The sequence below is a fragment of the Camellia sinensis genome, chromosome 10 (genome assembly GCF_055761805.1).
Source record: "Camellia sinensis isolate YWXY chromosome 10, ASM5576180v1, whole genome shotgun sequence".
NCBI classification, from domain to species: domain Eukaryota; kingdom Viridiplantae; phylum Streptophyta; class Magnoliopsida; order Ericales; family Theaceae; genus Camellia; species Camellia sinensis.
Window position 1 is genome coordinate 150,592,107 of NC_138970.1, and position 63,888 is coordinate 150,655,994.

At 35.6% G+C, this 63,888-nt stretch overlaps 3 protein-coding genes across 5 annotated transcripts; 2 read left to right on the forward strand and 1 right to left on the reverse strand.

Moving 5' to 3' along the window:
- The first annotated feature begins 5,745 nt into the window (after positions 1-5,745).
- LOC114305965 (acyl-acyl carrier protein thioesterase TE3, chloroplastic) lies at positions 5,746-12,136 on the forward strand. The gene is made up of 5 exons (XM_028251118.2): positions 5,746-6,106; positions 6,704-6,804; positions 9,995-10,104; positions 10,543-10,638; positions 11,767-12,136. The coding sequence occupies exons 1-5, from the start codon at positions 5,799-5,801 to the stop codon at positions 11,884-11,886; spliced, it is 735 nt and encodes a 244-aa protein (XP_028106919.2). The 5' UTR covers positions 5,746-5,798; the 3' UTR covers positions 11,887-12,136.
- A 5,378-nt stretch (positions 12,137-17,514) lies between these two features.
- LOC114305966 (uncharacterized) lies at positions 17,515-24,147 on the forward strand. Of its 3 annotated transcripts, none has more exons than XM_028251121.2 (5): positions 17,515-17,705; positions 17,811-18,020; positions 19,019-19,110; positions 23,373-23,491; positions 23,838-24,147. In XM_028251121.2, coding segments are annotated over exons 1-5 (501 nt in total). In that variant the 5' UTR covers positions 17,515-17,704; the 3' UTR covers positions 23,917-24,147. The 3 variants fall into 3 exon arrangements, with proteins under 3 accessions (XP_028106922.1, XP_028106921.1, XP_028106920.1); XM_028251120.2 differs by having other exon boundaries at positions 17,531-17,705; positions 17,802-18,020; XM_028251119.2 differs by lacking the exon at positions 17,515-17,705 and having other exon boundaries at positions 17,715-18,020.
- A 13,434-nt stretch (positions 24,148-37,581) lies between these two features.
- ENDO2 (endonuclease 2) lies at positions 37,582-43,480 on the reverse strand. The gene is made up of 9 exons (XM_028262222.2): positions 43,155-43,480; positions 42,280-42,454; positions 40,086-40,187; positions 39,226-39,281; positions 39,008-39,091; positions 38,827-38,919; positions 38,616-38,683; positions 37,960-38,033; positions 37,582-37,861 (listed from the first exon to the last, which is right to left on the reverse strand). Exons 1-9 carry the CDS (start codon positions 43,272-43,274, stop codon positions 37,767-37,769), a joined length of 867 nt encoding a protein of 288 aa, XP_028118023.2. The 5' UTR covers positions 43,275-43,480; the 3' UTR covers positions 37,582-37,766.
- Positions 43,481-63,888: the final 20,408 nt, after the last annotated feature.

Consider the following 63,888-nt stretch of genomic DNA (forward strand, 5'->3'; position numbering starts at 1 on the left):
ATCTCCTCTTTCCCAACCCCAGCCTCTTCACTACCATGATCAACACATCCTTCCCACTAGATCTCTCTTTCATAACTCTAGGGTTTCGAAAGTAGTGGCGACAAATGGCAACTAGGGTTTCGAGAATGATAAAAGGGATAACATATAGGGTTTCAAAGAAGAGAGGAAGCATTAGGATGAGAAAATGTGGAAAGGAATGAGGAGTTGTGGTTAGGGGTGCTTGCAGATTGAGTTGGGTTAGGTGACCTCTCATCCACCATTCGTCCGAACTTAAGCAAATTGAGAAAAATTAATCTGCATCCGTTCGTTTAGTTAGCAGATGTGAAATGAAAGGGCCATGCGAGTTAACGGGCAGATGCAGCTTGGTTTGGCAGTTTAGCGGTTTGGTTTTATTCTTTTGGGCATTTTTTGGATTATTTTTTAATAATTCTTTACTATTTTGGGCTCAATTTTTTTTATTCTTTATTTTTTTATAATAACTTTTATATTTCAAAAATATAAAATATAATTACTAAATTTTTTTTTTAAACGCAAAAAGTATAAAAGTATAACATCATTTTCTTAGTGGTGTTAGCAGATCGAGTTGGGTCAAGTGGCATCATATTTGCCATTTGTTCGAATTTAGACGGATTGAAAAAAATGCATCCATGTCTGTCGGCTCATTCATTAAAACCGTCTATTTTGTGGCGGATTGATTCGACCCATTCGATTTTAATGGGTCGAATGAATACTTGCTCAGGCCTAGTTATGGTGGTGTGTTGCTAGCAGTAAAGAAGGACTAGGATAAGCGACTGGAGGTGAGAAAGGATTGGCGAGTGATTAGGGCGAGGGAAGGTGGGGACGACTAGAGATAGAGGAGAGTTGGAGTAGTGGATAGAGGTAGAAAGGAGCATGGGTGATCTCATGAATTGTGATGGTGGGTAATAGTAGATGAAGGGGATGTGAGAGGAAACACGATAGCAAGGGTGTCTTTGAGAATTAAGATTTTTAGTAAAAAAATCACTAAAAAGTTAAAAGAACATACAAAAAAGTTAAAGATTATTTTCTATTCTCTATTCTTTTTGCTCTTTCTTTTTCATCAAAAGCTAAAAAAATCATTATTAGACACTCTTTCCCATCTCATATTTTTAGCCAAACAACCATTAAAAAACTACTTCCCAAACATACCATAAGTGTACGGTTGAAATTTTAAAGGGTAAATTATAAATACATCTTTTAAGATTTACTTAAAATGTAGTTCTAGAAATTACAAATATTCCATTATCGAAATTTGACAAATAAGAGTTGATAGACAAATAAATTTCTTATCCATCCTTTTACACAACAATTAAATTATCAAAATTTTAATTTGAATATATTGCTTACATTATTAAAAATAATTAATTGACTTATGATTGATTAATTAAATGAATTATTTATTATGCGATTAAATTTTTTAAAAGGCAGGATTTAATTATTAAAAATATAAAAAATAATTAGCATTTTAAGCAAACTTTGTAATTTATCCAACTTTAAAATAAGATATAATTATAATTTTAAAAAAAAAATTGTGCATATGATCTGATAGTCTAGTCCGGCCCAGTAGGTTTACTTTAAAATAAGATATAATTAGACTGTCCCGATCTGTAATTGAATCGAATAGTCTAGTCCAGTCCAGTAGGTTTACTTTTCAATTTTATTTTGATAATCTGAACAGGTCATATTTTAAAATTTGTCGAATACAAGTCAATAGGATAACGGAAACTACGTATTTGAATCAATTTTATATGAACCGTTGTCCATTTTTTTATACAAAACTGATTCAAATATATAATTGCCCTTATCCTACCAACTTATTTTTTACAAGAACAATATAATCAATAAATTTTAAAATGTGAACAGTACGTATTATCAAAATGTGAACCAAAAATTGACTCATAAGATCCAATAGCTTCTCTCCAGTGTGATAGTAGACCGGAGGGAAGTCGTAGGCTCTAAATAATATGAAAGTACAAAATCAACTTTTTATTAGTAATTATTCTGGACTTCAATCCTATACAATTGGAGATGCACTTGGAACAATTTATATAAAAAAGTTACGGACAAATTTCACTTTTTAACTCCTTGGGCTTTTACTCACATACGGTAATGGTGAAACACATGGCAATACATGTCAGAACTAAGTAGTTATATGTTTATTTTTAAATTTTAATGAAATGAATCATACACAAATATATTTTATACACGTTAGATTACTTATACATATAGATATTTTAATCTTTCTTATTAAATCATTAAATCATTAATGAACCTGACGGTGCATTTTAATTTATAAACTAAAATAGGACCAATTCACATAGACAAAATTACAAGGGTAAAGTAAAATTTTTCCAAAAATTATTATACATTTACTCAACTTCCAACTAGATCATATGTGGAAATTATACTTAATGGGTGATTATTGGACATTCTGGAAGGATGACCATGTGATGCTATATGGTATTATGATTGGTGAAGAATATAAGATATTATAATTTTATATCGGATGATTAAGGAATATAAGAGGGCATGGTGAATGATGATTAGTGAAGGAGTATAAACACATGATACTCCAAGAGTACCTAATAATGTGGTGCTCTATGGTAATATGATTGGTGGAGAAACTAGAATATTGATTATTTGTGAGAAAATGCTATAGATCCCAAAATTTCTACCAAATAAATAATTAAATGTCTCACATAGGTGTAGACTCCACGCATTTGTGGATCCCACACTTATGTGAGACATTTGGTCATTTATTTGGTAAAAAAATTGATATTTCTAGCATTACTCTTATTTGTGTTGGGTGATTGAGGAATATGAAATGACAAAATAAATAGTAATTGGTGAGAGAGTATGATCACGTGGTACTCTAAGACTATTATATAATTTTTCTCGAAACTAATATCAGTGGTGGATAGATGCTGAAATAAATAAAAATAGATATATACTTTAATAGAAAATAGATGATAACTTTGTTTTATTCATGCATGCAAAAAGAGATTTAAGTATTACATAAAGGGTTGGACTTCTTTCATGCTGAGATTTCAATATGAGAAAACTTTGGGATCTATAAGACTCATCATAAGTCTCGTTTCGATGATATAAACTATTCATTTTCTAGGGCTATTAATGTATATTATCCATGAAAAAAATTAATTCGATCCAATAATCATAATTTTTTCATTTTAATGCATTTATCTTCGCAAAGATGAATCACAAATATATTTTTGAAATTGACATCCATTTTTTTAGAGACAAATGCAATAAAATAAAAAAGTTATGATTATTGGATCGCCTTAAATTTTTTCATGAATAATATATATTGGCAGCCTTACAAAATAAACGGTTCAGATAATCAAAATAAGACTCATAATATATCCTACAAACCTTTCAAATTCTCTCATATTGAGATCCCACTATCAAAGAAGCCCATCCCTTACGTAAAAGCAAATGGTAACAAGTGCCTTTTATACATTATTTAGTGTTGGGATTAGTGCAAAAAGTATTTTGAAAATAGTAAAAAAGTTGAAAAGTGTTTAAAAATGAGTGAAAAGTATCATAAACTAATTAAAAGTGTATTAGGCTCTATATTTATTTTATCTTTTTCTTGTGTATTTAGGACACTTGTTAACAACTTTTATGTAAATTAAAATTTTTTTAAAAAAATCAATATAATTATAGAAAAATTGGGAGACTAACCATATTTTTTTAAAGAGAGGTACTACATCTCCTTAATTTTGTTCCTTAATTCCATCTCTAATGACGTGGCTCACTCCCATGTGAAACGATTCCACACTCTTTTCCTGAGTTGCGTTACATCCCTCTATTTCATCATCCCTAATTACATCTGTAATGATGTGACATATAATTTTGAAAAGAAAGAGAAAAGTTTGAAAAAAATTAATTGATTGGTATTATTTGCTATCTCATTAGAGCTGCAATTAAGGGTGATGAAATGGAGGATGGGACATTTATCCTCCCTAATTTCATGTCACTGATGGTAGAATTGAGAAAGCAAAATTAGGGATGAATTATTATTGTTAATTTTTTTTTTTTTAAATCTTGATTCAAATGAGTGTCATTTAATCAATTTTTAATTTTAAAAATTCAACCAATAGAACCTAAAGAAAAATTATTGAGCTTGTTTGGTTTAGATTTTCAAGGTTCACTTTTCAAAAAATTGATTTTTTTTTTTTACTAATTTTTTTTAATATTCTAAGTAATTTTTTTTTAATTTTTAGATACATCTAACATAAATACACTTAAAAAATATAATATTTGCAAAAAAAAATCTTTAGAAAATTCACTAAATATGAAAAATATAAAAAAAAATGAGAATTCAATATATTTTTTATATTTTTGTATATTTATTGATTTTTTAAAATATTTTTTTACAAATATTTTACTTTTTAGATACATCTAAATAAGGTACATCTAAAAAAATAAAAAAATTATTTAAAATTTTAAAAATATTTACAAAAAATTAAAAATTAAAAAAATTAAAAATTAATTTGTAAATAATTAAAACCAAAAACATTGATTGATACTCATGCGACAATACTTTTCACTAATTACAAGCCCCTATCACCTCATTCTATAATCATTTAACACAAAATCGTAACCCCACTATCTTCATCAATCGCAACGTGCTTGTGACCTGGCGGCCGTGCCTAGACCAACCAATAGCTTTTCAAAACCTAAAACCTTCATTTTGGTCAACACACAGTACACGCCTATGGGGTGGCTCTATTTATACACCACCTCTCATCTCAAGGCACACCTTTAGTAATTTGATAAAAAAGAAATTTGCTCAACACACATCATAATTTTCCATCTTTACCTTTACTCACACATCCCATTCACAATCTTTAATCTTCTATATTTCATGTAGTACACACCTCCATTTCAAAAACACACACAACGTCCCCCTTCGTTATCTGTTTCATTGTTATCACAAAGATTTAGACTGTTTTTGGTCTCCATTCGTGCTAAAGACAACTTCACTCCATTTTTCTCTAGTTCACGACCGCTTTTATTATCTATTTCATCAAAGATGCCAGTAGTGATCGTTATTAACATCACAGTTGGAAACAACTTCACATTGGAGATACAGTAGGTGAGAAATCTCATTTGGCTTAGATTTTAGGATTTTATGTATGTTTTTCTATTGCCATGAGCATTGTATTTGAAAATGTAATTTTTGCGAACCGTTCGACACTGGTCTTTCGAACTTTAACCTTTTGTTCGAAGTGTTTATGTCGAACATAATAAAATTGTTCGACATTTTAGTGTCGAACATAATTAAATTGTTCAAAGTTAGTTTGTCGAACAAAAGCATTTTGTTCGATATTAAAGTGTCAAACAAAATGGAATTGTCCGGTTTTGAACTTCCGAACGAATTTATCCTTTACTGTTTTTTGTTCCATTTTCAAAAATGGATGACGCTTCGCGTATTCCACCTACTGCCTCAGAGAGACGACATCGTGCATTAACAAATCCATCATTCAATCCAATCAAAATCTTTAATAATATATATATTTTTTGTTATTTCGTTAAGAATTTTTAGTTTTTGGTTCGGGATTTTTGAATTATTAAAAGAAAAGATACGTAAATAACGTTTTAAAAGAGATGTGAGTATTGTATTTATTATTATCTTTTATGGTAATTTTAAGTAGAGTGTGTATCATAACTTATAATCCTTTGTCTTTTGTAATATTTTACGTTAGATTAATATTGTAATAAAAAATAAATATCGCATCGAGTTCAACGCCCACTGAATGGTCAGACAAATTCTAAATTCCCAACCTAAACCCACCACTCTCTCTCTCTCTCTCTCTCTCACGTACCCGATCCCGATCAAGGAGATGGTTCAGTCTCTCTTCTCCCCAGCTGCCCACATGGCTCTTCAGATCTCATGTTCCAAGTTTGCGTGGCTCAATCTCCACCGTCCATCCTCCTCAAATTTCCCCCCGTCACAGCCGCTGTTCCACCAGCCGCCGCTCTTGCCGCTTCATCTCCGGCCACTCCTCTCTCCTCCTGCCAGGAGCACCAGTGCACTGGCATTCGACTTCAAAGGTGGCAAAGGGTACTCACTTCTACTCTCCAATTTTTCATTCCTATTTATTTATTGCCTTGGTAATATTTCTAAGTAGAGCTTTTAGCTTGTAAAATTCATGGGTTATTGAGCTTTCAATTTGACATTTCTTGTTGCATTGTTAAATTCCATGGTGGGTTATTTGCATGAAGGTTGTGGTGTTACATTTTTATTTCTAATTTCTATTTTGGGCTGAATTTTGTGGACTTTCTTTGATGATGTTTCCATTGTATCATAAACTAGATTTAAGGTTGACATGAACGATTTTTGGATACTTGTCAATCTTTTGATGTGCACACGTACAAAACATTAATGAAAATTTGGACGGAATGATCAATTTGAAGGTGGACTTAAAATGTAGAGATCCAATTGTTCAAATTGAAATAATAGGACAAAAGTGAAATTTGGATCATACTATAAGGGTGAAAAATGTAATTTACCCTGACCTACGTTTGGGTGAAGCTGTGAGCTTGGCTATCTTTAAACCTGTTAAATTGGTATCTAATCAGAATCCATCTATATGGAGTCATACAAGTATATTTTGTATTGGGGTTAGAAATCCATTTATGTATTTTTTTTACTTGGCAGAATGAGTGGATTCCATGATGTTGAGCTCAAAGTCCGTGACTACGAATTGGATCAATATGGTGTTGTAAACAATGCTACTTATGCGAGTTACTGTCAACATGGTGAGACTGTTTATACTAAGCTGTGGTTCAATATTGAATTTAATAAACTTAGCCCTTCCAACATCAGTTAACCACATCCTTGGTGCAAGGATTTCATGTTTAACCTTTTAAATAATCTAATGCTTTTCTGAGTCTCTTGCTTAAAATCAAGTGTAGTATCTGGGTTTATCAATTAATATCCTTGTTATGTACAAATACATGTTGAAATTCACATGGATTTTTCTTCAATTTAGAAAAAACTGGGTTTGTTCACAATTTTAGTTCTATGTTACCCTCTGTCCTTAGATTTAGATAACAAATAGTGCATAGGGTATGTATCATCGGAGAGGTGAGTAATCTGAACAGTAAACCGACGGGAGTAAAGATGAGTCGATGGGTGAGAGTAGGTCCACCAAATTAGGAAAAGATAGATTCTTATAACTAGTATAGATGAGGCAATTCCAGGTAATGTGGGATACATTCCAACACATCCTCCTGGACCACAACGTACAGTAGCCGGACAAACGGCACACCAGTCACAGACCCAACCAAGCTCTGATACCGAATTGAAAAGTCCAACCCACACGTCTCTTTAAAATCCAGGTGTTAAAGAGAGGAAAACTGAAACCTTATAACTAGCACAGATGGGGTAACTCTAAGCAATGTGGGATTTATTTCAATAGTTTCCCCTTTCCCAAGAAACTCTATTGTCCTTATCGAGCTGTGAGAAATGTGTCTTATTTATAGGCATCTCCTTGGCTCATAGGTGGCCAAGTAGCCAATAGGGTTATGCCATATCACAAGTCTCTCAGATCAATCTTTTTGGAAAAGTGTAGCCTTGCATCAGCTAGATAGTTAGCTACCTTCTGGTGAGCCCCTACTCTTAGTCATCAAGCCACAAGATCTCCAACGTCCTGGTTATGGGTCATAGCATAGCCTTGTACCAGTTAGACTATGTCACGTACCAAGTCTCAAGGGCTTCTTGGGTCCTACCATCTCGACTAGGCTGGCTCGTTTGGCCTAGGTAATTTTATCTTTGGGGAGAAGATTCTTCACTTTTAGATCTCACTTTCTCTATCTTCACGAAAGTCATGGTTGTGACATGTCCGCGGTATTTGTGATAACCCTAAGCTCTCCATCAACTCCCGGTCTCAGTGGGCACCTCGAGGATTTCATTTCCCTCAGAGGCTTTTTTCACCTAGGGGAATTCATCTCACCCTTTGGGGATGCCTTAGTGAGTTCAAAAGGCATGCATGGAGACTTATTTCTCATTGCTTTAGACTATTTTATGCTAGTTCAGTAGACACCTTTCTTGCCTCTGCTAGTTCACCTATGGGTTTATAACTCCTATGGTATATCCTATGTGAGTCGGTTTGCGGACCCTTCATGGGCCACTTTTGACCCACCCATTTCTATTAGGATTTTTCTCTCATTCCTTTTTCCAACAGTGTTTCTCCCACCAACGCAAGTATGGCTGTAATTTCAAATTTCGAATTTCGAATTTCGAATTTGACCTTCATACAAAGAGTGATGCCTTTATACAAAATTATTCAACCTTGTTTGTGACATCTGCTAGATTTGAACCTTATCTGCTCTCCTTGTGGCTTTTTATTTTTAATTCGCTATCTTTGAGTTGGTCTTTGAAACTTTGACTAAAACAGTACATAATGCTATGTATCACTGATTCTTGTATTCAGCTACTATAGTGGAATTTACAGTGTGATTTGTACCATCTCTAGATGAGATGTGAGTGGAGAATAATTGTTATTCAGTCTAGTTGGGATCTCATTTAGATAAAGGCCATTTTATGGCATGCTCCAGCTTCCAAGAGCCAAATAGGAACAATAAATACCCACTATTATTTATCAAAAAATAAAAAAAAAATAAATTATGTATACCAACTATTTGGCTTCTAGACAAACAATTACTTGTTTTCTAAAGGTGGATCTAGGGACAACTTCACGTCATGATGTGATTATTGTTAGAGTCATTGTCAAAGCTGCTGAAGGAACCTTATGACCCAAAGCTACATGGAACTGCTTTTCCATTCTTCTGCAGTATCCAGCTTGGTTGTAGCAATGATGTTACTTGGAATTCAATGTTGTCACCTACTCATGATATTCTTTCTCCATCTTGTCTACCTAAGCTGTACAAATGGTTTGTGGAGGAAACTTAATTATTTAATTTCTCTGATAAATCCACCTTTCTGTATTACTATTATCCTTCTATAATTTTCTTCTTTGGGACAACAGTGTGAACTGATAAGCACTTAATAGTCCTGGATCCAACCTTTCAAAAATCATTATGATGGTCTGGATTTAGAACCCTCCAATATATGGCAGAGATGGAATGGCTGGTATTTATTTTCCTTTCTTCTTTTTTGCTTCTTCTGTATGCTTGTGTGTGGGAGCTAGGGCTTAATTAAAGGTAAGAACTTCAACTAGATAGATGCCAATGACAAGTGAAGCAGCAGATATTACGTTGAGCCTGGCAACAAACCTATCTGGCATTTACATGGGATTTTTATTTATTGGATCTTGGCATCCCTATAATCTTATGAAGATTGACTAGAAAGAAAGGAAGACATCATGGAGTGGAAGCATTATGTCAGATGTCGGAGCAATTTCTTTGACATCTGGCTAAAAGTCTTAGCCTGTCTGAATATTAACCTTGTCTGGTTTGGGCATGACTATGGGCTTGTTAATCTATAGATTTTAGGGACTGAAGAAGTTATGCAGTCAAATAGAATTGGAACTTTTTCGTTTTTGTTTCTTTTAAAGGCCAAGAACTGGAAATATAGTTTTTGAAGGAGCTTTTGTTGACTTAAGCCTAATAGTGATAGTGTGCAGAATAGTTTCAGAGAACAACTTTGTTAGTTTCTCTTTTTGTTTTGTTTTTGTTTTTGTTTTTGTTTTGTTTTGTTTTTTTTTTTTTTTTTTTCCCTTCTTTTTTCCGCTTGTTCTATGGAAATAAATCAGTTGCTTGCTTGTCATTTACACCTATACTGTCTCTCAATGTAAACTCTTATTTCTCATATTAAGATGTGTCCATACACAGCTAAAGTGTTATATGCATGATTGAAAAATACGTGGTGATATAATGAGGTGAGAAGCACACACAAGAATTTGCAATGAGTTTAAACTGTTTTGTTGTTTCTTCCTGATGCTTGGTTGAAACAGACTCATTACTTGTCCTTCATTATTTTGAATAGGTCGTCATGAACTTTTCGAAAGGATTGGTTTAAGTGCTGACTCAATTGCCCGTGTTGGTGATGCTCTAGCACTGTCAGATCTGTCACTCAAGTTCCTTGCACCTTTACGAGTACGACATTCATCTCCTCATTCATAACTACTAAGCCTTGGGTTTTGTCTAATTGTTACTCCTTGTTTTGAATCATTTTTCAAAATAGCATACCTCATAGGATACCTTTAACCTTTTGAGGTGAAGTTGAATGGCTTCTTATGGCCACCGGACTTGAGGATGAAATTCTACTTGGAGAACATGAAAACATTAGCCAATCCCATTTGATGGGACTTAAGGCTTGGTTTGGTTAGAACATGAAAGCATTAAGCATCTTACTTTAGTATTCGCTTAAACATTGTAAACAAAGTGATCCACTGAAAATGCAATAACAACAATTAACTGGTTCTCCATAGAAAATGAAAAAGGTTTATTATGTAGCATCGTTCTTAATATTTTGAAAGTTCAGTGATGGGTTAGGTCTAGTTGTTGTTCTCACATTGTTCTTTGTGCAACCAGAGTGGAGACAGGTTTGTTGTGAAGGTGAGGGTATCTGACTCTTCAGCTGCTCGTTTGTTCTTCGAACACTTCATCTTGAAGCTACCAAATGAGGAGGTTTCTTAACTTCTAAACTTTCTTTTTTGGGTTAATTACATTTTAACTCCTTGTAGTTTAAACTGTAAACACATTACCTCCTTATAGTTAAGAAATACACACTTAACCCCCTTGTGATTTGAAGTAAAGTGTAAAACTAATGAATTCTGTCTAAGTTAACCGTGTGTGAGTAACACGCAACGAATTAAGTGTGTGAGACATCTCCTAAAGACATTGACCTTAAAATGAATTGATAAAATGACATCTTTGTCTCTCTTTTTTTTTTTTTTTTTCATCCTCTGCCCCTTCATCACTGTATATCACTGTATAGCAGCAATTGACCCACTCTATCCTTCCCCACCTCTTGTTCTTGCCCATACTCATTATCTCCTCAATCTCATTTCCCCTTTTTTTTACCATGACTGATATGTATGTAAGAATTTACGTATGTGTTTGTGTGGGTGGGTGGGTCTTAGTTGGCTGGGACAGCCATGGCTGTTTTCATGGAAAAAAGAAGAAAAACAAGGACCAAAAATTGCACAGTTGGAAGCAAACGTGGTGGGCGATTTCAATTATATGGTATATATACATATATATTAATTGATATATATGTACATAGGAGTATAACATAATATATATATATATATATATATGTTTGTGTTATTTTAATTTGGAGTTTTTGTGCGTCAGAAATGTGTGTGCGCATTGGAAATGAAAAATTATTTTGGTTGATTTTGTTAGCTAAAAGAAGACGGGTTGGCCACGAGGCAGGGGAGGAGAGATCAAAATATGTGAAAAGAAGGAATGAAATAGAAAGAGAAGAAAAGGGCAGAAAGTGAAAACCTGGTTTTGACTTATGAGATTAGGATGGCCTAGAAAATAAAATTTGACAACATATCAAGGGTAATATGGACTTTTTACAAATATTGTTAACATAGTTTGTCCTGACACTTCACCCCAAATCACAAGGAGGTTAAATGTATATATTTAAATCACAAGGAGGTAATTTGGACCAAACTACGGGGAGGTAAAATGTAATTAACCCTTCTTTTTTTTTTTTAATTAAAAAAAAAAAAAAAAAAAAGAGATGAAAAAATTTCTTGAGAACATATCTTGATGCTAATGAACTCCATTTGTCTGGTTGCCCAGCCCATTCTGGAAGCAAGGGCCACTGCAGTTTGGCTTGACAAGAACTATCGGCCTGTCCGTATTCCACCAGAGGTGAGATCTAAGTTTGTTCAATTTGTTCGCCACGAGGAATCCAATTAAGTGAAAATTCAGCAAAATGGCCTATTTGGCTGAAGACCTGGTGAAGCTAATTTACTTCCCCACTTGCTCTCAATACCCAAAAGCACTTTTTTTTGGTTGGTTTGGGTTGCTAAAAGATTATCCAAAATCGAGAAAGTAACAATATTCAGATAGAAGGATTCCCGTTCTTGTAAGTTTTGATTTGATACAAAAACCTCATGGTTACAAATTAATAGTGAAATGGAGTAGTTAGAAATTGCTCCTTCTGGAATTTTGCTCACTTGTTATGTTCTTGAAATTTCTGCTTTTCACATGCATCCCCATCATACTTTTCTCACAAATTAATTGTGAAACTCAGTCCTTATAAATTGGATTGTTTTTTCTGTGATTGAGTTGGGTGAAAGCTGCAACATTGTAGAGGCTAGACCTGAATTAGGCCTTGGTCAAGTGCTTCAAATTGGGATTTGTTCGTTACCTTGGAAAGCATTCCATACAGAAATGCCTGTGATTTGGTGGGTAAATTTCTAGACTGCAAGATTGTGAACTCGCAATTGGGATTTGTTTGTTTCCCTGGAAATCATTCTTTAAACAAATTGCATTATTTGGCAGGTAAAACCCTTGATTGCTAAGATTGTGAGGTCAAAATCTAGTTTTCATGTAGTGCATTGATACATTCATCAGATGTCTTATTTTTTGTATCAATTAACTTTAATATAGATGTAACCTTTCAACTTGCACAACTCCCTGGACGTGAATGAGGTCTTGATTTATTTCTTGGATAGCTAGGAATTCTGTGTTGATACTGCTCTTTTCCATTGTTCTGCATCTCATTATTAGTAACATGCATTCTCTGATGATGGCTTTATGTGAATGATCAGCGTTTGTTTCTCTGCTTTGGAGATCCTTGGCAATGCTTGGAATCAGTTTTCACTATGGCATGCATGAAATCTTAATGGTACACATCACACAATGCACAGATCTCTTGCACTTGCAGAGGCTTCACAGCTCCGCCACCAGTGTAAATACCATTGTAAGCTTTCTATGATAATGATCCCCGAGCCAAATCACCTCCTACGCCTTGTTGACTAGGGTTCCCTTTTGCACTTGCATCTGTGTCGACCTTGACAGTACTTGCTGGTGGAAGCATGGATACTTTTTAGTTCGTTTATCTTAAAAAATGGAGGTTGCAGCCCTCTGTACTCCAGAATTGCTGCTCTTCAAAAATGGAGGTTGCATCCCTCTTGGGCAAAAGAAAAAAAATATGAGTTGGAACCTTTTAATACCTAGTTGTTTAAAGAAATGGTAAATTATACTGTGCCCTTTTTAATTTTCATGGTTTTTCCACTTTAGCCCATTATTTTTTTGAGTAATGATAGGAATCATGAAAAAAATATTATGAAAATGATTATAAAAGATTTTCTACCCTTGGATTATACATACAATAAAACACCACACACTAATCAAATGATGAAAATCTTCACGATGCATTTCATGATATTTTTTTCATAATTTCTAATATTATTCTATTTTTTTTCCCCTCTATACATTTGTAATTTTTTCCAATCTACTCTCAAAAGTAACTTCCGTCCAAAATGTAATGTGCATAAAAATGAATAAATTATACTTTACCTACCTTAAGTTTCATGATTTTCCTGCTTTAGCATTTAATTTAATTTAATTTAATTTTTTTTTTTTCACTTTAGTCTCTACTGTCTGTAATATTTTCTCACGATTTTCCTACTTTAGACTAGGGGTGGGCATCAGCCCGACCAGCTCAGCTTGATCCTATTTTTTTAGGATTTGGAAAGGTTATTTTAACATATAGGGTCAAGCTGGGTCAATATTTTGGCTAAGCTGGAGAATTATACTTTTAACCTAGCCTGACCCAACTTGTTGTTAAATTAATTAATTATAATATATTAAAATATTTTTTTTGTTGTTGGAATTTAGATTTTATCTTTATTGATTTTATTCAAACTCACATTTATGGTGATATGTGATTGAATTTATTTAAGAAATCTTTCAATTTATACACAAAATCTTTCAATTTATAATAAATGTCATTATATTTATTTAAGAAATATAATATGTGATTGAATTTAAATATAGAATGTTTTAAAAAAAAATTGGCATATAGTTTGATAGGTGGGTTTGATATTTATAATTATTTTTTGGATCGGGCTTTGACAGATGTAGAGGTTTGATGTTAAGGCTGAGTCGAGCTTGGACAGACACAAAATCCTTTATTATGTAGTGTTGACCCGGCCCAGCCCGACGAATGTCCACCACTACTTTAGACACACTACTCAATACCAAAAGTAACCTCCAACATCTCAAATTGTAACCTAACTCTATGTCCATCCTTACCCCCAACACTACGCACTACCATACCACTAGCTTTGGTTACCACTCCCACCCTAGCTTCGATTACCACTCTCCACCCTTAATGTCACCCCAAGCCCTTATGTACCCTTCTCTGTCTACCTTGCCATTCTCACTACAACTCCTTTACTTACTGATGAGGACGACCCTCCCAAACTACTCTTCTGGTCCCCATACCACCTCGACCTTCCTTTCTCAACCAATTTACTACATTGATCTCTTTTTCCCCAACTCCAGCGTCTTCACTACCATTATCAACATATCCTTCCCATTAGATCTCTCTTTTATAACTCTAGGGTTTCGAAAATAGTGGAGGCAAATGGCAACTAGGGTTTCAAGAATGATAAAAGGGGTAACATATAGGGTTTCAAAGGAGAGATGAAGCATTAGTATGAGAAAATGTAGAAAGGAATGAGGAGTTGTGATTAGGGGTGCTTGCAGATCGAGTTGGGTTAGGTGACTTCTCATCCACTATTCATCCGAAGTTAAGCAAATTGAGAAGAATTAATCTGGACCCATTCGTTTAGTTAGCAGATGCAAAATGAAAGGGCCATGCCGGTTAATTGGTGGATGTAGATTAGTTTGGCGGTGTAGTTGTTTGGCTTTATTCTTTTAGGCATTTTTTGAATTATTTTTCAATAATTATTTGGGCAAATTACATATACCTCCCTCGAGGTTTAGCTAAATTATAGATACCCCCTCAGGTTTCGAAAATTACAGATACCCTCCTGAGGTTTATATTTTCATAACAAATTATCCCCTGAGGTTTATATTTTCATAACAATTTGCCTCCTAATTTGTTATCTAAATAGTACCTTCAGGGGGTATCTGTAATTTCTCAAACCTCAGGGAGATATGTGTAATTTTACTAAACCTCGAGGAGGTATATGTAATTTGCCCTAATTATTTTTATTCTTCATTACTAAATAAATTTTTTTTTTAACACAAAAAGCATAAAAGTATAACATCATTTTCTTAGTGGTGTTAGTGGATCGAGTTGGGTCAAGTGGCATCATATATGCTATTTGTCCGAACTTAAATGGATTGAAAAAAATGCATCCATATTTGTCGGCTCGGACCATTAAAATCGTCTATTTTGTGGCAGATTGGTTCGGCCCATTCGATTTTAGTGGGTCGAATGAATACTTTCTCAAGTCTAGTTGTGGTGGTGTGTGGCTGGCGGTAAAAAAGGATTGGGATACACTACTAGAGGTGAGAAAGGATTGGCGAGTGGTTAGAGCGAGGGAAGGTAGGGACGATTGGAGATGGCGGAGAGTTGGAGCAGTGGATAGAGGTAGGAAAGAGCATGGGTGATCTCATAAATTGTGATGGTGGGTAATAGTAGGTGAAAGGGATGGGAGAGGAAAGACGATAGTAAAAGTGTCTTTGAGAATTAAGATTTTTAGTAAAAAAATCACTAAAAGGTTAAAAGAACATACAAATGAGTTAAAGATTCTTTTCTATTCTCTATTCTTTTTTCTTTTCTTTTTTTCATTGAAAGCTAAAAAATCATTATCAAACTCTCCAGTTTTTTCCATCTTATATTTTTAACCAAACAACCATTAAAAAATTACTTATTGTACGATTGAAATAAAAAGGATAAATTATAAATATTTATTTAAAATACAAATTATCTCTGTAATTTTAGAAATTACAAATATTTCATTGTTGAAATTTGACATTTAATAAGAGTTGATAGACAAATAAAATTCCCCAATTATCCATCCTTCTATACAACAATTAAATTATCAAAATTTTAATTCAAATATATTGTTTACGTCATTAAAAATTATTAATTGACTTAATGATTGATTAATGAAACGAGTTATTTATTATGGGATTAAAATTTTTAAACGGCTGGATTTAATTTTTTAAAATACAAAAAATAATTAGTATTTTAAGCAAACTTTATAATTTATCCAACTTTAAAATAAGATATAATTATAATTAAAAAAAAAATTATGCATATGATCTGATCCAAACAATTTTCCGGAAGCATTTTAAAAGCTTATGCGAGAATTTTTTTTATCTGTCCCTAATTTTGAAGAGGTTATTGGTTAGGCTTTTAGTGTTTCAATAATATTGGCCTCTTTTAAAAAAGTGAGTTAAAAGTTTTTTTTTTTAATTTGTTTTAAATCAAATTATTTCTCATATTTTGTACATAATTTTTTTTAAAAATTAAAAAATTAAAATTTAACGACCTTTTCAAAATAATTCATAATTGGTGAAAGGATAAATTTATATTAAAATATTGAAAGGAACCTGATAAATGGATGAGTAGCATAGCCTAGACCAATCAATAATTTTTCATAATTTTGTGTAAGGAGCAGACTGATCGCTGCATGTGGGCCTACCGTTTGACTAACCGGTTTTCCCCCCAGCTACCATAATCCCTCAAAAGTCCAAAACGCAAAAGCCTCCGTTTGCCTAATTTAGTTGGGTTAAAAAAAAAAAACGAAAGATAAAATAAATTAATAAAATAAAATATTCTATTTAAATTATAATTATTTTTTCAACAATGATTCATCTCCCTTTTTCCCCCGCTCCCTTTGACCCCCTCTCTCTCTCATTGGTTACATTTTCTTTTTCTTTTTCTTTTTTTCCTACTCTTCCAATTACCACCCGCCACGTGGCAAAGGGGGTGACCCCCAAAAGGGGGTCCCAAGCATTATTCTTATTTTTTTGTAAAAATTAAAAAAAATTTAAATTAATTTTTTTTAATTTCAAACTAAAAATATCTTAATTCAAATTAATTAAAAAAATCAATCACCTTCTTGTTTTCACTTTTCAAAAAATATTTTTCAAAAAATTTTACTTTCTTATTTTTCGTATTTTTGTGTTCTTACTGAATTTTTTTTAATATTTTAAGTAATTTTTTTACTTTTAAACACACCTAATATAAATACACTTCAAGAGTAAAAAAATTGTAAAAAAAAAATCTTTTAAAAATTCACTAAACACCAAAAATACAAAAAAAATTACAAAAATTCAGTACATTTTTTTATATTTTTATGTATTTATTAATTTTTTAAAATATTTTTGTATAAATTTTTTACTTTTTAGATACATCTAAATAAGGTGTATCTAAACAAGTAAAAAAATGTTTAAAATTTTAAAAATATTTATTAAAAACAAAAAAACACGAAAAACAAAAAAATAATTTTTAAAAAATTTAATCTAAAAAACTCAAATCAAACACACTAATTAAATGTCTGTGACTAATTTCTTAAGCTTTTTTTAAAAAAAAAAAATAAATAAAAAAATAAAAATAAAAGTTGTACTTGGTTTTTCTAAAACTCAAGCCAAATTCAAAAGAGGGCCACCTCTATAATTGTATTTAGATAAAGCCATACAACAGTTAAGTTGTCATCTACAAGCGGTTTATTGTCGTTTTGTCTGATCTTTCAGGTGGACCTTCTACTTGATATTTCTTGCACCTACCTTACCATCATCAATCAGTGAGTTGATATACTTCTGTTATCCTTTTTTTTTGTTTGTTCTGGGTTTTTGTGTTTGAATCTGAAAGAAACTTTGAAAATTTCTAAAAAGAGTAGAAATGGCAGTGGTGGAGAGTGGGAAGAAAGTGATGGTGGCAATCGATGAGAGCGGGTCAAGTTACCATGCTCTGATGTGGGTTCTTGAAAACCTGAGAGAATCGATCAGCAGATCTGCCAATCCCCTCATTATATTTATGGCTCAGCCTTCTGCGACTACCGCCAATGTCTTTGCTGCGCCTCTTGGCTCTGCTCGCATGTATTGCCCCATCTTAGCCAGTTATGTCCTCTCTCTCTCTCTCTCTCTCTCTCTCTCTACACCTGTTGTTGAAATTGTTCATTTTCTTTTTTCTTCAATTTGAAGAGCTATTTGGGTTCGGATCTTTAATCTCATATATGGGTTGGGTTGGGAGAGTTATTTGACGATTTTGGTAATTTGAATAATTTATTTTTAAAGATTTATTGAATAAAATATTTATATAATATAAAAAGTTAATATAATCTCATATAAATAGTTATATTTTTAAATTAAATTTATATTATAAAAAATAATAATTACTATTAAAATTATATTTATCGTTAATTTTTTAAAATAAATATAATTTAAATATATAATTATTGATATTCAATTATGTTGTTTTTTTCCTATATATTCGACTCAACTAATAATCTTTTTTTTCGTGTTTTGATTATGTTTTTGTGATTAGTAAACTTCTTTATGTTTTATTGTTTTTTTTTTATATATATATTTTATATTTGTTTACTAGTATATGTAAAAGAGATTTATAAAAAGATTTGTTTCTTTCTTTCTTTTTTTTTTTTTTAATATTTAAATCTAGATGTACTAGATATATCTTAAAAGTAAAGAATATGTAAACAAATCTTCTTTTTTTCTTTTTTTGTCTATTTATTTATTTATTATTATTTTTTTGTATTTGTTCTTTTCTATTTTTGTGTCTTATTGATTCTAGTTAGGGGCTTCTTAATTGGTAAAAGGTTCATGTATACAAATATATGTTTGATAATATAAATAATGAAGTTAATATTCTCTAATAGCTTAAGTTTTTTGATGGGACGAACATTAACAATTTAATATAGTATTATACCTCAGTTAAAGATTTGGTGTTGGGCGCTCACCGCATAATTATAATACTTCCACATAAGAATGAAGTGATTTTGTATTTGAAATACTGATTGATGATTATTGGAGGTTTAAGGTCTGTATTAATAAGTATATATTTCTACTTGCAAGTTGTGCTGAATTTTTTTAATGACAGATTCTGAGTTTGTGAACTCTGTTCAAGAGCAGAACAAGGTGGTTTCAATGGGGATTTTGGAGAAAGCTAAGAGCATCTGTGCCAGTCATGGGGTATGACCATGTTTCAATTGTGATTTTAAACAGATATTTGCTTTGTTTGATTTTATTGTTCATGTGAAAGGTAATTTCATCTAAAAACTTAATAGAGTGAAATCCTAAGTTGGTTTGTTTTTAGGTTCCGTTTGGATTATGAATTTAAGGATGAATTTGTTGGGATCTGGGATCCCGCCCAAGACCTTGTAGAAATTATTCAATGCAGAAAAACACACCCACACTCAAGGAGACACAATATTTAACGTGGTTCGGCCTCAATGCCTACGTCCACGGGAGAGTAGCCGGTTATCATTATAACAATGGAAATATTACAGAAAGATTACAATAGAGGAGGAGCTCACACTCTCCTCACTCACACACTCACCCGTCTCCCTCGCTCACACCGAGGGAGACGGTCTCTCCGCCTCACATATTTCACTCTCTGTGGCTTGCTCTGCTCTCTCTCTCTCTCAATTAAACTCTCCCCTCAGCCTCCATTTATACACTAACAGAATAGGAGATGAAGAGGGGCTGGCCAGCACATGGCCAGCTTGTGCCAACTCTCTTGTGTGTTGGCTTCACATGGCCAAAGGTTGGCTAACATGGCAGCTCATGTGTGTGTTGGCTTTGCACATTGCCAACTCCTTCTTCACATGGAGAATCACCCCTCACATGGGGTGATGATATCCCACAAATCACCCCCTCAGCCCATGTGAGGTGATCCACTACACACATTGCTGCTAATCTTGTCACGCCCAAATTCAACATAGTTTGCATCTCCTCACTGAGACGCTGCATCCCTTGAAAGCTAGAGATAATACACCAGAGATACAGGAGGAGGAGGGAATCCTACATCCTCAACTCAACTCACACCACTCTTTGATTTGGAGAGAGCCTCTGCTCCTATCTCCTACAGATCTCTTCCACGCTTCTGTCTCGGATGTCTATACCTGCTATGCTTGAACTTGCGCAACCAAGATATCCGACACCCCCTGATTGGATGTCCTGCACCCCCTGATTGGATGTCCTGCACCCCCTGCTGGGATGCCCTTGACTGTCATGCATTACCGTGCAACTCCTTGCATGATGAACACGGGAGCAACTAGAAAACTTCAGAGTTTGACACATCAACATCCTCAATTTTCCTTGCTCGGAGCTTATTTCTGAACAACCAGCCTTTGCTTTCTGCCCTTCAGAACAACTTCCCAGCGATCTCATACGCCCGTTGTCTGTGCTGCAATCCCTGATGTTCGGTTCTGTCTCACTTGTACGTCCGTACTGATGTTTGACCGTTAGCCCTTCTGCCAAGACAACTTCCACCGGTCTGTACAAGTTACCACTATGCAACTCCGTGCATAGTGCTCACACCCATGGCTTCTGGTCTCCCTGCGTCAAGCTTGCTTGAGAGATCTGCATCAACTCTATCATCTGCTGCCATGGAACTAAAGAAACCACCATAGAGAAATAAGACTTGCCACTCCTTGGCACGCACTCTTGCGTTTTACCTGTCTCAATTTCTCTGTCTGGAAGTTCCTGTAAACTTTCAACAACCCGTTGCTGCATACTCCTCTTGCGCCTCTGTACGATACTCTACCGTACCCTTGCACTGCTGCACGTCTGCATTTGTGCTTCTGCACTTAGTATGCTCCTCTGCAACTATTGTTCTACATGTCCACATACCATTAGTACCTTCTCGTATACAATAGCTCCAACAGCCACAGTATTTCCCTGAGCCTGTACTGGTTGCCAAATCATCTATCCGTCGATGAATGGTCTTCTATTTTGATTGAACCAGATCCTCCAACGAACTCCGGAGATAATCATCTTTGCAATCCTCTGATCACCCCTGACCAATCCTGATCTTCCTTGATTTGCCATTTGATCAAGCCTGATCTCCTCTGGTCTTCAATGATCTATCTCAATCTGTATCTGGTTGTCCAATCTGGTCAGAATCTGCCCATTCTAACCTATTCAGTAAATCCGCAGCGTTCCACAATATCCGGCAACCTTTCTTCGACTATTGAAGATGACAAACTCCCATGTTTTGACAATCTTTCAAAACTGTTCGGAATTTCACTATACTGACCTCGCGGTTGCGTCCGGAGCGGTCCGTTTAGCTAGAACCAACCTTCGCTGCATTTCCGGGGACCTCACTGAAAACTATCCCCAAAAGCTGGGCCACACCACAATTTTCTGAAAATTCTGGGCCAAATTGAAATTTTCAGAAGTTCAAGGAATATTCCGTGTACCAACGAAATATTCCGTCCACTGCCCCTGACGCCGTTCGTCACTTTAATCTGCCTTCTTTTTACAGAAACTCCGTCTCCAAAATCTGACCGTACAGATGTGTCCGGAATACTCCAAATAGTCAGAAACCACTATTGGATCACCAAAAATGGACTCCAAATGGCTTCGATCTAGCCAAAACATTTTGTACGCCTCAGATCTACGGCTGTACCTTCGCCGCAAAGCACTGGATCCTTCCTCCTGCGGCTGCACCATTGCCGCGTAGCACTGGATCCCTCCCTGGCTGCTGACGTGGCAGATGACATGGCACAACCGTGCTGACGTGGCGATGACATGGCTGCCACGCGTCGATGACCTGGCTGCTGACGCTACTGCTGACGGGGCTGCCACGTGGATGACACGTGGCGTTGTTGATGACACGTCGCTGCTGACGTGGTACGCGCGTGCCTTACACGCGCCTTCCCCCACTTACCTTCTTCCTTCCGCCGCGCGTGGGGCGCGTGCCTGCGACTGGGACGACGTGCCGACTGCCTTCACGGCGCGTGTGGGCGCGTGCAGAGACTGGGCCTCACGCGCCTTCTTCCAGGGGCGCGTGGAGGCGCGTCCGGCCTCCGTTGGGTGTCTGCTTTATATTTCTGGACTCCTCTCGTCGAGCCCTTGCTCCTGGTATGCTCAAAACCTGATTTTGAGCAACTTGATTTCTGGGCAGTTTCAAACAGCACGCTGTTTTTTGTTCCGAAACGCCACCAACGAGGCTCTGATACCAATTGTTGGGATCTGGGATCCCGCCCAAGACCTTGTAGAAATTATTCAATGCAGAAAAACACACCCACACTCAAGGAGACACAATATTTAACGTGGTTCGGCCTCAATGCCTACGTCCACGGGAGAGTAGCCGGTTATCACTATAACAATGGAAATATTACAGAAAGATTACAATAGAGGAGGAGCTCACACTCTCCTCACTCACACACTCACCCGTCTCCCTCGCTCACACCGAGGGAGACGGTCTCTCCGCCTCACATATTTCACTCTCTGTGGCTTGCTCTGCTCTCTCTCTCTCTCAATTAAACTCTCCCCTCAGCCTCCATTTATACACTAACAGAATAGGAGATGAAGAGGGGCTGGCCAGCACATGGCCAGCTTGTGCCAACTCTCTTGTGTGTTGGCTTCACATGGCCAAAGGTTGGCTAACATGGCAGCTCATGTGTGTGTTGGCTTTGCACATTGCCAACTCCTTCTTCACATGGAGAATCACCCCTCACATGGGGTGATGATATCCCACAGAATTTGTCGAGAGGAAGAAAAAAAAAAAACTAGAAACAACAGAGAGAAATATAAGAGCATCTCTACCCAAATTTTATATCTAACGTGTTGCTTAAATCTAACGTGGAATTGACATAGACTTTAACCATGTCAAATTTGGCATGGGTGAGAGAGATATCAATTTTGATTCATTTTTTAAATTTTAATGCTCCGTGTTAATTTTGGCATATCGGGTAGAGTTCTTTTTACTGATGTCAAATTTGTGCATGTCAATTTGTTGCCTAAGTCTTCAAATGACTGACCAAATTTTTAATATGAGCTCTATTTATTTTATTTTGTTTTATTTTTGTCATTGTTTTTCCTCCCTTTACAAATCACTCCTCAAATCCATAATCCAAAAAATCTTATTTTATGGGTAATTGGATACCGTGTGCCAAAAGAAAGAATAAATAATATCATGTGATAATGGATGGGTTAGATGGACTTGTAGCTTTGTTAGATAATCCTTGTATCTTAGTTTCACAATTATTGCACAGGCAAACAGAAATTATGAACAACAAATTGAATTTGGCTTGTTTGTGACCATATCTCATCCCATTTTCTCTACTGTACTTTGTTACTTTAGGAAATCACTTACATTATTTTCTAAAATTAATAATGTTTTTCACACTAGAGAAGATGTCTATAGGCAGTTGAATACACTCATTTTTTTAGCACACCACATGCAATATTAAGGAATGGTATTCATTATCTCTTATTCTCTACAGGTAAATGCAGAAACTATAGCACAGGATGGGGATCCTAAACAGGCCATATGCGATGCAGTCGAAAAGTACAACATCAATCTACTTGTTTTAGGTGATCACGAGCTTGGAAAAGTCAAGAGGTTAGTTTCCTTTCTTCCAGTAATTTGTCGAAACAATGTGCTAATCCTATGTACCTTCTGCCCCGTCCATCTTATAGTGATCTTATAGATGTCATTTTTTTTGTCTATATCACGGGCACCCCATTTCTTGAATGTTGATTTGTTGCGATTATATCTGAAGAAGCAGAAAATTGGGCATGCTTTTGTAAATTTGTTGTTGCTAACTCTTTCTGCTAGATCTCAGATATCTTACTAGAATGACTTATAAGGTTAGCATTCGTATGCATTATTGTGCAACTTTACTCGTATTATATAGTCCTACATAAAGATTCTCAAATAGGTCCTAAAACCAAATTTGTTGATGCAGGGCTCTGATAGGGAGTGTAAGCAGCTATTGTGTTCATAATGCCAAGTGCCCTGTTCTTGTTGTGAAGAAACCAGAATGATAGTATAAATCATTTCTGACATTGAGATAATGTGGCAAAATTGTGTTTGTACAGTCAAATTCTCTACATTGATCAAATTGTAAACTATCTAGACAAAAAATGATGGTATGCTAGGTGTTTCTTTTGTTAAATAAAGTGATATTGAATTTGGCTTGTTTTTTTGTTGTCATAAAGCTATGTCCTTCCATTAAACAACGGTTTTCCTTATATTGTAATTTCTGTTTTGTTAAACATGTTGCTGTGTGCCGATATCTGAGGAATTACAATCACTCTCTTAATTGACTGTTTAGAAATTCAGCACATTATTATTGTGTATGACAAATATTTATATATGTAAGTGATGGGGCATATGCAATGCGTGCGCAAAAAGCTAATGTTTATGAGTAAAGAAGATCAATAGAAAACTGTCCATGTTTGTGAAGTTTTAAACATCTGAATCAATTTAATTTTTTCATAGGTTAGTTTTCAAACTCATCAATTGGTGAGTCAGGTTGAAATCAACAGTTAGATAAAGGTAATTTAAGAATAAAAAAAGTGGTGACAAAACTGTTCGTACCAAGTAACTTGTACATTTTATATAATAGTGTGTATGTATATAGTATATTTAAATTTTTCGATGATTTGATTATTGAGCTGCTAAGGGTCTTGTGATGAATGTAGTGGCGGTCATTAGGAAAGGGGATAGGATTATGTTAATTAATCTAGTTATTGGAGGGAATATAGTGAATGTTATTAGTGCATATGCCCCTCAAGTAAGATTAGATGATCAGACTAAGAGGGATTTTTGGGAGCAAATAGATGAGATCTTACAAGAAATACCCATAGGAGAGAACCTGGTTATAGGTGGAGATTTTAATGGCCATGTAGGTGTAGTGTCACGACCCAAATCCGCCCCTGTAGGTTTAGCACTGTAACTGGCCAGTAATCCGTAGATTACCAAAGGCCTCTGAACAGATTAGCAAATAATAAGGAGCTGAGAAAGCAATAATGCAAAATAGACAAGATCCAATGAGCTGTGATAACGTACATGGGACAGAACATTTCAAAACTTATTTATATATGCCTAAACATGCTAGTCTAGATACACAATATTTACAAGGTATTTACAGAATGTACTTCCCAAGACCTGACTTTACAAAGCACACACAGAGACTAGTATGAATACAAAAACAGCCATGGCATTAGGCTTCGTTCGAAACTTCCTTGGGAGGCACAACAGTTGGCTGACAAAAACAGAACAGAAGGCCGTCAACTTTGGCCCTGGTCATGTGCCGGCTCACCTACATACATAATATAAACTGGGAGCGGAAGCCCAGTGAATAATAACAGAGTAAAGGGGTTTTATGAATGATATCCAACACAAGTTAGGATCTAGTAATTAAATCAGAACATGTTCAGACTTCAAAATAGAAATAGATTTAGATACACACTCATATTCATATTCAGAATTTGTATAAGATCATACGTGGTACACCCATTAGATATCAGATCAATTTGGTCCAGAGACCCATATACATAGTTGGTACCAACGACCATAAAGGTCCATATCTTGCGCGCAAGTAGCCATGATATTGTTACCCCCAGGCAAGGGCCACGTGCAGATTGGCCGCGGTATTGTTACCCCCGGGCGAGGGCCACGTGCAGATTGGCCGCGGTATTGTTACTCCCGGGCGAGGGCCACGTGAACTAAGGATGCCACAAATACTTTTTAGAAAAATTGGACATTCATTCATAATTCGTAAGATAGCATTTCAGAAAACAGATCATATCATACCAGTTAGAAAATACTGAAGTTAAACATAACTTTACAGAGTTATTACTCACAGTGGGCCGTGAGATAGATAGACAGAGTAAACTTGGTCAAATGGTACGTGGCACGTGACCTACACAACACATAACAGATATACACTTGAAACACACGTTCTAATTGTACAAAACTTATTTCGTTGGCTCTTAGTGTGTTTCTAATCTCTTATCCTCATTATGGGGTCTTAAACATGGCCTACGAATGCCTAGGATGGAATGAGGATGCAAAAATGCATTGAAAACCATTACTCAAATTTTGCTGAAGATAAGGTCCACGCTCGAGCGGGAATGCAGACAATGAAGCTCCGCTCGAGCGTGACTTTCCCCGCTTGAGCGGACTGCAAACTTATGAAAAAGTGCTGGATGCATGAAATTCACACTCGACGGACGCTTTACCCCCGCTCGAGCGTGTGACACAGACCCTCGCTCGAGCGTGGCTTCCCCCGCTCGAGCGGACTGCAAAACACACAAACTTCTGGGTATACGCATTTCACGCTCGAGCGTAACTATCGACGCTCGAGCGGAAGTGCATGTACTCAGGATTCACGCTCGAGCGTGAAAGTACCCGCTCGAGCGTGGGTCAAATTTCTGGAAAATCCAGATTGACCTCCAAGCATGAAACTCGACCTTTAAGCCTTCAAAACTCATTTTTCTAGGCCAATATTTGAGAAAACATAAAATAGCTCATAAAACAACATGTATTAAAAATCATTTCAAGAAATCATGGTCCAAGAGCAACCAAATTTGTGCAAAATCAACATGAACTTTATGAATATGCTATGAATTCAACATGCAAGAACCTCTTTGAATTCAAACCCTCCAAAACATAATCAAACTTGATAATTTGATGGAAAACAAGTTGAATGACCATAATGTGAGTGAAATTAACACATGCATGAGGAAATTCTTGAAACTCATCCTTCAAAATGCTATGAAACATGCATGCATGCATGAATTAATCATCAATTCAACATTTTAACCCAATTCCTAGCTTTAGACACTAATTAAACATGAACCAAGAAAGAAACAATTCCAATTCAAGCTCAAGGGGATGAAATCTCTGCCTTAGGTCTTGAGTTCAAGGTGTGCTAGCTCAATTGTGTAGTTCTTCTACAAATCCTCAAATTTCCAAGCCAAATTCTTGATGAAACCAAGTTTCTCTCACTCTCCTTCTTTCTTACGGTTTTGGCAAAGAAAAAGGCTAAAAAATGGTGTATGGAGTAATTCTAAACAATGTATGAGAAAGTGGCCCACTCAAGGGCAATGATGTAATTAACTTGCACTCACTTAATCTATGTTTAATCTAGCATTATTTAATCTAATTTAATCGCTCCGAATCGAATTTTAATTAAACCTACCATAAAATTCTATAAATCCTAACTAGTACATAAATCAAGTCAATTTCTGATTCTAACGCCGATAAGGCTTTCAATTCGCAATTCAAAACGAAAATGTGAACAAATCTTTCTATGCCTAATAGATATAAACACAAAAATCAAACAACACACATGCAAATTAATTCCAACTTCCTCCTAATCTACTGTTAGACATAATTAAGTGCGAATTAACGTTAATTAGAGGTCGGGATCATTACAGTCTCCCCTCCTTAAAAGAGTTTGGTCCTCCAAACTCGAATTACCTTCATTCCGGGACAACATTGGGTCTAATGGGAATAAATCTGGATATCTCTTCATCATGTCTTCCTCGGTTTCCTAGGTTGCATAGGTTCCTCCATGGTTTTGCCAATCAACTTTTACCAACGGTATTTCTTTATTTCTCAGTCTTTTGATTCTCCGATTCACAATCTGGATAGGTCTTTCCTCGTAGGTGTAATTATCTTTCAAAAGCACATGTGTTGGCTCAATGACGTGGAGTGGATCTCTCAAATATTCCCGAAGCATCGATACATGAAAGACGTTATGCATATGTTCCATTACTGGAGGCAAGGCTACCCGATATGATACCGGATTGATCTTTTCGAGCACTTCATAAGGTCCGACATATCTTGGCGCCAACTTGCCCTTAACACCAAACTGAGTTTGACCCTTCATCGAGGTCACCTTTATGAACACATGGTCCCCAACTTCATATTCTCTATCTCTTCTTCGGACATCAGCATAGCTTTTCTATCGACTCTGTGCAGTTTTTAGGCGTTGCTGGATCAGTTTCACTTTCTCGGTTGTTTCTTGCACAAGTTCTGGTCCCAACAAAGGTCTATCACCTAGTTCAACCCAACATATCGGAGAACGACATTTTCTTCCATACAAAGCTTCGTAAGGAGCCATTTCAATGCTTGAATGGTAACTGTTGTTGTACACAAATTCAGCTAATGGCAAGTAGGTCTCCCAATTCCCCTAGAAGTCTAACACACACATTCTGAGCATGTCCTTTAAAGTTTGGTTAGTTCATTCAGTTTGTCCATCCGTCTGTGGGTGATAGGCACTACCCAGCCTCAGTTCAGTCCCCAAAGCCTGTTGCAAACTCTGCCAAAATCTCGATACGAACTTTGAGTCCCTATCAAACTCAATAGATACTGGCACTCCATGCAATCTCACAATTTCAGTCATATAGATATTGGTCAATTTATCAGCGTTATAAATAGTTTTGACAGGTAGAAAATGGGCAGACTTAGTTAAACGGTCAACTATAACCCAGATAGAATCCATACCTCGAGAAGAACGAGGCAATCCCACAATGAAATCCATGGTAATGTGCTCCCATTTCCATTCCGGTATTGGGAGTGGTTGTAGCAAACCAGTGGGTCGTTGATGTTCAGCTTTAACCTGTTGGCAATGTAGACATCTAGCCACAAAGTCTGAAATACTCTTTTTCATTCCAGGCCACCAAAAATTCTGTTTTAAATTATGGTACATTTTCGTGTTCCCCGGATACATAGCAAACTTGCTATTGTGAGCTTCGGTCATAACACGTTTTCTCAAATCACCACAATCGGGCACACAAAGGCGGTTTTGAAACTTCAGCACATCATTCTCAGACACAAATCCTGGCCTGGGCTTTGAATCCAATTCCTCCATGATCTTTTTCAAGTATTCATCTTCACACTGTTTCTGTTTGATCTCGTCAAGAATTGTAGGTTGAACGGAAATAGCAGTTAACAACCCGTCTTGTTCTAGGTCAATCCGCAATTCTTTTCGATTGGATAGCAAACATGACAAATTTCTCGTTGATTTTCGGCTCAAGGCATCCGCTACGGTATTAGCTTTCCCTGGGTGGTACAAGATCTGCAAATCGTAATCTTTGATTAACTCTAACCATCGCCTCTGTCTCATGTTCAATTCCTTTTGGGTGAAGAAGTATTTCAAGCTCTTATGGTCAGTGTACACCTCACAAGTTATTCCATACAAGTAATGACGCCAGATTTTCAAAGCAAACACCACAACTGCTAACTCAAGATCATGCGTTGGGTAATTCTTTTCATGAGGTCGGAGTTGTCTAGAAGCATAGGCAATCACTTTTCCGTTTTGCATTAATACACACCCCAAACCTTTGTAGGAAGCATCACTGTACACTTGAAACCCATCAATACCATTAGGCAAAGTTAAGATTGGTGCAGTCACTAACCTGGTTTTCAGTTCTTGAAAGGCTACCTCTCTTTGTTCGTTCCAGTCAAATGGCACGTTTTTCTGAGTTAACTGAGTCAATGGCATGACAAGCTTAGAAAAGTCTTTCACAAACCTCCTGTAGTGACCTGCAAGTCCTAGAAAACTTCGGACTTCTGTCACATTTGTCGGTCTAGGCCAATCCACGACAGCTTCAATTTTCTGAGGGTCAATAGAAACACCATCCTCATTGATTACATGGCCTAAGAATGTTACACTGTCAAGCCAGAATTCACATTTTGACAATTTAGCATACAACCTCTTCTCTCTCAAAATCTGCAAGGTAGTCCTCAGGTGGTTCTCATGGTCATCTCTGTCTTTAGAATAAATCAGAATGTCATCGATAAACACAACAATGAATTCATCAAGATATTGTTTGAAAATCCTATTCATTAGGTCCATAAAACTGCAGGTGCATTTGTTACTCTAAAAGACATTACCAAGAATTCATAATGTCCATATCTAGTTCTGAATGCAGTTTTCTCTACGTCTTCTGCCTTAACTTTTAACTGGTGATAACCTGACCTGAGATCAATTTTAGAGAACACTTTGGCTCCTTAGAGTTGATCAAACGAATCATCTATTCGGGGTAATGGATATTTGTTCTTAATGGTCACTTTGTTCAATTCCCGATAATCGATACATAACCTCAAAGACTCGTCTTTCTTTTTGACAAATAATACTGGAGCACCCCAAGGTGAGGTACTCGGACGAATGAATTTCTTGTCTAAGAGTTCCTGTAGTTGAGCTTTCTGTTCTTTTAGTTCAGAAGTTGACATCCTATATGGAGTCTTAGATATGGGCTGTGTTCCAGGTGTTACATTAATGTTGAATTCTATTTCCCTATCAATTAAGTCCCCAGGTAGGTCATTTGGAAACACATCGGGAAATTCACAAGCAACCGAGATAGTTTCTACTATAGTTCCGTTAGATGGTGCAGTCAGTATACAACACAAGTAACCTCTACATCCCTTTCTAAGCAGTTTTATGGCTTTCTAAACTAAAATCAGATATGGGGGAAGAACCACCCCATCCCTAGTAAAAGTAAATTCAGACATACCCGATAGTCTAAACACAACATATTTACTTGCACAGTCAATGGTAGCCCAGTATTTAGTCAACCAGTCCATTCCCAAAATACAATCAAAGTGATCAATGTTCAAGGGTAATAAATCAACATATAACATCACATCGCCAATCATAATATCACATGCTGGATAAACATGAGCACACATCATAGAATCCCCAGACGGTGTGGATACAGATAACACATAGGTCATACGTTCTAGTGGTCTAGTCAATTTTCGAGAGAAAGCATGCGATACAAAGGAATGTGTAAAACCAGAATCTATCAGTACACATGCATTTTGAGAACATACAGAGAGTGTACCTGACACCACAGTATAGGTGTTTGGTACGTCACCAGGCACTAAGGCGAACACTCTCCCTTGCCTCAATGTTTTATTATTTGCATTCCCTCTAACATCGATCCTTGCATTTGGTCTTGCTGCGGAAACAGACCCGGTGGAACTTGTAATAGGACGGTTAACCTCGCTGAATCTCATCGGGAAATCCCTCACCATATGGCCAGTCTTGCCACAGCAAAAACACGCACCTGATGCTCGATAACAAGCACCTCTGTGCTTCTTTCCGTAGTCGGGGCAGTTTGGAGTAGATCCACTACTTTGGCTAGAGCTGTTGGAGGATCCTGTATTTTGCCTCTTCGAAACTGACCGGCCTTTCTTGAAACTGAATCCGGTCCTCTTTCCTCTCCATTCTGTTGTTGGCGTTGTGGTTTGTTTCTTAGCCGCTATTGTGGCTTCTGCCATCAATGCCTTGTCGAGTACCTCCACATAAGTAGGTAATTTTAGGACACCCACTCGATCAAACACCTCTAAATCCAGTCCACCCTTAAACTTCCGTGTTTTCTTGTAATCAGTATCCACCATATGTGGAGCAAAATGTGCCAATTCGGTGAATTTGGCTTCATACTCTGCTACAGACATTCTTCCCTATTTAAGTTCTTGAAACTTGGACACCCTCCGATCCCTGAAGCATTGGGAAAAATATTTATCATAAAAGATTGCATTAAACTGTGCCCATGTCATATTCCCATTGCCACTTCGAATCAGTAACCACCACCTTCGGGCTTTATCTTTCAGAGTATAGGTGGCTAGGAGGACTTTCTGGGTTTCAGAACAAGGAAACACCTCATATAGTTTCTCCATTTCAAGCAACCACGTCTCAGCTTTCAAAGGTTCAATTCCACCATAGAACGTTGGTGGTTTCATTTTCATGAATTTCTGTGTCAGATTGATGATGTCATTATTATCTGCTTCGGCCTGTGCTGGTGGAGGCGGAGGGGGTAAAGGTTGTCGTCTCTGTTGTTGTGTCAAGGTTGCAGTCAATGCTGCTAACATCTGTTCCATTCGGCCCGTGCGAGCCTCAGAAGATTCACTTTCACCACTTCCCCTTGCATTCTCCATCTTACTATACAGACATCAAATGATAATAAACACAGGCACAATCTTATTCGTTTCCTTCAATTCATTTGATTCAAATGTACATTCAGTTTTCATATTCAGTTGAATTACCACACACTCACACATGCAAATGGAATACCCCTAATGCTTACTAGGACATCCTAAGCTCATACGGACCCTGTGTGTGCGGTAGAACACGTGCTCTGATACCACTCTGTCACGACCCAAACCCGTCCCTGTAGGTTTAGCACCGTAACCGGCCAGTAATCCGTGGATTACCAAAGGCCTCTGAACAGATTAGCAAATAATAAGGGGCTGCGGAAGCAATAATACAAAATAGACAAGGTCCAATGAGCTGTGATAACGTACATGGGACAGAACATTTCAAAACTTATTTATATATGCCTAAACATGCTAGTCCAGATACACAATATTTACAAGGTATTTACAAAATGTACTTCCCAAGACCTGACTTTACAGAGCACACACAGAGACTAGCATGAATACAAAAACAGTCATGGCATTAGGCTTCGTTCGGAACCTCCTCAGGAGGCATAACAGTTGGTTGACAAAAACAGAACAGAAGGCCGTCAACTCTGGCCCTGGTCATGTGCCAGCTCACCTACATACATAATATAAACTGTGAGCGGAAGCCCAGTGAATAATAACAGAGTAAAGGGGTTTTATGAATGATGTCCAACACAAGTTAGGATCTAGTATTTAAATCAGAACATGTTCAGACTTCAAAACAGAACTAGATTTAGATACACACTCATGTTCATATTCAGAATTTGCATAAGATCATTCGTGGTACACCCATTAGATATCAGATCAATTTGGTCCAGAGACCCACATGCATAGTTGGTACCAACGACCATAAAGGTTCATATCTTGCGTGCAAGTAGCCATGGTATTGTTATCCCTAGGCAAGGGCCACGTGCAGATTGGCCGCGGTATTGTTACCCCTATGCGAGGGCCACGTGAACTAAGGGTACCACAAATACTTTTCAGAAAAATTGGACATTCATTCATAATTCGTAAGATAGCATTTCAGAAAACAGATCATTCCATACCAGTTAAACATAACTTTACAGAGTTATTACTCACAGTGGGCCTTAAGACAAATAGACGGAGTAAACTTGGTCAAACGGTACGTGGCACGCAACCTACACAACACATAACAGATATACACTTGAAACACACGTTCTAATTGTACAAAACTTATTTAGTTGGCTCTTAGTGTGTTTCTAATCTCTTATCCTCATTATGGGGTCTTAAACATGGCCTAGGAATGCCTAGGATGGAATGAGGATGCAAAAATGCATTGAAAATCATTACTCAAATTTTGCTGAAGTTAAGGTCCACGCTCGAGCGTGGGTTTCCCCGCTCGAGCGGGAATGCAGACAATGAAGCTCCGCTCGAGCGTGACTTTCCCCGCTCGAGCGGACTGCAAACTTGTGAAAAAGGGCTGGATGCATGAAATTCACGCTCGACGGGCGCTCTACCCCCGCTCGAGCGTGTGACACAGACCCTCGCTCGAGCGTGGCTTCCCCCGCTCGAGCGGACTGCAAAACACACAAACTTCTGGGTATACGCATTTCACGTTCGAGCGTAACTATCGACGCTTGAGCGGAAGTGCATGTACTCAGGATTCACGCTCGAGCGTGGGTCAAATTTCTGGAAAATCCAGATTGACCTCCAAGCATGAAACTCGACCTTTAAGCCTTCAAAACTCATTTTTCTGGGCCAATATTTGAGAAAACAAAAAATAGCTCATAAAACAATATGTGTAAAAAAACATTTGAAGAAATCATGGCCCAAGAGCAACCCAATTTGTGCAAAATCAACATGAACTTTATGAATATTCTATGAATTCAACATGCAAGAACCTCTTTGAATTCAAACCCTCCAAAACATAATCAAACTTGATAATTTGATGGAAAACAAGTTGAATGACCATAATGTGAGTAAAATTAACACATGCATGAGGAAATTCTTGAAACTCATCCTTCAAAATGCTATGAAACATGCATGCATGCATGAATTAATCATCCATTCAACATTTTAACCCAATTCCTAGCTTTAGACACTAATTAACCATGAACCAAGAAAGAAACAATTCAAATTCAAGCTCAAGGGGATGAAATCTCTGCCTTAGGTCTTGAGTTCAAGGTGTGCTAGCTCAATTGTGTAGTTCTTCTACAAATCCTCAAATTTCCAAGCCAAATTCTTGATGAAACCAAGTTTCTCTCACTCTCCTTCTTTCTTATGGTTTTGGCAAAGAAAAAGGCTGAAAAATGTTGTATGGAGTAATTCTAAACAATGTATGAGAAAGTGGCCCACTCAAGGGCAATGATGTAATTAACTTGCACTCACTTAATCTATGTTTAATCTAGCATTATTTAATCTAATTTAATCGCTCCGAATCAAATTTTAATTAAACCTACCATAAAATTCTATAAATCCTAACTAGTACATAAATCAAGTCAATTTCTGATTCTAACGCCGATAAGGCTTTCAATTCGCAATTCAAAACGAAAATGTGAACAAATCTTTCTACGCCTAACAAATATAAACACAAAAATCAAACAACAAACATGCAAATTAATTCCAACTTCCTCCTAATCTACTGTTAGACATAATTAAGTGCGAATTAACGTTAATTAGAGGTCGGGGTCATTACATGTAGATAAATTAGGCTATGAAAGGGTGTATGGTGAATACGGTTTTGGTGACAGAAATGAGGCTGGAGAGAGTATCTTAGATTTTGTGTTGGCTTCTAACCTGATGGTGGCCAATACTATGTATAAGAAGAGGAAGAAGCATTTGATAACCTTTAACAGTGGGTTAGTTAAGAGTCAAATAGATTACTTTTTAGTGAGAAAAATGGACTGCCTAAAATGCAATGATTGTAAGGTGATTCCTGGAGAGAGCTTGACCTCTCTACATAGGATTTTGGAACCAGATTTATGTTTTAAAAGGCAATACCAAGCTAAGAAAGATGGTGGGCATCGTAGGACGAGATGATAGGACTTAAAAGGAGATAAATTAGAAATATTTAAGAATAGAATGGATAAGGAAGGTATTTGGGACTTGGAAGATGATGCTAACACTATGTGGAACTCAATGGCCAATTGTATGAGGAGAATCTCGAGGGAAGTGCTTGGAGTGTCGAAAGGAACAGGACCCAACTCTAGGGAAACTTGGTGATGGAGAAAAGAGGTTCAAGCGGTAGTTAAGCCAAAAAAAGAGTACTTTAAAAAATGGCAAAATGATAGAACTGAGGAAAACCTTAAGAGTTATAAATTGGCTAATAAGGAGGTCAAGAAAGTAGTGAGAGAGTCTAAGTTGAAAGCTTATAATGACCTATACACTAGACTAGAGAGTAAGGAGGGAGAGAAGAGGGTATACAAACTTGCTAATATACGGGAGAAGAAAACAAGAGATTTTAATCAAGTGCATCAAGAGTGAGGATTCTAAGGTATTGGTGAGGGATAAAGAGATTAAGGAAAGATGGAAGAACTATTTTGAGAAACTATTAAATGAAAAACATGGAGGTACGACAATAGGGGAAGAAATAGCCAGTAATACGATAAACCAAGATTATGGGTTCTATCATAGGATTCGGAACTTTGAAGTGGAGATTGCACTTAAGAAGATGAAATCAAATAAGGCTTTAGGACTAGATAATATCTCTATTGAAGCTTGGAAGTGTTTGGGTAAAAAGGGGGTTGCTTGGTTGACTAGGTTGTTTAGTAAAATTTTGTTGACTAGGAACATGCTAGATGAGTAGAGGAAGAGTATTTTAGTGCCAATCTATAAGAATAAAGGAGATGTCCAGAGTTGCAACAACTATAGAGGAATCAAGCTAATGTATCAAATAATGAAAGTGTAGGAGAGGGTGATAGAATGCTGATTGCGAGATACAATAGAAGTGTCAGAGAATCAATTTGGGTTTATGCCTAACTGGTCAACAATGGAAGCGACCTATCTTTTGATGAGAGTAATAGAAAAGTATAGAGAAAAGAAAAGAGACATTCATATGGTATTTATTGACCTTGAGAAAGCATATGATAAAGTGTCTCGGGATATAATATGGTGGGTGTTAGTGAAGAAAGAGGTGACAAAAGGTTACATTAATGTGATTAGGGACATGTATGAAGGGGTAGTGACCACTATTAGATCGCCTGTTGGAGAGACAAATGAATTTCCTATCACTGTAGGGTTACATCAAGGATCTACCTTAAGTCCTTATCTTTTTGTTTAGTTATAGATGAGTTGACGAGAAATATCCAGGATGATGTGCCATGGTGTATGCTTTTTGCAGACGATATAGTGCTAGTTGATGAGATTAGAGAAGGAGTTAATACAAAGTTGGAGATTTGGAGAAAAACTCTTGAATCTAAAGGATTCTAGATAAGCAGAACTAAGATAGAGTACATAAAGTGTAAATTTAGTAACGGTAACAATAAAAGCAGAGGAAAAGTAAAAATTAAGAACCAAGAACTACCTAAGAGTGAACATTTTCGTTATTTAGGGTCGATTATCGCAACAGCGGGTGAGATTGATGCAGATATGGCCCATATGATTAAGGCGGGATGGTGTAAGTGGAGAAGTGCGTCTGGGGTACTGTGCGATAAACGAATACCCACTAGACTTAAAGGTAAGTTCTATAGAACAACTATTAGACCAGCGATGTTGTATGGGACGAAGTGTTGGGCAACCAAGAAAAAACATGTAGATAAGATGAGTGTAGTTGAGATGAGAATATTAAGGTGGATGTATGGCAAGACTAGACAAGACAGAATTAGGAATGAGTGTATTTCGGGAATGGGTAGGAGTATTACCGATAAAAGATAAGTTGAGAGAGAATTGATTGCAATGGTTTGGTCATATTCAACGGAGACCAATAGAGGCAGTAGTGAAGAGATGCGATGTTATAACAGTAGATAGGAGTGTTAGGAGACGGGGTAGGCCTAGATTAACGTTGGTTAGCGTTGTAAATAGAGATATGAATCTACTTAATTTGACTAACGAAATGGGCTTTGATAGGGCCGCGTAGAGAAGAATGATTCATGTAATCAATCCCATTTGATGGGACTTAAGACTTGGCTTGGTTTGATTTGATTTGATTTATTTGATGATTGAGCTACAATTTGATGAATGAATAGGATGGTTTAGCAATTTGGGATGTAAAAGACATTCTTGAAAGGAAAGGAAGAAAAAAAAGTTACACCGTTCACATCAAATACAGTGTACGCTTTATATACTACTTGAAGTACATGCACAATAATGTGTGCAGAAAATCATTGGTGCGAGTGAATATAGAGAATTGTGTATGGTGGATAACAGCTATTGGTTTAGTGACTTCACTGTTTGATCCATATAATGACTACCCATGTCTCTATTTCTTTTCTCACCACCCGATGCCACAAAAATGAGTGATGAAAAAAACATGGGCAAATTACATATACACCCCTCGAGGTTTGGTTAAATTACAGATACCCCCCTGAGGTTTCAGAAATTACATCCCGCCCCCTGAGGTTTGTATTTTCATAACAATTTACCCCCTGAGGTTTATATTTCATAACAAATTACCCCCTAATTTCTTATGCAAATATAGCATTCAGGGGGGAATTCGTAATTTCTCAAACCTCAGGGGGGTATCTGTAATTTAGCCAAACCTCGAGGGGTGTATATGTAATTTGCCCAAAAAACATTACATAACTTCGTTCACACTAAATGTGGTGTTGACATTATGTAATAGTATAGTATATATACTTCATACATAGTTGGGGTTGCTACAGGAACATAAACTTCATTAAAATGCAACTATAGAAGTTGAAATATAGACAACCTAGTAGCAATCAATACATAGTTCTAAGTTTACAGTCTCAGGAAAGATCTGTTTTTCCCATGACACCAACAAGTGAATCAGTGCTCATCCAAATATACGGTTAAGAGTGGCTGCCAAACGAACCCCTCCTTGAGCTAACCGCAAATTGACAATTGGTACACGGGACTGGAAGTAGTCATCTGCAAAAACAACTTTGAGATTACTAATCCTGTTTGAAGATACGAATGAACTTGCATTTCTATCAATCTATACGGAAAAAAGAGCATTTGTTACTTGCCTTGTAGTACTGAATTTTCGCTTACACCCTTGTATGCCCAGTCACAGGCTGCTTTAATACCTTCAGATGCATATCTGCAATGAGCAATCGGGCTTAGTTTACAGACTTTTTTCATGTTTGTGTGCTCCTGATCTATTGTGTGTTTACAAATTTGATATGGTTGTTATGTGTCACAAAATGATTTAGATGAGTCAGACCACGACACTGGCTAAAGGACATCCACCAATAGCATCTTATCTCTTTCTGAAGATAGTATGTTACAGACCTTTCTTAATCCTTACCAAGCTTTTTCTAAACCAACAAAGTGAACAATTTGACAACTTTTCTCTACAATCAAACCGTCTTCTATTAAAGAATATGTTCAGTCTGTATGTATGTCCTCTATCATAGTACTAGACATACCCATGTGTTGTTCATGTGTCCATTATTGTAATTTTTCTAGAACTCTCTTATTTTCCTACTAATCTTCTACATCTTTGGAGACATCAAGGTTACCTCACATCCACTTTGGAGCAGTGAGACTAGCCATTAACTTTCATGGCCGAAAAGGTCCAAAGAAGTTTGTTGAACATTTGAATTTTTTCCACTAGAGGTCAATTTTCTGAAATTATGAAGTTGCTCAAAATTAAAATTTTATTAATTCACAATAAACATACATGTCGGGGCATGCTGTCTGGTTCCCGCTGCAATCCTCCCATGTCTGGACTTGATCTGCCCATTCACCCTGTCACGGAAAAATAGCAGATTATCACAAATGCAGGCAAGAGGTTACAAAAATTAAACAGAAAACAGAAAACGAAAACACAAACAAATTAGCAGATTCTTAAGTTCTATTCAAGTTGATGAATAGCTGTAGGTTGAACATACCGTTATATTCTTTTTGATTGCATCAATCAGTCCATCTACATTAGAATTATATGATCTATCTTCTGAGGTCATAATTATGCTGTCATCCCAGACCTGTATGTATGCTTTGAAATGAGAACACAATATGTTTTCTAAAACAACTATATGCTACTGATTCATATGCATATATATATACACTTACATGATGGAGAACTGTTTTCCTTGTATACCAATGGACATCAATTGTGTTGCCTCCCTTGTCTGAAGTAAAACCGACATGTAGTGGCTGCATAAACAACAACATTCAGTGATATGAATGGACAAAAATACATCAAACCTGAATTATGTTTGACAATACATTCTCGTACATGTCTGTACATAAACCAACCATTAATTTACATTTCTTGATTTGAAACATACCTGGTGAATATCTCCTATGAAGTGAGAAAGGAAGAGAAGTGCTTCTGTGAGATTATCTGATATTCACAGAGTTAAAATGCAAGTAAAATCAACTTAGTCAATCAAGGTCCATTCTACTAAATAACCTATCTAAATGAATCTGTTTGTATGCTCGGTTTGTTTGGATAGAAAATATTTTTAGAATTTTTTTTTTTTAATAAATTTTTGGCATTTGGTACAATGAAAAATGAAAGTTAATAGAAAATGTTTCCTATTGTCAGGAAAACAAGTTTGTTTGAGATGGAAATATCTTTCACTTTTGAAAGGTGAAAAACGTTTTCTAAATTAAAGTTGTCACAGTCATCACCTCCACCTCCACATCCACCCTTCCACCACCACCACCACCAACCCACCATCAATCATCCTGATAATTCATTATCTTCTACTCCGTTTGGATTGTAGGGTGAGAAAAGAAAAGAAATGATTATGTTTTCTCATTATTATGTTTGGATGAGTAAGAAAGCAAAGCATGTGAGTAATGAATATGAGTGAGATTTCTTTTTCTTCCTTTGTATTTTAATGATCAATTTTGGTATTATAAATATTTTACAAACAATCAAATTGTTTCTCACCAAATCTCACGAAAAGTGGTGAAATGAAATACGCTTAGTATGAGAGTTTTCTTTCTTATCATTTCCCATCATTTCTCACCATTTCTTACTCACCAAATATGAGAGAAGAGTTTTCTTTCTCATTATCATTTCTTAACAAATCACTCCATCCAAACAGAGTGTTAGAGTTTGTTGTTTATTAATTAGATCATAGGGTGTATGTGTACATATATATAAGAAAAAGAAGAGTTTTGGTTTTAAGAGTTATACATTGGGAGGCAGCGTTGCCATAGCTGAGGAGCTGGCTAGTGTAATTGTTAATTGCCCGTGCTACACACCTGCCCTGTACTCCATATTCATCTTTGCAATCCCCTGTACCATCATCAAATACAAATTGTGAACTACTTATTTTTAAAAAAACTGTAGCTTTACTGTCAACTAAGACTGACATAATCTCGTCATCGTCGAGCATGTTGTGAAGTAATATTTAGATGTTAGATCAATTGGAGATTATAGTTTTACATTTTGAGAAACAGGGAAACTCCCAAACAGTATCGAGTTGTGAAAATGAAATGTACACTGCCTTGTTATGTATCACCCCGCCTTGTTGCAAACTCGTGATTAGTTCCTTATTCTGAAATTATCATTAAGAAAATAGTGAAGGAGAAATTGCTAATGTATGGCATTGATCAATTTACATAGATCGTGAGATCTCTTGAAATATGACTAACCGAAGTTTTGGTATTTATTATTTATCATTTATCCAATCAAAACTTAAAAATCCTTGGATTTTTAAATTCGCATGATCTTTCAAATAAATACAGATATTGTATCTTTATTGCACACACAAAAAACAAAAAAATCTAGTATCCTGTCAGGTGGGTTTCTTGAGGAATACAAATAATCTCTTTATTTATTTATATTCTTTTTTTTAAAGATTTGGCGAACATATGGAATAACTAGTGATTTACAATTAGGTTGTTACAATTAATACATTGATCCTTCCAGCATTAAGGCTTTCTGTTAGTTGGTTCCATCCATAAAGTAGGTGCAAAATTGGTTTCTTTTCAAGAAGATAGATCTACATTGAATCATTATTAGTAGGGAAAAAGTGTGGTGACAATAAAAAAGTTGTCGCCAAACTTGTCACGATGTTCTTTTATTTTATTTTAGTTTATAAAAGTGAAGTGGACCCCACCAAATTTGTGCTTTGGTGACAAGTTTCTTGACAAAATTTTTATTGGAATTATTTGTTACAGCTTTTTGGAGTAATTATAACTTATTTTGATTTGAGAGTCTGTGCTAGATTATTTAGTGCAATTTTTGCTTATAACTTGTTGGGTAAAAATAGCTTAAACAAACTAAAAAATATGATTATTTGAAAACTGGAGTAGGAATGCTTTTAACTTTTATTTTTTAATTATCAATTTTTAACTTAAAAAAAAGCTCAGGCCATTGTGTGGAATAAACCTTTGGCTAGGCTATTGGAATAAACCATTGTGGGCCATTGACTTAGGCCTCGTTTGGCAAGTGGCTTTTTTAGTCAAAAAGTCAAAAAGTTACTAAAAAAATCAAAAAGCTAGCAACTTATATCAAAAAGTCAAATATTTTCTTTTCTCTCTACTTTTTGCACATCTTTTCATAAAAAGCCAAAAAGTCACCCCAAATATACTAGTTTTTTTTACCTCATGTTTTAGCCAAAAAACTAAAAAATTATTAAAATAGCATGTTCCCAAACGAGGCTTTAGTACACTTATTTTTACTGCTTAACCAATTTATAAACGTTTGGATAAATGTAAAGAAGTATCACTTTCTCATGAATTTATTTTGAATGGGAATATTTTGGTTCAATTATATCCCAATTGGGCTAGGCTTGTGTGATTAGATTGGAGGGTATTGTTAGACACGTTAAGGTCTACCACATGTCTCGTTTTAATAATCAGAACCGTTCAATGTGTAGAACTCGTTGAGTACTATATGGCTGTAAACAATCATGTTGATCGGATATCAATAGCTATTTCATCGAATCATATTTCTATCAATCATTTATTTTTTCAACGTCTATTTTTTTTTATACAAAATAGAATTAATCACGTAACTATTAATATCCGATCAACGTGATTTGTTACAAGTATATAATATTTGACAATTTCTACACATTGAGCAGTTCAGATTATCGAAACGAGACTCGTGATAGGTCTCACGAGCCCAACAATACCCTCCGATAGCCCCATCCCAATTTTATCAAGGGAGCAACCCCATCTTTCACATGTCAAAATGAAAAATATTTCAAAACTATTTTAAACAATAGGGGGACTAATTTGCCCTTTTTGTAGCCTAAACCATTTGTCATATGAATGGAAATATGACAGAGTTTGGTCACATTGTTTAGTACTGATTCAAAAATGGTCATTGTTTTTTTATGACATATATAGGAGAGAGGGGGTAGAGTATATATACATACTGGTGTACTGGTAGGCACAGAGATTATCAGGGGTATCAATGAAATGAAGAGATGATGACCAGTGATAATGGAACTTGACTCTGTCTGCCCATGAACACTCACTCCCTAAATCATCACCGGCCGACGCCGGAAGCAGTGTCTTGACCGCTGCTGCTGCACTTTCACTCAACCGCGACTGCAACAACCACACAAATTTAGAGCCCATTTGAAAAGTGACTAAATTTTTTAGTCAAATTTTAACTAAAATCTGAAATGAAAAAATCAACCATTTTTTTTTTTGTTTTTAATTGTTTTTTTTGAAAGTTGAGTTTTTTTTTAATGATTTTTTAAAAATAATTTAAGTAAATTTTTTTAATTTTAGATGCATGTACCTAAAAGTAAAATATTTAAAAATTAATAAAGATATACAAAAATACTAAAATTTATTGAATTTTTGTACTAAGTGAATTTTTTAATTTTTTTATTATAAATATTATACTTTTTAGACTTTTAAGAATAAGTTATTTTAGTAACTTTTTTACTTTTTAAAAAAAGATATGTAAAAAAATAGAGAAATGATGTGACCTAAAAGAAATAAAAAGACAAAAAGTATGCTATTTTTGTAGCATCCCAAATAAAAATTATGTAAAATATAAAAAAAAGTTCCTAAAAATTTAAAATAAAACATGAAAAGCAAAAAACTTAATTTTTAGAAAATCAATCTAAATCAAACAAGGTGAGGGCAAGATTTTTTAGCTTTTTTTTTTTTTTTTTTTCTGAGTTGAAAATTTGAAAATTTGTTAGCTTTTGATTTTTTTTAAGTGATTTTTTGACTAAAATATGTAATTGTCAAACCAAAGGAGAGAGGGAGAGAGAGATAGAGTTGAGAAGCTGACCTGGGCAATTCTGCAAATGGTGAGATGGCCATCAATTCCCCAACCATGAACAACAACTGGAGAGAGGATCAGAACAAGTGAAACTATAGCAATTATATGATGAGCTCTGCAGCACTCCATTTTGCGTCTCTCTTGTAACTTGAAATTTGTTTTTGGGAAGGTATCTGTGCATAATATATATAAAAGGCATGGTCAAATCAAAAGAGGAAATAGATCCATACGTTTGATGGGATGGGTTGGTGTGAACTGTATGCCAAAAAACCGTTATTTTGATTGTCTTATTTGGCCAACAATAAAGAAAGAAGAAAAAAGGAAAAAGGAAAAAGTTGCTTTTGTAACTAATAAACTAAGCTCAATTTTTGTGCTTGATTTGGTTAAAATTATAATATGTGATAATAAAAAAAAATGTCAAACAAAATAGAAATTATCAAGCGTTTCGGAAACACCACCTGACTATGTGTTCAACCAATTATATTTTGATATTTTCTTATGTTGTTTCTATTTTTTTGGGCGACGTAAATGCATAATTCTTTATTATTAAATAGACACACTGCTACCTTGAAATTTTTGAAAAATCATATAATTATTCCAAACAAATGCCCAACCTTTGGTGGTAAGGGTAATATGATCATTTCTGTCTAAGAAACAAAAGTTCAGAAGAGCTCTTTAAACTTTTACCTTAACAAAAAATAATAACAATTTTAATAATTGCCAAATGCATCAATTTTTTTTTAGCATTTATAATATAATAATAAATAAATAAATAAATAAATAAATAAATAAATAAAAAACAAAAACAAAGAAGTAAAAAAAACAACTAAGAAATTGTCAAACCCAACCTAGAAAATTCCATCTAAAAAAACCCCAAACAAATAAATTAAAAATAAAAATTTAATACTATAGTAATATGAAGCCATCGTCGATATATGATATTATCATTCATTCAATATATGTAACAATTCTAAAATTAACTAGGAAAATGTATTTGCATCAGAATATTGAATTTACTATTGCATGTATAAGTTATTATTGACAAGCGATGGTACTACATATATCATAATGCAATATCACCGTTACATTATTTTTTAGGGGGATGCACCAATAAATCCCAAATTAATAACTTATGCACTGTTTAGTCCTAAAAGTTTTCTTATAGACTGAAAGGTCCCATTACAATGTTAATAATATCAGATACAATGTTAATAACATCAAAGTCATGTTACAAACATTGGATTTCAAACATCTAATGTTCATCAAATTTCAATAATGTTTGAAAATATAGGATGAAAAACATTTAATGTTCATCAGATTTTAATAAATTTTGAAATTATAGAATGAAACATCAGATCATTTACATCATCCACATCATGTTGATGTAAAAATGGGACTAAATGGAGCATAAGAAAACTTTTAGGACTAAATGGTTCAACGTTTCAAAAACTAGGACTTATGGGTAAATTTTCCTATTTTTTACTCTCTATACATTTATTTTTGTCATCCAATTACCGGCCGACATGAGTGGAGGTGATATTTCAAGGGAAGGGAAATGAAATTAATTGGTGGGAAAATGAAATATTTTTGTTCACACTTTTGGGTTGTGATGATTTGGCTTTTATAATGTTTGATTGTGTGTGAATGAGAAGCTCCTACTTTGGCCATCTTTTGAAAAAGTGCATTATATTTTTAATGCTTTTATTGTGGGTACGTGCTTTAAAGGGAAAGGAACTTCAAGGAAGATAACACAGTTCAAACGGTGCTGGGTTTGTGATTGTAACGTATCGGCTCTAAAGAATATCCCAAATGGATCTGGGTGCTGAGCAAGTATCCTCTCCTTGAATTCTTTCCTTAACTTCTTTCTTATAGGATTTTCGGGTTCACTTTTAGGCCCAATTTTAATAATTCGAGCCATTCATATTTTAAGATTTATTCAATATATCATACCTGTAAAAAATCAAGTTGATCGGATATCAGAAAGTATGTGTTCAAAAAAACCGAACTACAAACTATTTTTTAATAAATAGTTTTCCGAACACATACTTTCTGATATTCGATCAACTTGATTTTTTACAGGTATGATATACTGAATAAATCTCAAAATATTAACGGTTCGGATTATCAAAATTGGGCCTAAAATTGGGCCCGAAGGCCCTGCAAGGAAGGAGTCAAGGAGAGGATTCAAGGAGAGGGTCCCAATTCTTGGGTGCTGGCTGTTTACTCAGGACAGCAGGCACTGTTGTGCTGTTTTATGAATTTATTTTGAGGTCTGATTTAATGATCTGAACCGTTCATATTTTAGAGTATATCAAGTAAAACATATTTATAAAAAATCAAGTTTATCGGATATCGTTAACATACATATGGGGTGCCTACTATGTGTTGTGCTGCCATATGGGCTCATTTCGAGGTTTGATTTGATGATCCGAACCAATCACAGTTTAAAGTATTTCAAGTAAAACATACTTATAAAAAATCAAGTTTATAGAATATCGTTAACCCTTTCATCTACTCACATTTGTATTCATTTTAATACTTTAAATCACAATGTCATTTATTTTTGTAGATACAAATGTGATTAGATGAGAGGGTTAACGATATCCGATTAACTTGATTTTTTATATGTATATTATACTTCATATACTCTAAAAGGTGAACGGTTCGAATAATCAAACTAGATCCCGAAATGAGTCTATAAGGCAGCACAACAGTACCTGCTGTGCTACACAGCAGGCACCCCAATGTATAGAGATTCTATACATAATTAATTGTAGCAAGTATATGATAACATCGAAAATGTTTTTTTTTTTTTTTTTTTTTTTTTTAATTTTTAAACTTACATTAGCCTAATTTAAGGGATAAAGAAAATGAGATCATCCACAACGTCCCAAAAGGGATTCGAATTCGCAACTTCTATTATGAGTAGGGGTGTGCGCAGTGCGGGTCGGTGCGGTTTGAGAGAAAAATAGAAACCGTATGGCGGGTGGCGGATTGATAAAAGTGTCACTAGAATTTGCCATTTTCCTTATCGAAAACCGGCGGTTCGGTTGGCAAATAATGGCGGATTTGCCTTGGCGGTTCGGGCGGATTGGCGGTTTATAAAAAATATAATTCAAATTACAAAACTTAAATCAAAGAGTAAAAAAAAGACGAGAGATATCGTAATGTTAAGCATCTTGTGAAGCTTTCTTCTGATGCAACAAGTGTAGCAACAACATGATAATATCAACGACTATACCATTAGTTCATTACAAGCATCTGTGGAAGCTACAATGATCAAATACAATACATAAAATTCCCCTTGAGCAGTAATGTAATACTATATTCTAAGGTATAGAACAACAAGCAAACTTAAGTAAAAAAGAATTTTTAGAATCCTATAAAACATGATTTAATAGCGGTGCGGGTCGGTGCGGTTTGGAAGAAAAATAGAAACCGGCGGATTGATAAAAGTGTCACTAGAATTTGCCATTTTTCTTACCAAAAATCGGCGGTTCAATTGACAAATAATAACAAATTTGCCTTGGCGGTGCGGTTCGGTGCGATTTTGGCGGTTTCGGCGGTTTCGGCGATATTATGCACACCTCTAATTATGAGGGATGGAAAACATATCACTGTAGCACATGGTCATGAATTGTGCGTGAACAATGCACAGATATTCTAATTGGTTGAAAATAATGGATTCCATATCCAAATAGTGTCTTCGGACTGCTTAAAAGTATAGATCCCACTATTTTTTACCAATTAAAAAAAAAAAAAAACAAACATTCTTCCAAATCAATAATTTAGATCGAAGGGTATTGTTTGGGCCACCACGGATATTATTTTGAAGATCCAAATATGCTTATTTTGTTAGGCATTTTGTACATTTTATTCAAAAAAATAAAAATAAAATTAAATCGATTCGATAATTATAACCTATTTAATTTATTACATTTGTCTTTAAAAAAAAAAGAAATGACAACAATTGTGTGTCAATTACAAACTTGCAACATGACATCTTCAGGAGGCTTGCTCTATAGAATTGTTTGATCGGACGGATTATAATATAAGATTAAAATTATTAACTCATGAGACTGACAATTTAGTATCTGATTATAGTTTTTGTTATTGCGATTAGATTTCGATGGACATTTGTTGAACAAAATTAGTGAACTTTTTAATCTTACAACTAATAATACAAAATAAATATATAATTAATAATATGTGTTGGTGTATACATCAACTCATGTTATTTTAATATTAAAATTATGTATGTGCATTCATGTGTTTACATACATCATGTCATAAAGTGTAGTCCAAGATCATATAACAATGCAATATGATGAACTGAAAGGGTTTGAATGTATCATGTAAAAGGTTATGAGTTACAATTAATTTATGATCATATTAATATGTGTATTTCATGTATTTGATGATAGGCCTTTAAAGAGTGAGTTACATGCATGCATTATGGTGGTAATTTACATGCATGTTAATGGTAGAGCCGTATTGTTGGTGGAGGAATGTGGGTGATGAGAAATTTCTGTTACCAATAGAGTTAAAAGGAATATAACAATTACTATTGGGTGTTATGGTGTTTAATCGTTCGTTGATTGTATAATCTCTTCATATGGCTCTTTTGTATCTATAAATGTACTTTCAAGCATTAGTATTGTGTGGCTCAAAAAAAAAAAAAAAAAAAAAAAAAAAAAAAAAAAAAAAAGCTTTAGTATTGTGTGTCCAAATTTTATGGATTACAAGTGTATATATACAAGTGTACATGAAGAATATGAGTGTGTATGTATATTTTATATTGTGTTTATATATAAATAATTAGGCAGCGTGTAAAGGTGTTTTTCTGGTGGAGCTTTGGATACTTGTGCAGGGTAAGTGGAGTCAACACGACTGAAAGTCGGGTTGTTGTATCCTAAGGAAGATAGATTAATTTGAGAATTCTGCTGCATTAGGGAATGGTAGTTTTACCAACCGAGAAAGACTTGAATCTCTTTACAGAGAGCAAGATTACCGCACCTCAGTCCGATTTATTTTATATTCATATATTCAGAGATGTGATGTGTAATACATATTTAATATAGTGGACGAGGGATAATATTCGTGGATGTAGGCAGACACCAAATTCATGTGGTTCAGCAAATCTGCCTACATCCACGAATATTATCCCTCGTCCACTATATTAAATATGTATTACACATCACATCTCCAAATATAAGAATATACAATAAATCAGACAGAGGTACAGTAATCTCGCTTTCTTTAAGGAGATTCAAACCCTTCTCTGTTGGTAAAACTGTCACTCCTCGATGCAGCAAAATTCCCATATTAGCCTGTCTCCCCCAAGATACAATAGCCCGACTTTAACACCCCAAAGAAGTTAACACCAATAGACTCATTATCTTCCAACAACATAATCTTGTTTTCCAAATTAATAGCTTCCATTGCTTAAAGTATACGGAGTATAAAGCCTTATCATTAACATCATCACCAATCTCTAATATTTGTATTTATTAAACTATAGAAATTTACAAAAATACTTCACATGCGATTATACACTCAACATTCCTAGAATATAAATCTATAGAATGTGATACAATAAGTCAAGTATAGTTCAATGTCCTCAAGGGTTACAAATTTCAAGGCTTAAGTCTGGTTACACAAAAATGATTTTCAAACCCATACATGTAAAGCCTTTAGTTTGTCAAAAATAATTACAACAAAAGAAAAGAGCCTTGTGCTCTCAAAATACATTCCACGCCTTTAACTTGGTGGGATCACCACATCCTTTCCTACAGAAAATCTCATAGGGTGAGCGGAAAGCCTAGTAGGAATATCTTAACAAAGTATATACATTTTATATAGTCTCTTGAGATGAATGCATATGTCATGTCATTCTCAAAACATATATCTCTATATTTTGAAAATCTTGTGCTAAATGCAATTTGAAAACACAACAATTCAATAACTTTAATGTAGTTCAAGGGGTGGTAAATACGACTTAGGTAATCTCTAGGTTGGTGTCTGCAAGTAGGCATATCATGCACTACCAATCACCACTTTACCAGTTGCTAACTGGAAGGCACGTGGTACCTCCTCTGCGCGTGTTTTCGGTCTTTCACCATGGACACTCAGGCCAACTTAACCAATACCAACTACACCCCCTATCCAGACTTACCAACGTATTTACCCCGAAACAAATCCAAATAATCTTGTTTTACAAAACAATTCATTTCTCAAGCAATAATTTTCCAATGCAAGATTCAAAATCAATTGCAACAATGATTCAATGGAATGGCAATGCAAAATGTACAATGCAATAATATAGTTTCATTTTCAATTCCACCACACAATCCTCCATTATGATCAAATTTCCATATCTCTTATCAATGTAATATCATAATACATTTTACAAGAGATAATATATCAACATCATCATTCATGAATGTTTCACATATTAATCATCATTGTTTTAAAATTTGGTCTTTCCAAGACAAACAACAATAAGCTATTCCTCAAGTTTTCCAAATCAAAAATTCTTATTTTCTTATGAAATTTTCCCATTTGATACAGCTATAGAAATTTCCTCCATCATTTATTTACATAACAACTTATCAAGCATAAATTTCATAATATCTCAACTTTTTTTTTTTTTCCAAAATCCCCCAATTCTAGGGTTTTCACCAAACTAGGCTTTTGTTCCATTTTTGAATAGATTTTTCCCAAAATAACACCCACACTTTAGAATATAGCTAATGCTATCAAAGCTATGGGAAAAAATAGAGAAAATCTATTTCTAATATCATCTAGGGTTTATCAACCTAAAACCATAGTCCAAACATGAAAGAAATATCCCAAACAAGGATAAACTTACAAAAACATATATATAGCTCTAAGAATATCCCTACCTCAAGCTTGGGAGATGAAAAGGGTGAAAACCTTAAAATTCAACGTTGATGAAAACTTGATTCAATTGGTGTAAAGTAGCCCTTGTCGCCCTCTTCGATTTGGTGTAAAAAGTCTTCTCAAATTCTTGATGATTTTTGCTAATTCTTAGAGAGAAGTTTGGATTTGGGTGTGTTTGTAGAGAGAAGGAAGAGAAAAGATGGATATATATATATATATATAGAGAGAGAGAGAGAGAGAGAGGAGTGAAAAAGTGACTCAAACACGTTTTTGCCATTAGTTTTGAGGAAAAGAGTACAAAATTCGAGACAGATGTGTCGAAATCTGCACAAGTGGTTTCAATTCTGCGTGAGCAGAATCCCAAATCTGCACGAGCGGATTCTATGCCTCCACGGGTGATTTACTCCAGAGAAAACTCAGATTTTTCACAGAAAATCCACTCGAGTGGAACCCAAATCCGCACGAGTGGTTTTGTCCATAAATTTCAAAAGACTCCGTGTGATTCCGCTTGAGCTGTTCTGCCCAGAAAACTTAGAATTTGATTTTGCATCCCAAAACAGGTTCCAACGCCCAAAACTCAACTCGAAAGTGTTAATGGGAAATTAGTAAGAGTAGTAAAGAATGATCAAGGACCTAACACGATAAAAAAACGCCGAAAGTAAAGCACACTATCAAATTACACAATACTAGCCAAGTCCAACACCCAGAACATCACATCGACTTTTAGTCGTGTTGACGCCACTTAGCCTGCACAAGTAGGTGAGTCCAAAGCTCCACCATAAAAACATATTTACAGGTTGCCTAATTATTTCTGTATAAACACAACATAAAATATGTATACACATACTCATATTCTTCATGTACACTTGTATATATACACTTACAATCCATAAAACTTAGACAAATGATACTAAAGTTTGAAGCTACATTTATACATCGACAATGCTAGGTAGCTCAAATTTTTGTGGCTCAAATGGCTCAAATCTGTCAAAACGACGTCGTTTTGACAGATTTTGAGTGTAAAACGATGTCGTTTTAACAGATTTGAGCCATTTGAGCCACAAAAATTTGAGCTACCAAACATTTTCCTTTATACATACAAAAGAGCCATATGAAGAGATTATACAATCAATGCACAATTAAACACCATAACACCAACTACTGATTGTTAAATTCTTTTTAACACCATTGATAACGGTAGTTTCTTATCCTCTACTAACATGCAATGCGGCTCTGTTGGTGCAAATTATTGGAAAATTACGATTTTTATAGGCTTATTTTGGGCAAACTTTGAACCCAAAATTGAGTGGGTCCCACACGTCATTTGGGGTGGGTCCAAAGAAGTGATGTGTTCCTTGCTGCATGGCAAGTCAGACAGTGAAGACGGTTCGTCAAAACCATTTATGAGTGAATGGAAAGTTAATGTCGTTTTCGGGTTCATAGAATGGACAATTCAAGAAGTAAAATGTAGGTTTCCTTGAAATGGTTATCCCACATTGGAAACTTAAGAGAATTTATGTGTGTTTATAAGTTCTAGGTGGCAACACTTGGGTTGGGCCCCAAAGGGCACCCCAAGTTTGTAGAAGTGAGGAGTTATGGACAATGTGAACCTTAGCCCAAACCACCATACAAACATGCGTGCACGCGCCGCTGCGGCCGTTGTCGTCCGTCTAACTGGCCGGCCGAGCCAAGCCGTGCCTGGGATGGGTCAGCTCTAATATTAATTTTTTGGACAAAATTTATTTGAATTTTTTCTAAAAATTCTTTCGAGAAATTAATTCAAAATTTGCACTAAATTTGAATTCAAATTTTCTATCCATAATTGTGCCTCTTCCAGTCCGAAATTCCCAACAGATAAACTGTCTTTTAACAAGTTTAAAACTACCAGAAACTACCCAGTAGTTACGAGTTCAAAACTGCTGCAGATCTGTTCAAATTTCAACTGTATCTGTTCATTCAAATTTCATATATGTTCGGTTCAAATCTGTACCTGTTCGGACAGATCTGTTGGTCACCATTTTGCCTATAAATACTAGCATATTCCAGCAGTTTGGAGATCCGAAAAAAAAATCCAGAAAAATTCTTTTCTTCCCGATTTTGCTCTTTGGTTGCATTATTCTTCATATTATTTTTAGGGAAAAAATCAGAGAATATAGAACACAAGTTTGGTTTGCCGTACAAATTGTTTGGAGCGCTACTACAATAATTTGTGAAGATCATTGTATCCTAGGAGATAGACGCCTTTTATCCATAAGCACTATAACGGGGCCAATCTGTCTTAAGGACAAATTGTCATACATTCGATTTGATCTTTTTGTACTTTTACATTTCGGTGAAATAAATTCTATAAGTAATTTATTTTTATTTGTTTGATTTGTTTCAAGTTATTTATTTTACACAGAAGATTTTTCCAATAATCTTAAGACCGATTCAAATTATTCTGTTTATACAGAATTTTTCGTTTGTTTCCTTTCTTCTTTCTTGTTCTTACAAAAATTATTTTCAGTGGTTTTACAAATAATATCCTGGTTGGAAAAATAAATAGTAGTAATATACTGTTTAAAAAATAGTAGTAATATACTGTTTATTTTCTTTGACAATTAGTAGTAATATACTAGTGTCATTAACAATTCAGAATATTTATTTGTGAAGTTTGTCAGAAATTAATTTTGGTTTTAAGAAACAATTTCTGAGTTTTCATTAATTAAAATTCTATTTTCAGTATTTTAATTTTTGAAGTGTTACAGAAATATTTTTCTGTGTGGAATTAATTTGTTTAAATAATTTTGTATTTGCAAATTAATTGAAAATAAAAGTTACAATTCTTTTTATTTTAGAGAATTTAAAATTTTGTGTTTATGGTTTAATTTTCTGTGTAGTATAAAATTATAATTATAATTTTGTTTTATAATTTAGAATTTATGGGTACTAGAACTGGTCAAACTAATGCTCAAACAAGTACCAGTGTGGTGGTTGCAATTGCTCCAACCCCTCATCTTGTTGTGACCGTGCCAGTGAATCACGGTGAAAAATTAGAGAAGTTCTTAGGAACTGATTTTAAAAGATGGTAACAAAAAATACTGTTTTATCTTATTACTCTGAACCTAGCTCATTTCCTCCGTGAAAATGCTCCTACGTTGAAAGAGGATGAAACCCACCGGTAAGTAGTTGCTGCAGTCGATGCCTGGAAACAAGCTGATTTCCTTTGTCAGAACTACATCTTGAATGGACTTGACAACACATTATATAACCTCTACATTCCTATCAAAACGGTAAAGGAACTTTGGGAGTCTTTGGAGAAAATGTACAAAACAGAAGATGCTAGCTCAAAAAAATTTGTGGTTGGCAAATTCCTGGACTTTGTGATGGTTGATTCTAAGACTGTGATCAGCCAAGTTTAAGATCTCCAACTCATTCTGTATGACATTCATGAAGAAGGCATGTCTCTCAGTGAATCCTTCCAAGTTGCTGCCTTAATTGAAAAATTACTACCAGGCTGGAAAGAATTAAAGAACTACCTCAAACACAAGTGAAATGAAATAACTTTGAAGGAATTAATTGTGCGTTTGAGGATTAAGAAGTCAACCGCAATTCAGAGAAACGGGCTAGTAAGCATCTAATGAAATCAAAGGCTAATGTGGTGGAACATGCTCCAAAAGCAAATAAACGAAAGGTTTCTGGAGAGAGTTCCTTACAAGGATTTAAAAGAGGGAGGAGGGGGAAACTAAAAAGTACAAGTTTAATGGCAAATATTACATCTGTGACAAAGAGGGACATCGGGCCAAAGATTGTCGTAGCAAAGGTAAAAGCAAAAGAAGAACAAACAAGAAGCCTGCTCAAGCCAATATAACCGAAGTGGATAAAATTTCCAATGGTGTTGATGACATAAATCTTTCTATAGTTGTTTCCGAGGCAAACCTTGTCGAAAATCCTCAAGAATGGTGGGTGGACACTAGTGCTACTCGCCACATCTGCATCGACAAAAAGATGTTCACATCTTATTCTATAGTGGACAACCGTGAACAACTTTTTATGGGCAATTCCTCGACTTCTAAAGTTGAAGGACAAGGAAGTAGGGATGGCAATGGGGGTTAATGGGGTGGATATTAATTTCCCATCCCCATTCCCCAATAATAAATTTTCTCCATTCCCTATTCCCCATTCTCCATGGGTACCACCCTCCCCATTTCTTAATGGGTTGGGATTTTCCCCAACCCACTTTAATCCCCATTTTTATTTTATTTTTATTTTTTATATTTAATGTTAACAATCACTTATTTATTTATTTATTTTTTAAGATTCACAACAAAAGCTAAATATACATTCAATCTTTTTTCTTTCTTTTTTAATATATTTAATGTTAACAACTTTTTTTTTTTTTTTAAGTTCACAACAAAAGCTAAATATACCTTCAATCTTTTTTCTTTCTTTTTTAATATATTTAATATTAACAACTTTTCTTTTCTTTTCTTTTAAGGTTTTAGCTAAATATACATTCAATCTTTTTTTCTTTCTTTTTTAATATATTTAATGTTAACAACTTATTTTTTTATTTTATTTTATTTATATTTTTTTAAGGTTCACAACAAAAGCTAAATATACATTCAATCTTATTTTATTTTATTTGGTTCAACAACAAAATCAAATACACATTAATTAATTAATTAAAAAGTTTGTTTTATAATAATCAAATATATAATTTTGAGACAATCAAATAAGTTTTAGTAATTGAAAAAAAAATATGGAAGAACATGGAAGATTAAAAAAAAAATTACAACGATCTCTCTCTCTCTCTCACTCTCACTTTCACTCTCTCCCCTACATGGTATAAGAACCTATTTACAATGTTATAAGAGCCTGTTTGAAGAAATAAAATGTGAAAGAACCTGTCTGAAGAAAGTGTTATAAGACCCATATTAAATTGCATCAGGTAGGGGTGTACACGGTCCGGATTGGTTCGGTTATGAGAAAATCCAAGAACTGAACCGATCCTAACGGTTCTGTGATTTTGAGAACCAGACCAGACCGTTACACTTGTAAAACCGGACCAGAACCAAACCGAAAAAACGGTTCGGTTTCGGTTTGGTTTACGGTTCCAAAAATTTCTATTTACATGAATAAATTGTTAATATTAGCAAAATAATTACTCAAACTAATTACATTTAACTCATGATAAAAACTAATAATATTAAGGCATTACTTAATATTACATATAAATACCATCTTAATATCATTAAAATTATAAAAAAACCAATTAATAAAAATAAAACTTGATATTTTATATATATATATATGTCTTTTAAAATTCGGTTCGGTTCGGTTCGAACCGCAGTTTTTTCAAAAAATCCATTAATCGAACCGTTTTTACGGTTTTCATATTTCTTAATCCGAAACCGAACCAATTCTTAATAGAACCGAACCAAACCGTATGATTCGGTCTAGTTCGGTCCGGATTATCGGTTTGAATGGATTTTTGAACAGCCCTAGCATCAGGGCATAAACTAGGAATTGTTTGTTGATCTCTTAACCACGGACATTTTAGACATTAAACCATATTTCTCTTAGTAAATTTGAACCATTCATTTTAATTTATCCAAAATCTAATTATACCTTTTAACAATTTTGAACCACTCATTTTAAGATATCTATGCCTTACCACACCCAATCCATCCTCCATCTTTTTCCTTTAGTCCCCCATGAATTTTGTTGTTTGTTACTTTAAAAAAAAAAAAAAAAAAAAATTCAATTAAATTTTTACTAATTTCGCAACACCATCACCACTATTCTCACCTTCACTATCACATTACCATCACCATAGCCACTACCATCATCACTGCCACCATCACCCCACCACTATGTCACAATTTCTACTTTCACTTTCGTTCCATCACCACCACCACCAAATATAAAAAAAATATATTTTTTTTATTTTTTTTATAAAAAATATTTTTCATTATAAATGAAGCATAACATTGGGAAACAAGCTGATTTCAGTTAAATCTGTTCATAACTAAGAAAAATTCTTTTATTTTAAAAAAAATTATTTAGTAAGACTTTGTATTCCCTTTTTGTTTTTCTAGCAAATAAATCTTTGTACCCATGCTTTCTAACCAATCACGACTCATGCTTGTTTCGATTCTCTACAATTTCTTTATTTTCAAATACATTCATATTGTAACAACCCAGATTTTTAATTATTATGTAGAATTTATACTAATATTATTTAATCTCAGCTCGGAAAACATATAATTTATTATATATTATTATGCGTAATTTTGTAAAATAATATAATTATTTAAAAGTTTAGGGGTCAAAATAATAATAATAATAATAATAATAATAATAATAATAATAATAATAATAATAATAATAATGGGTGTGGTAGTAAAATAAATAATTTATTTTCTGTTCGTATATGATAAAGTGTAATTTAATTAGAAATTATTTTATTTATATAATTATATTAAAATATTAGGTCAAAAGGTAATTATTTTAAATGTCTATTAAGGATAAGAATGAATCTATATAATTATGAATTAAATTTGTGGGAAAGCGATGCCGGGCCACGTGTTGGCGTGGTTCTCCTCTCTATTTAAGGAGGAGGCGTCTCACCTGGAGAGAAGGAAAGAAGAAAAGAAAATAAAAGAAAAGGAAAAGAAAGGAAAGAAAGAAAAAGGAAAGAAAAGAGAAAGAAAGAAAAGAGAGGAAGAAGGAAAAAATAGTAGAAGGTGAAAGGGTCTTTGATAGTAGAAAGAAAGAGCAAGGTATTAAAGATAAGGTGAGTTATGTTATACCTTGAATTACCAAAATATATTTTACGTATGTTTTGACTTACCAAAATCTATTTTACACAAGTTATGTTTTATAAGTATATTAATAAAAGTTATGTTTTATAAAGGTTTCAGTTACATGGTTTTATTTCTGAACCCTATTTGTTTAAAAGGAAATCCAAGGATATGTTTGTTTTACTTTTAAAGAATATTTGGCTATGGCCTTATATACAATTATGTTTTGTAAGTACCACCACGGGAGTCCCATGTCTTGGGGGACTTAAATAATCATTGGCCTCTGTTTGACCACTTTGTGGTCCTCTATTTGTCATGGATCCATTGACCTCTGTTCTGTGCAGACCAAAGTGTTTTGCGGAGCTAAGTGCTACACTATCGTGGGAGCCACCTCTAGAATCCGTACGAGTCACCTCTTGAATCCGTACCTCTGTTCTGTGCGGACCAAAGTGCTGTGCGGAGCTAAGTGCTACACTAACGTGGGAGCCACCTTTAGAATCCGTACGAGCCACCTCTTGAATTCGTACTTCTGTTCTGACTGTCACTTCAGTGACCTCTGTTCTGTTCTGTACCGTGATTATAGTGATATATTTTACATAATATCTGTATTTCAGTTTCTGCTACTTAAATGATTTATTTACCAAACTGAGTTATGCAAATGTTTGGGCTACATAACTATCCATGGTTATTTTGTGCCCTTATACTCTTGGTATAATATTTCTCATTCTGCCATGTGCTTATAGTTGTTTACCAATTTTCAGGAAACATGCAATTCAAAAATAGCTTTTGAAAAGTTTTAGATGCGGGGCTGCAGGATAGACACAGACACAGCACCTTTATGATATTTTTATATGTAAATATCGACCTTTTTGGTCAATAAATTTTGTAATAAAAATAGAAACTCCAATGATTATTTTCGTACCCTTACTTAAATATTACTTCCGCTTGCATTTATTGATTTGTTTAAGAATTGGCAGTAGGTAACTTCAGTTACTGGCCATCACGATGCTTAACCCTTGGGTATGGGGAGCGGGTCGTGACACATATATATATACATATATATGTTGTATAAATTGTGTGATAACATAAAACAAATAGATTCATACTCGTTAATTGAAATTTCAGAACAAGCAAACCATTCTGAAAATTACAATACATGACAAAATAAAATAACATAGAAAAGCAAATCAAAACCTGCACTAGACAGTTTCCTTAGTTTTTTTAAATAAATTTAAAAAATTCTAGATATGTCTAAAATTTGACAAGAATAATGTGACAATGTTAATTAATGTGTATTTGATTTTATTGTTGAGCCAAATAAAATAAAATAAGATTGAATGTATATTTAGCTTTGGTTGTGAATCCTTAAAAAAAAAAAAAAAAAAAAGGGTTGTGAACCTTAAAAAAAAAATAAAAAAAAAACCAAAAGAAAAAAGATTGAATGTATATTTAGCTTTGGTTGTGAATCTTAAAAATTAAAAAAAAAAAATGGTTGTGAACCTTAAAAATAAAAAAATAATAAAAAAAAATTGGATGAATATTTAGCTTTGGTTGTGGATCTTTAAAAAAAAAAAAAAGTTGGTTGTGAACCTGAATAAATAAATAAAAGAAAAAAGATTGAATGTATATTTAGTTTTGGTTGTGAATCCTTTAAAAAAAAAAAAAAAAACATATGGGGAAATTAGTTGGTACCCATCCCCAACCCATCCCCTGTGGATATTTAAAGAATATCACTTACCCTATCCAATAGATAAGAAAAAAAAAGGAAAAAACCCATGTATTTGGATTGGGTCTCCATGGATACCCACGGTTATCCATTGCTATCCCTGCAAGGAAAGATTATTCTGAAGATGACATCTAAAAAGGAACTCACTTTCAACAATGTGCTGCATGTACCGAACATTCGCAAGAACCTTGTTTCTGGATCTTTGTTGAGTAAAAATAGATTTAGGCTAGTTTTTGAAAGTGACAAGTTTGTATTTACCAAAAATGGGATATATGTAGGAAAATGCTACATGTCTGATGGCCTTTTCAAAATGAATGTAATGATTGTTGTACCCTTTATTATTAAAAAAAATACATCTTCATCTTACTTGCTTGAGTCTTCAACTTTATGGCATAGTAGACTAGAACATATTAATTATGGATCTTTGTGTAGATTAATTAATATGGAATGCTTACCTAAATTGGATATTGATTTAAATCATAAATGTGAAATTTGTGTTGAGGCAAAATTATTCAAAACTCCTTTTCATTCAATTGAAAGAAGTACAGAATCACTTGAATTAATTCATAGTGACATTTGTGATTTTAAATCAATTCAAACTAGAGGTGGGAAAAAATATTTTATTACTTTCATAGATGATGTGGGAGCCGAATAATAGAGGACTCAGATAGGCCAAGTACACATTTACAGAATCCGGGTATATATTATATTCACTCGTCTTTTGCGTGCCGAGTATCCTAATCGGCCATAAAGCCGGTTGAGCGGAGGGCCGAATAGAAGTAGGAATACAACAAATAGAAGGTCGAATGAACAATCACATGAGGGATTAAGAGCGGGCTATATCCTGAGGATTAGAGGCATATATAAATAGAGGAAGAGCAACCAAAAAGAGGTATGTGAGAACTAGTACGCTTAACTTAAGATACAAGTAACCAAGAGAGTATACACTGACTTATCCGTCGGAGTGCTAATTCCGGCATCCCTGACTGGAGTGTTCATTCATTTTCAGGTTACTAGCTGAGGATCTCGAGCGTCTCATTGGATCAAAAGAGTATTTCCAAACCACCTTCCCCATAATTGGCGCTGTTTGTGGGGATACTCTAGCACATCCATGGTGGGCGTGACAGTAGATCCTCCGACAGTCGCTGACAACCTTACGCCACGAGTCGATACAATTCCAAGCACCATGCTGGGACCAGAAAACATTACTGCACGAAGAGCCTTGAACTTCGACTCAGCTGATGAAACATTACAAGCGATTATGGAACAGGGGAAGCGAAACGAACAAAGGATGGAGAACATGATGGCTGAAAACGAGCACCTTCGACATGATTTGGCCTTGGAGGTGGAAAAATCCCAACAGGCCGCACGCTAAGACCTGGCACAACCACTGAGAAAGGATGTTCGACGACCTCGAGCTCGAAGACAAGGTAGCGACAGTGATTCTGAATCCTCATTCCCAAATCCCAAAAAGAAGGGGCGAGTCGAGGTCTCCAGTTCTTTTGAGGGAAGTCCACGTGCACGAAATAAGAGAAGAAGAAATGATTCAGATGAAGAGGACCAGCATGACCCCTTTGTGCGACGGATCGCAAGGGTAGTACTACCCAAAAAGTTCAAGGCTCCATCGTTCACCCTATATGACGGAAAATCGAATCCCACTGACCACGTCCGTCATTATAAGCAAGCCATGACGCTGTATGTAGACGACGAGGCTCTCATGTGCCGAATATTTTCGAGCAGTTTGGGACCACTGGCCGTTAGATGGTATTACAAGTTGGAACTGGCGTCGATTAAGAGCTTCCATCAATTACAGAAATCCTTCAGGGCAAGATTCATCACCAATGAGGTTCAGCCGAAGCAAGCCGACTCTCTCTGGGCAATGCAAATCCAACCAGGGGAAACCTTACAAGTGTATCCGTGGCGCTATTGGGAATGCTTTAATCTCGTGGATTACGCCTGCAACGACTCCATGGCCATTACCGCCTTTAAAATGGGGTTGCATCCTGATAGTGCCCTCCGCAGTTCCTTGACTAGAAGACCCCCCAAAATAGTTTGGTCGTTGATGAAGAAAGTCGAGGAATACTGCAAAGTAGAAGATGACGCTCTGCGGGTTAAAGCTGGGAACAAGGCCAACAAGACGGCCCCTTCTGAGATTGTTCAGCCAATAAATTCTATATCATCACGAAGCCCTAAACCACGAAATCGTGCTAAACGAGACAAGAGACGAGATTCGCGTCGAACAAATGACCAATGTTTCCACCGTGCTAATGAACAACTTCAAGAAGATAGCAGGCACACAAGGCGTGCAGACAAGAAATATACGGAGCTGTCAGAGCCGATCAGCACGGTTATGTCTAGGGTCCAACACCTTTCGTTCTTCAAATGGCCATCCAAAATGGTGGGACCTCCCGACACAAGGAGACGAGATAGGCGGTGCAAGTATCACAAAGATCACAGCCATGATACCGAGAGTTGTTATGCATTGAAGGACCAACTTGACGAATTGGTACAAGATGGTCGACTTAAGCAGCACGTCCGAAAAGACAACTCAACCAAAGCAGTAGCTTTACGGCAGGATTCACCTCCACGCGACGTAATCCATATGATATACAGCATGTCGACGTCATCCGCGGTACATACAATTCACTCGCATCCTGACCCCCAAAAATAAATCACACCAGCAAAACAGCCCCATGAAGCTCCGAGTATTACCTGCGACGATTCTGATTTGATTGGCGTAACACTCCCCCACATTGATCCACTGGTCATCGAACTACGCGTAAATCGATTCACCGTTGAACGCATCCTCATAAACCAGAGGATTACTTCAGAGGTTATGTATTACAAGACCTTCATCAAACTCGGGTTCGCCGAGTCGGACCTGTCCCCGGCTCCTTATCTGTTATTCGGCTTCAACGCAAATCCGGAATATCCGTTGGGCAAAATCACACTACCAGTTCGGGCGGGCTCCTGGTCAGTGGATGTAGAGTTTTTGGTTGTCAAGCTGCCTTCGCCGTATAATCTTATCATGGAAAGAACTTGGTTGAATACCATGCAGGCCGTGCCTAGCACATATCATCAAGTACTTCGCTTTCCGACTGAACACGGCATCGAGCAAATTTGAGGCTCCTAGAAATCAGCGCAGACATGTTATCTTCTTGCCGCAAAGACACCAAGAGAACTGGAAGTGAATTTTATCAAGGTGCCAGATCGAGAAAGCCTCGACGATGTTGGTCGGCTCCCAAATGAAAAAGCAACGGAATCCTTGGATCGAGTTGAAATTGACGGGAATTTTGGCAGGTTTTTCATGATCGGAGCCTCCCTGAATCAAGTCGACAGGCAGTAGCTAATTTCTTTCTTGCTCGGTAACCTTGATGTATTTGCATGGACACCGTATGAGATGTTGGGTGTGGATCCATCTGTTTCGCAACACCGTTTAAATGTTAACTCCAAATGCAAGCCGATTATTTAGAAAAGCCGGCGATCAGCCGTAGAACATACCGTTGCCGTTATTGAAGAAGTTAACCGGTTGCTTGATGCCGGGGCAATTCATGAAGTAACCTATCCTACATGGTTGTCGAATACTGTGGTTGTAAAGAAGAAAAATGGGACTTGGCGTGTCTGCGTGGATTTCACGGATTTAAACAAAACATGTCCCAAGGACTGCTTTCCCCTTCCCAGAATAGACCAGCTCGTAGATGCCACAGCACATCATCAACGAATGACCTTCCTAGATGCCTACAGAGGCTACCATCAGATTGCCATGCATCCGAAGGACCAAGATAAAACTGCATTCCTCACCTCAAGAGGAACCTATTACTATAAGATTATGCCTTTTGGGCTGAAGAATGCAGGGGCAACTTACCAAAGATTAGTCACTGCCATGTTCAAGGAGCAACTCGGCCGTACTATGGAAGTGTACATTGACGATATGGTGGTCAAATCTAAAGAAGAGCAAACTCATCTAGCCGATCTAGAAGAGACATTTGGCATTTTACGCAAGTACAAAATGAAGTTGAACGCTTCCAAATGTACATTTGGGATCAGATCCGGCAAATTCCTTGGCAATATTGTCAACCACCGAGGAATCGAAGCCAACCTGAGGCAAATCACAATAATCTTGCAACTCGGCTCCCCTCGATCGGTGAAAGAGGTTCAAAAGTTGATGGGGGTGGCCGCCGCACTCAACAGGTTCATCAGTTGTTCCACAGATCGCTGCCGACAATTCTTTTATACCCTACGGCAGGGTAAAGCTTTTGAATGGACCTTTGAGTGCGAAGCCGCTTTCAACGGTCTGAAGACTTACCTCCGATCAGTTCCACTCTTGACAACATCTTCGGTAGGCAACCCGCTCATTTTGTATCTGGCAGTTTTTGATCGGGCCGTCAGCGTCGTGCTATTAAAGGAAGAGCTTGGGGAGCAGCAGCCAGTGTATTATGTGAGCAAGGCAATGGTTGACGCCGAAACACGTTACCTTCCATTGGAAAAACTCATCCTAGCCCTCGTCATGGCAGCAAGAAAACTGATGCATTACTTTCAGGGGCATACCATTGGGGTACTAACGGACTACCCCCTTCGATCAGTACTCTGTAGTGCAGAAGCATCAGGGTGTGTTTCAAAGTGGGCTCTTGAACTCGGCCACTACGATATTTAGTTTCTGCCTAGAAGCTCAATCAAGGGGCAAGTGCTTGCCGGCTTTGTGGCCGAATTCACTGGAAGGCTTGCCGACTTCAAGTCTGATCAAACTCAACCTAAGCTAAGCTGGAGAATTTATGTTGGGAACATTTGGTAGTTGTACTGTGATGGATCGTCCAATCAACGCGGCAGTGGGGCCGGAGTAGTGATCATGGCTCCCGACGGAGCAATAATCGAGCAGACTGTCAAACTCGGCTTCGAAGCGTCGAACAATGAGGCCGAATACAAAGCGTTGCTAACCAGCTTACGGAATGCACATCTCTTGGGTGCTCGGTGTTTGCTTATTTTTTGCGATTCAAAACTGGTGATCAATCAGCTAAAGGGGGAGTACGCAGCTAAAAATAACCGTATGACAGCTTACATGAAAACGGCGAATTCCTTGCTGGCAAAATTTGACCATCATGAATTGAACCAAATAACCTACGATCAGAACACACATGCAAACGCCCTGGCTTGCCTAGCCTCCGCCATTAACTTAGAGATTAAACGGACAATTGAAGTGGGTTTCATCCCTAAGCGGAGCATTGGCCCTTCAGAGGAAGTTCAGATCAATGTCATAGAGTCAGGTCCGAGTTGGATGGACTCCATTGCTGCATTCTTATCTTCCGAATGGCTCCCGTCAGATAAGAAAGAA

Excerpts from the sequence above, each read along its gene's own strand:
- LOC114305965 (XM_028251118.2), top strand. The coding sequence starts at position 5,799 with ATGGTCAGACAAATTCTAAATTCCCAACCTAAACCCACCACTCTCTCT. Across the intron at positions 6,107-6,703 it reads GACTTCAAAGGTGGCAAAGG|AATGAGTGGATTCCATGATG; the intron begins GTACTCACTTCT and ends TTTACTTGGCAG. Across the intron at positions 6,805-9,994 it reads TGCGAGTTACTGTCAACATG|GTCGTCATGAACTTTTCGAA; the intron begins GTGAGACTGTTT and ends TATTTTGAATAG.
- LOC114305966 (XM_028251120.2), top strand. The coding sequence starts at position 17,804 with ATGGCAGTGGTGGAGAGTGGGAAGAAAGTGATGGTGGCAATCGATGAG. Across the intron at positions 19,111-23,372 it reads GCATCTGTGCCAGTCATGGG|GTAAATGCAGAAACTATAGC; the intron begins GTATGACCATGT and ends TATTCTCTACAG. Across the intron at positions 23,492-23,837 it reads GAGCTTGGAAAAGTCAAGAG|GGCTCTGATAGGGAGTGTAA; the intron begins GTTAGTTTCCTT and ends TTGTTGATGCAG.
- ENDO2 (XM_028262222.2), bottom strand. The coding sequence starts at position 43,274 with ATGGAGTGCTGCAGAGCTCATCATATAATTGCTATAGTTTCACTTGTT. Across the intron at positions 40,188-42,279 it reads CTGTGCCTACCAGTACACCA|GGGATTGCAAAGATGAATAT; the intron begins GTATGTATATAT and ends ATGATGGTACAG. Across the intron at positions 38,684-38,826 it reads CAATCAAAAAGAATATAACG|GGTGAATGGGCAGATCAAGT; the intron begins GTATGTTCAACC and ends TTTCCGTGACAG.